Below are 56,120 nucleotides of genomic sequence, written 5' to 3' on the forward strand. Positions count from 1 at the left end.
TACCCTTGTGTTCCATCCTCGGGCCGTGTCAGGAGCGACAAATTCGTCTTGACGTCGACGATCTCCGGACTCTGACGCCCTGGCTTGCCTGGGATATCGATTCTGCAAGATAAGTCGCCTCGAAGCTGTCGAATATCTGAGGATGCGCAGAGCAAAATCCATGTTTTTTTGCATTCATTTCCACTGCGACGCCTGTAAGATTTTAGGCAACAGGTGCCGAGTCGTACGCACGTGTACCACCCTGTTAACGCACAAGTACGCAGAGTTTTGCGCAAGAAAAACGATGGCACGTGATTTGTAGTCTGCAAGAACGCGTTGGTCAATAGGGCGGTTTTTCCTTTAACCAGACGCCGCATTTGCAAACCTTTGGCACCTTTGGCAAACGCACGATAAGCACTCTACCCAATAAGAGAGCTTCATGTGCGCTCAGATCGGGACGACGGTACAACCAGGTAGCAAGAAAATGAGAAAACTGCGTTCCCTATGCTGCAGGCTTTTCTACGTAGCTGAAGTATTTCACATGGGTAATTCTCCTGCGCCAGTTCGTGGGCTACCTGTTTGAAAACTAGTTTTCTGGTCCTCAGTTATGGTGTCTTCGACTGGTCGCTCCCGCGATCAGGTAAGGATCTGGCAGAGTGGGAGCCGCTCTCGCTCCGAGTGCATACCGAGACTAGTCAAGCCGAATGGTCAGCGTGTTTTTTAGAGCGGAAGCGCAGGAGGCAGAAGGGGGACGTAACTTCCGGAACCACTACGCGGCACCGCTGTTGATGTCAACAGTAGCCGCACGTAAGCTCTCTTGATTACCTTTAGCCGCATACAGTTTGCATCGCGGTCGCCGCTTAGCCTGTATCGATCGCTACCCCGGCTTTCCGTCCCACGGGACGCTAATTTTTCGAACGTCGCCTTGTGGATAGCACAGTCGTCATCGTCTGAGCTGCTGCTGGAATCGCTGTTGTCATGCGACAGAAACACAGACCGCGTTCCTAGCATAGTTATCCGGCGTCTCTTGAATATTTTGTCTCACACAGCGCGGCACCCAAAAACACAACACAGCGAGGACACTACTACTGCGTCAAAAGCGTACACTTGCTTCTGCCTACGCGCAGGGGACGCCGAGGCCTCGCACCGCTTTCGCGAAATAGCGGAAGTGGCTCTGTCACGTGGACTCATCTCGGAGCCGCTCCGACTTTTTTCTCGGAGCGCCTCAGAGCGCTCTGAGCTGGAGGCGAGCGGCCGGTTTCGACCAGCCGAATGTGCGGTCGCCTCTCAGAGCGCTCTAGAGCGATCTAAAGCGACCAGTCGAAGACACCATTAGACACGTACCAGTCTAGCTGCACAGGAAAATGGGCTTCAGTTTCTTTATGTCACTTTCAAGTGTGGCGTAGGTTGCCGGCTTACGGAAGGCAGCTCTTTCGCTATAAACGTAAAAGCTCCTCTCTATTCTACGCCACCAAAAGTAGCGGCACGACTGTTTTCGCTGCTTGTTACGAAGGTCAAACACTGCAACAGTACACCGATCCTTTTGTGATTTTTTTTACATGGGGCTCGTGAGATGGGATAGCAACAAGTCTCTTGAAACATGTGCTACTGATGCAGCTCTGCTGCTGTACAGCTCAGGCTGACCTTCCATATAATCGGCACTTCCATGAAATAAAAGTGATGCACGTGACAAGAGATTAATGACAAAAAGGAAACTGAGCGCTGTTAGCATTTGGCGGTCAGTTCCAGAAACGTCCACGCTTAAAACAGAAGAGCGATGCTTTTTCTGTTGTAACGAGACCATAAAAAAGTATTGAAAGAGTCGACTGGACTCAAGCTTTTTGAGATGTCATTAATAAGAATTGAAATCTTTCGTTTCGTCTTATTGGATGCGCTTATAGCACAATTCTGTACGAGTGGTGCTACGTCGAAGACAAACATTTGTGGAATTTTTTGAAACGTATTTTGCTCACATGAGTAGTACTAAATATTCAGAACAGGGTACTTCTTTCTTATACACCTAACTGACGGCGGTGGACTCGACAGTATTTCTCATTTATTAAATAGGCGACCTACTAGGTAGTATTGCGTAACTAAACTGGTTATTACCTTTAAATGAACCTTAAGGCAAAGGTTAATTTTGATAAACGCCCTTAAAGCAAGCCATTGAACAAGTGTTCCACTCAAATATATGAAGTACACACGAACCCATTTATAACGAACCTGACCGTCGCGCGGATGGCGTTTGTTGTATCCGATGCTCGCAGTAAGTGTACTTTTCATTTTACAGCCATAAATACGAAGTAAAATGAAATTGGCATTGATTTCTTACAACAGTTCTTTATGCGTGTCGGAACATGGCGCTCTTCAAGCCTTCAAGAGGAGTCATACTTATATCCCTCGCTGAGGCCATAAGTGCCAACAATTAGGCTGCTTAAAGAACAGGATCCCAAAAGAACAGGAAGAACAGGCAGTTTTATCTGCGATTCGCACATTACTTAGGGGTATAGTGAAGAATACCTAAGTAATCTGCCATTTACTTACAACATTGCCTTGCTAAATCATTAAGGAGATGAACTCCAAAACATGATAAATGAATTAGACAGGCTTAAAGGGACAGTGAAGAGAACTCTATGTTTGTTTGTTTTTTTGGTTAGCAAAACCTGATAGTTGGGCGTGTCATGACTTTATTGCCGCTTGTCCGGGAGCGAAAGTTGCATTTATTTCAAAGAAATCTTATGACGTCATAGGACGGAGTGAAGTGAAATGACGTCAACGCAGACTCCGTGATTTCTGGTGGCTAGCGTTGCGGTCTAGCAGCTGCCGAAATGAAAGCTACCGCCGCTGCACGTTGAAGGCATCTATCGGGGGTCGCTACCGTCGCTTCGTTTACGTTTGCACCGGCGTCTTGCCAGCGTTAGGATGGATTCCGAACCCGACAACGAAGTTCTCGCTAAAACTCCTGCCTGCATTTCAGCGCCCTCAGCCCCAAAGAGCGTGCGATGCTTTTGAGGGCTGAAGCGGCTGGTGCAGCCGGACATCGGGGTCCAAGCGTCGAGGAGCCGGCATTGTCGGCAGCAAGTGCGCGAGCAGTCATCGCCAAGCCACCGTCGCGACTGACGAGTTCAGACCAGTACGTGCGGACATATATGAATTCTGTAATAATAGTCCTTGCAAATCGTAGTGCTACCCAGCGTCTTGGTACGTTTACTAACGCGCCGAGCGGCGCGTTTGCTAATATTAAGGGTCGTTCAACATTACCTAGCCATACGCGTTTTCCTCTTCCTTCTCCGAAGCATATAACTGCAAAGTGCACGAAAGCAACGTTTGAAAGCTGGCACCAGCTTTGTCGCCTACCGTCACGTGGAGATTCTCTCCCTTAGCGAAAAAACCCTGCGCTTAAAATGCACTTCGAACACATTGTATTAATTTCGTATTAATTTTGCATTTTTTGTCCCTATGCCTAAATTGCAATAAGAATGCGTTCTAAGTATGCTAAGAGTAACATTTCGAAAATTCTTACAAATGCGCCAAAATACATTTTTTGTCTGCTTAGTATATTTATTACACAATAAAAATATACTTAAATATATATTAAACATATTACATTAAAAATGCACTAAAAATACAATTATTACCAGTCGGATTCACCGGGCGGTACTGATCAATGTTGTCAAGAGAAGTAATGACACCGTAACTAAACTGGCTATTAGCATCAGGTGACAGACATTCCCAGATAAACCACGTTGCCACCAAGAAGTCCATGCCCATGCAAGGTCACGTGACGGAAGCTAAACGGAAAAATGTGGCCACGCAGGAAATCCCGACGGGAAGTGACGTCAGCAAACAGGAACTGCTCGGACAAGTGTCATACTTGGCTTGGCTTATATATACTACCCAGAGGAGACACATTATCTTGCCCGGTTAGGCGCTTTTTGCGCAAAGTCTGCGGGCCTCCCAATTGTCGCACAAGCGTAGGAGTGGTCGCGTTCGAATCCGCGGTCTATCTCGAACCGAACTGTTAGTCGTAACATTCGTCAGGTATCGGTCATGAGTGGAACTGTCAACCAACAAAAACATGGGCGCCTATGGAAGCCGGTCGGTCTTGCCAGTCGGGGTCCTTTTCGCTGGCGTGTTCAGGCCCAGAGGCGCGCATGGCGTCATTGCCTGTATAATGCTATCACGCTGTCCGGACGTAATTTAAATAAGTGGTGATTGCCTTTCAGCTAGCAGTTAACATAAACGAATGAACGACAGAAAATGGAAAGTTCTCTGTGCCCGGAAACGTGATTTAGAGCACTAGGTTGTTCCACAGCAGCTTGAAGTGTGCTGCAAATGTATTGACGCGGACTACCCATTTGTTAGAATTCAAGTGTACTATGCACGAATTAATTTCGTATTTATGAAAGTACACTTTGAATGCATTGCCAACATGTCACTTCCCGAAACACGATTTCGAGAACTGTTCAACGGCAGCTTGAAGTGTGCTGAAAATGCGTTTCCACTGATAGCTCATCCGTTTGAATTGAAGTATACTTTGGACGAATTAAGGTCGCATTTGCGAAAATACATACATTTTCAATACACTGCGAACATGCAAAGGCCATTTCCAGAAAAGCGACTTCTAGCACTAGAGTGTTCTACGGCAGCTAAATGTGTGCTTCAGATATGTTTAAAAGGACTGCCCGTTTGTTAAAATTGAAGTATACTTGAGACAAATTAATTTCATATTTACAAAAGTACACGTTTAATACATCGACAAGATGCTAAAACCGCATACTCATTTTTTTTTACGTATTCGAAAAGGGCTCGAAACGTGCTTTTAGTAACGTATACTTGAGACGAATTAATTTAATATTTACGAAAGTACACTTTTAATATATTGACAACATGCTGAAACCGCATTCATATTTTTCACGTGTTTGAAACGTGCTGGAGGCATGCTTTAAGTGACGTATTTTAGGCAGATTTTAAGAACATATTTCGAATACCAAGCATTAAAATTTGAGTAACCTATTTTCGGCATATTTTTAGTGCATTCGTGAATACAAAAAATGTTGAAAATACATTAAAAATATCCTGAAGTATATTCAAAATGTATTAGTTTTTGCTAAGGAATTAATTTGCATTGCTGCTGCGAATAAGCGTTCTACAGCGACGAGGAGATCCTCTTATTCATTTACCGGCTCAGCACTACAGGCTTACGAGTGAAATTTGCATTGCTGCTGCAGGTAAGCGTACCCAGTCAGCTGTTGTCCTTCTTGCACCGTAACTTTGCGGTTATTTCAGGTGCAGTTGTGTACTGTGCCAAGATCTGTCGAAGTTTCAGGTACTCGAGTGTGTGTACTGCCGTGAGACAGACCGGAATTCAGCACCCGGAATTCAGCCTTCTATGCCTCAACATCGCCGTGCTCCGCGTTGCTTACTACGAGCTACGCACAGAGCGGGAAACTATGAGCGACGATATCCACAAGTGAATTTCCCTTCTCGCTTGATGCCGCGTTAGGCTGCGCATACGGTACAACTTGGAATCCATGGAGTTCATCTCCTAATGTTCGTATTTCACGCTAGATCACAGTGCAGCTCTTTTTTATGCGTAACCGTTTCATGTTACACGCACTGTAAAAAAGTAAATTTCCGGTGCACTGTATTGAATATGAAAAAAGTCCACTTAGCATTCCAAGCCATTCATCCCTGAATGTTCTTATTTTACCCTACATCATAGTGGAGTTATATTGTTATGCGTAAGCGTTTCATGCTACATGCCCTGCAAATAAGTTAATTTCCGGTGCACTGCGTTGAGTATGAATAAGTATTGTAGCATATTATGACTTTATGGCACTATGTGACTTTATTCATCCATGGGTGTCATCTAACATGCATGCACGTGTGTACTGTTATAGTAGTCAGTGCATGATTCCTTCAGTGGTTTGTTGTTTATTCCCAGAAGGTGCCGGTACACAGCGTACCGGCAGCTTGTTTGGTGGATTCTCCATTATTTATTGTCACAAATTGTTCCCAATTCAGGCCTCGGAACACATCCTTTAAACAGGCGCTGAATAGCCCTGTGTCTTCCTGCCTGACAGCTTTCGTTATTGGAATTTTATTGCTGACTATATGAAGTACTATGATAGCTGTGCAGTCGTTACAGGTACCTTTCAGTATTTTCACATAAGACGCTTTTACACCCTGATTGTGTCGCTCGCTGCGAGGCATATACGGAGTGCGTGACGACCTATCCTGCCAGTCATGTAATTTCGGCAGGCTGTTTGAGAGTCCGTGAGTATTGTTCCGTGAGAAAACAGGAAGTGGACCTGGAAGAGCCCCAATGGTGAGATTAAAAATGAAATCGACTTCATACTATGCACTAAACCTGGCATCATTAAGGATGTGGCCGTCCTCGGAAGGGTGCGTTGCAGCGACCATAGAATGGTAAGGTCTAGAATTAGCTTAGACTTGAAGAGGGAACGGAAGAAGCTAGCGAAGAAGAAGACCATTAACGAGTTAGCCGTAAGAGGGAAAGCACAGGAGTTTAGGATAGCGCTGCAAAACAGATACTCGGCTTTAACTGAGGAAGATGATCTTGATGTTCATTCAATGCACGATAACCTGACATCAATAATTACGGAGTGCGCAGTAGAAGTAGGCGGTAGGACAGTTCGAAAAGATACCGGGAAGCTATCTCAGGTGACGAAAGATCTGATTGAGAAACGTCAGAGCATGAGGGCGTCTAGCCCCACAGACAGAATAGAACTAACGGAGCTATCAAAGTTAATAAATAAGCGCAAGGTAGCCGACATAAGGAAGTTTAATATGGAGAGAATCGAGCATGCTATAAAGAACGGAGGTAGCCTAAAAACAGTGAAGAGGAAACTAGGCATAGGTAAAAAACAGATGTATGCATTAAGAGACAAGCAGGGCAATGTCATTAGCAATATGGATAAGATAGTTAACGTAGCCGAAGAGTTCTACACAGACCTGTACAGTAGCCAATGTAATCAGAGCGCTAATGAGAAAGACAGCAGTGCACAGCAATACGTCATCCCGCCAGTTACGAAAGATGAAGTAAAGAAAGCCTTAGAAGCAATGAAAAGGGGAAAAGCAGCTGGGGAGGATCAGGTAACAGCAGATCTGTTGAAGGATGGAGGGGACATCGTGCTAGAGAAACTAGCCACCCTGTATACGCAATGCCTTATGACCTCGACTGTACCAGAAGCTTGGAAGAATGCAAACATTATCTTAATTCATAAGAAGGGGGACGCCAAGCACTTGAAAAATTACAGGCCGATCAGCTTACTATCCGTTGCCTACAAAGTATTTACTAAGGTGATCGCTAATAGAGTCAGGGCAACGTTAGACTTTAATCAACCAAATGATCAGGCAGGCTTTCGTAAAGGATATTCTACAATAGATCATATTCACACCATCAATCAGGTGATAGAGAAATGCGCAGAATGTAACCAACCTCTATATATAGCTTTCATTGATTACGAGAAAGCATTCGACTCAGTGGAAACGTCAGCAGTCATACAGGCATTGCGTAATCAGGGGGTAGAAGAGCCTTATGTCAAAATACTGGAAGATATATATAGCAACTGCACAGCTACTATAGTCCTCCATAAAGTCAGCAATAAAATTCCAATAAGGAAGGGCGTCAGGCAAGGAGACACGATCTCGCCAATGCTGTTCACCGCATGTTTGCAGGAGGTATTTCGAGGCCTGAATTGGGAAGAGTTGGGAATAAGAATAAATAGAGAATACCTAAATAATCTGAGATTTGCTGATGACATTGCCTTGCTGAGTCACTCAGGAGGTGAACTGCAAATCATGATCAACGAGTTAGACAGGCAGAGCAGATCGATGGGTCTAAAAATTAACATGCAGAAAACCAAGGTAATGTTCAACAGCCTAGCAAGGGAACAACAGTTCACAATTGGCAGCGAGAGCCTAGAAATGGTGCCGGAATACGTCTACTTAGGGCAGGTAGTGACAGCTGATCCGGATCATGAGAGGGAGATAACTAGAAGGATAAGAATGGGTTGGAGCGCATATGGCAAATTCTCGCAGATCATGAGTGGCAGTTTACCAATTTCCCTCAAGAGGAAAGTGTACAACAGAATAATCTTGCCGGTACTCACCTACGGGGCAGAAACGTGGAGGCTAACGAAAAGAGTTCAGCTTAAGTTAAGGACAACGCAGCGAGCCATGGAAAGAAAAATGATAGGTGTAACGTTAAGAGATCGGAAGCGGGCAGAGTGGGTGAGGGAACAAACACGGGTTAATGACATCCTAGTCGAAATCAAGAGAAAGAAATGGGCTTGGGCAGGGCATGTAATGCGAAGGCAAGATAACCGCTGGTCCTTAAGGGTAACGGAGTGGGTTCCAAGAGAAAGTAAGCGTAGCAGGGGGCGGCAGAAGGTTAGATGGGCGGATGAGATTAAGAAGTTTGCAGGCAAAGGGTGGATGCAGCTGGCAAAGGATAGGGTTAATTGGAGAGACATGGGAGAGGCCTTTGCCCTGCAGTGGGTGTAGTAGGGCTGATGATGATGATGATGATGATGATGATGATGATGATGATGAGTATTGTTAGCGACCGCCCGATTCTGCAGCCCTCTTCCACCGCTAGAGCAGCGGCTTCTTCCGCGGCCTCTGCTACTGTGCAGTCTCGCATAGACGCGCTGGTTATTTCGCGCAGAGACGAATCGACCACCATGCCCACTGCAATTTTGGTGTCTCCTCCTCTCCAAGACGCGCCTGCAAACACGGTCGTGTAGTTGGGAGTGTATATTTTCTGGATGAATTCTGAGAGACGTGCGCTACTTGTGTTTGCTTCGACAACGTTTCTCAAAAAGCGGCGCAATAGGCCACCGGCGTTTACCGCGTTCACTGGCGTTGGCGTTGAGAACGTTGTAGACTCCAGGAATGCTGACGAAAGGAATGGCGCATCGCATTCTCACAGGGTCCGTGGACACCTCAATCGCGCATTCAGGTACGCGGCGGTGATGTCTACATGCAAAAACCTGCTTTCGCACAATATTTCGTGCTTGGCAATGCTAAACCGCCAACAATTTTTTACCTTTACTGCTCCTTGTAATATAGTTGCTGTCTTTTCTGAATTATATTTAAATTTGGCACAAAAGCAGAAAAAAATGCTAGGGATTCTCCAGGGCTGCATGCTACGCCAATAATTTCAATATTGAATCCTTGACGCTTTACTACGTGTGCAGTAATTTTCGAGATTTAAGCGTTGCTCGCCACCGCCCGCCTCTGCACGCGCAGTAGGCTAGTCATACGCACGAAGAAGAAGCTCGCAATTAGAGTCTGAGGTTCAGTGGATGACGGCTCTGGAGCCACCGCAACTTCAGCTATGTCCGAGCGCCAAAAAATGACCGCGACGCCAACGTGTCAAGAAGGCGGAGGAGGGCGCCATCCTTGGCAACCACCAGGCGATGAGCCTCCTCGCGAGCAACATACGGAACCACTCTCCTCTCGACAGGATTCTGTCAGCGACGGCACACGCCAAGACCTGCACTCAGTAGAAGCCGCTACTCGCCGTAAGTAAAATCTTGATTTCATATCGTGTTCCCCTCAAAACCTGCACTAAATCAGTTTCCGCAGCGGAGCCATCGCAGTTCTGCTTGTCTTCGTGATGACACAAGATAACGCGTTCTTGATTAGCAGTCATTTTTCTTCGCATAGCAGCGTTCTGTTGTCAAGTTTTTATAAATGTCTTATTCCTACATGTGCTCCCGGAATCTATGCGTGAATCACACTTATTTTACCACGTAAGCGGGTGTGAGACTGCTTCTGCAGAGGTAGCGCGCAGCATGAATCAGTTTGGCACCATATATTACTGCCGAAACTGTTGCTCAAGCCAGCATAACGGATATAATGTTCTGTTCATTTCTTATACAGCAAAATATTCAGCTAAGTTTCTGGGTATTCATTGTATAGTCTTGTGTGGGTCTGCGTATTATATGACACTAAGTCTCTGCACTGAGCTTTATATTTTATTAAATAAAGCTAACTTGCCGTGGAATACATTACTTCGATATAATTCTCCGTGCTAAGCTCAGAGTTTGCGAGTGCCTGTTGCCGCGTACGTTTTTGTTGCGCGTGGTTATTCTCGTGACGATGGGCAACGGCCGCTTAGTGCAGGCACATAGTAAACGTATTCGAGTAAACTCTGAGCACGTTTACATGGATGTGACGTAATGCAAGGGTAGCCAATCCAGTTTTCTAGCGCATCTTCACAAAAAGTGTCGTGTCATGTGATGCTATGCTCCCCTTGTTGTGTTTATGCAAGCTCGAATTACTTTAACGCTTTTCTTTGTCCAGAGCCTTATTTCCTATGATCTGTTTTTGAACAGTAATTCCGCTGGTACGAAGGTACTTTGACGGAGAATTTCCGAAGTAAATCTATGAGCAAATTGGCGTAACCATAGATGCTACAACAAACCTGATAACACCGCGGCTAGAGCGTACATGTAAACCACGTTTCCTTTGAAAGGTATATTGATTCACTGAAAGTGTTTTACAATGAACGAAACGCGAGAAGAAAGTTTTCCTTATGTCGGGAACCGGGCTATCACTGCGACAGCCTTTACGCTGTCTTTCAAAAGCCCCCAGGTTTCTCTTCAACAAAATTATCCGATTGATCGAGGGTCGTGACGCCATCAGCACCGCCAAATCTGAAAATCTGATGACTATAATGGTCGAGTATTTTTCATCGAATTATCATATATGATCATACTAGCTCCACCTACTCTTTCACTTCAATCCACCCGCTAATCCCTACTATTACTCTTTGGTATCTCTCTAATCAACCTCGATCCACGCACTAATCTCTACGAATCTAGTCCGATCCCCTCAGCAATTTCCACTAATGCACCTTCATTCATTTTTCTGTGTGTGTGTGGTGGGAATACTTCTAAAATTTCGGGGTCTCCTGAAAGATTTGGGTTGGGCGAACATTCGCATTTTCTTTTTTAAGAATGTGATTAATTATGCGCCATCATTTCTTTTTTTTGGTTTCGCAACTTTCATGCACAGCAAAATTAGCGGCTGATATTTGAAACGGCAAATCCACAAAACCATGTTAACTAATAAAAGCGCTGTGGGTGCCGCGTTCTGATCAAGTTAAATCACAGGTTGCATCCGCAAAGTTATTCTATCAGTAATAAAAAGCCCCAGATAAGCAGAGCCCCATAGCCGGCAAGCTATCTCAGGAGACAAAAGATCTGATTAAGAAACGTCAAAGCATGAGGGCGTCTAACCCTACAGACAGACAGAATAGAACTAGCAGATCTATCTAAGTTAATACATAAGAGCAAGGTAGCCGACATAAAGCAGTTCAATACGGAGAGAATCGAGCATGCTCTAAAGAACGGTGGTAGCCTAAAAGCGGTGGAGAGAAAACTAGGCATAGGTAAAAACCAGATGTATGCGTTAACAGACAAGGACGGTAGTGTCATTAGCAGTATAGATGAGATAGATAAGTATAGATAAGTAGCAGAAGAGTTCTACACAAATCTGCACAATAGTCAATGTAATCAGAACGTTAATGATAGAGAGAGTAGCGCATATCAATGCGTCATCCCGCCAGTAACGAAAGAGGAAATAAAGAAAGCCTTAGGAGCAAATGCAAAGGGGAAACGCAGCAGCTGGTGAGGATCAGGTAACAACAGATCTGTTGAAAGACGGAGGGGAGGTTCTGCTCGAAAAACCAGCCACCCTGTATACGCAATATTTTATGACCTAGACCGTACCAGAAGCTTGGAAGAACGCAAATATAATCTTAATTCATAAAAAAAGGAGACGCCAAGGACTTGAAAAATTACAGACCTATCAGCTTACCGTCCGTTGCCTACAAAATATTTACTAAGCTAATCGATAATAGGGCCAAGGCAACCTTACACTTTAATCAACCAAAAGATCAGGCAGGCTTTCGTAAAGGATATTCCACAATAGATCATATTCACAGTATCATTAAGATGACAGAGAAATGCGCAGAATATAGCCAACCCTTTTATATATACCCTTGATTGATTATGAGAAAGCATTTGACTCAGTGGAAGCCTCAGCAATCATGCAAGCATTGCGGAATCTGGGTGTAGATGAGCCTTATGTCAAAATACTGGAAGACATGTAAACTGTGCAGCTACCATAGTCATCCATAAAGTGAGCAATAAAATGTCAATAAGTAAGGGCGCCAGGCAAGGAGACACGATCTCGCCAATGCTATTCACCGCCTGTTTACAGGAGGTATTCCGTGGCATGAATTGGGAACAGTTGGGGATATGAGTAAATGGAGAATACCAAAATAAACTGCGATTCGCTGATGACATTGCCTTGCTGTGTCACTGAGGAGATGAACTTCAAATCTTGATCACTGAGTTAGACAAGCAGAGCACAAAGGTGGGTCTAAAAATTAATATGCAGAAAACCAAAGTAATGTTCAACAGTCTTGCAAGGGAACAGCAGTTCACAACTGGCAACGAGGTGCTGAAAATGGTAAAGAAAAACGTCTATTTATTGCAGGTAGTGACAGCTGATCCGGATCATGGGAGGGAAATAACTAGGATAAAAATGGGGCGGAGTGCATATGGCAGGTTCTCTCAGATCATGAATAGCAGGTTACCAATATCCTCCAAGAGAAAAGTGTACAACAGCTGTATCTTAGTGGTGCTGACCTACGGGGCAGAAACGTGAAGGCTAACGAAAAAAGTTCATCTTAAGTTAAGGACAACACAGCGAGCCATGGAAAGCAAAATGATAGGTGTAACGTTAAAAGACCGGAAGCGGGAAGTGTGGAAGAGGAAACAAACGAGTGTTAATGGTATCCTAGCCGAAATCAAGAGGAAGAAGTGGGCTTGGGCCGGGCATTCACTGCGAAGGCACGATAACTGCTTGTCCTTAATGGTAAAGGAGTGGATTCCAAGAGAAAGCAAGCGCAGCAGGGTGTGGCAGAAGGTAAGGTGGGCGGATGAGATTATGAAGTTTGCAGGCAAAGGGTGGATGCAACTGTCAAAGGGCAGGGTTAATTGGAGAGACATGGGAGAGGCCTTTGCCCTGCAGTGGGTGTAGACAGGCTGATGATGATGATGATGGTGGTGATGCTGTCGTCATTCGTGGCAAACAACCGAAGCGAAGTCTCCGTGGCCCGACAGTATAGCTGCTCGTTCGCAGGATGTTTCAAGATATAGTAGTCTGAAAACAACGCATTACTGCCTCGTCAATTAAGTAGCTTTACTAATTTTTCTCTTGAAGCTTTGCGAAAGAAGAAATTGCGTGTAGTTTATTAATATGTATTTCACAAGAATAGGCAATTCTTATGTATACTATTTCTTTCTGTCCAAAGTAGGAGTTTCAAGACATCACCAATCCGATATTTACGCAATGCTGCTGCTTCCGCCAGAGGTACGAAATTGCGGCAGCCAACAAGGGGTTCCCATATCAGAGTGTCTAAAGGTAGTCGACTAAGAGCTATTATCATTTCTAAATATTATAGTCAATACAGACATAAAATATAGCATAGATTGAGGCAAGAAAATGAATAAGAAAAACAAGCGTCTCCCGCACCACAAAAGTATCGCATGTGTAATACTAATAGTAATACAAAAGATGTGGCGCTTGGGAAATTAGGATTTTGCCACCCGAAGGAGGAAACAAGTCAATGTGGGAATAGCTACCATAGAGACCCACAGACGGAGGAGCGGGAACCCGGGAAACTCCCCTGATCTCCACTAGGAAGTAGCAAGTTGGGAATGGGATATCGGAAATATAGGTGGTGTTATAGGAATTAGGAGGGATTGGGGACAGCGGCATTTTTCCGTATTTCTGGTTCTTTTGAGCTCCTTCCAGGCTTCCGTAGAAGGCGAGCGCTCAAATTTCAACCGATAGTGCGGCTCTCGGCCTCCAAGCGTACTTCCAAGCCCCATGGAACGTTTGATGGGGTCTCCGACCGTCCAAGACAGGGTAACCTAAGAGGGGCTCGACCGAGATACCCTCCTCCAAGCCAGGTTCCGCCACCCCGACCGTCCAACAGTAATAAGATGGCAGAGTTTTCGCGCCACCCGTTCGGAGCTTCGGCTCTTACTACAACATACTTACACACGGCCGGAACCCTTTCACGGTTTTTGGCGGCATCTCGCCCCCGGCGATCGCCCCTGATGTTGAATGTGAGATATCCACTTCCAGTCTCCAACGACCTGGAGTCTCATTTGAAGTTCGCACCTCGTGCTACCACGAGGTATATCTGCACATTCCTCATCATCCGATGCCAAGCAGGCTTTTCTGGGCCTCTTGAAGTATTTAGGTGATCCAGACAGATTATCTTAAATTCGCGAAAGCGGCCAGCCATGTCTTTAACAAAATTATTTTCCTTTTTTGCGCAGGTGGCCGCGCATTACAATTTCGAATGAAATCCTCCTCCCACCATTTCTCTGTTTTATAAAATCTTTCTGGCACTCGACGGTCTGTCAGTCATTTCGTGGAGCTGCTTGTATGCAATACAGAGGCAGGGCAACGTTGTACGTAGATGGTTTATGAGCGGCTGGCGCAGCTCAAGCAAGCTGAGCTATACGTTAAATGTGGCCCAGGCAAACAAGACCTGCTAAAACAACAATTAAAAATAAAGGTGACGCTGAAAAAAGAGAAATATTGGGGACTGAAACAGTACCTACCACCTGATAGGGGCCAATGTTAACTGTGAATATCTCGCGAAATTGAAAAAACCGCGCAGAATATGACGGGAAGCGCGGAATCATTAAGGTAAAATTATTAAACTTTTTCCTACTGTTTCCAAAGACTTTAAAATTTGATGAAAATGTAGCTCCTCCTAGCAATATAGAACTAGGAGAATGAGAAATACGAAGGGGGCTGCTTGTTGTCACTGAAAGTATATAGAAAACTTAACCAAAGGCAGCGCAGTATCACGACTTTTTCTCTTGTGTAGTATTTAACGCCTTTCATTTGCAACCTGAGTGACACGACACTCGATTCATAGGCCAGAGGTAGCGATGTGACACTGCGTAGCCTGACAGCGTGTCTTGGCAGATTGATTACTGGGAATTTCCATTAGAATATTCAGGGGTTTTTACCAACTATGATTTAGTACTGCGAGCGTACGTTTGGAAGAACCTTCTAGAAACCGCTGCTAGAATGGCAATCACGACTCTTGCGTGACAGGAGCACCTTTTTAATTCAATTCAATTTTATTCAACATCCTGGAGATGTTGAATGCGCCAACATAAAGCCAGAAGAAAGGCTTGACAGAGGTCGACGCACGCAACAATGAGTTTGCAGAAGAGCACGAGCTCATAATCAACAAGGATGGGAACGGGCGGCCTTCGCTGCGTACGTTTTTGCCATTACTTTCATGCTAAAGTACAATTGCTTACAAGGCGTATATGCAATGCTCCTAATAATAAAATTTGTTGCCCGCAGTGCACCTCCCCCTGCTGCTCCAAGTAGGCAGCAAGGAACTTCACCCAGGGGTGGATAAGGAGAGGACTCCTGCTCACATACAAGCGAGGACAGAGAAGGAGCTTCGATCCACTCCTGGTGAGGAAATGATGCCGACTCTACGCGGTTCCAATGTGGCAGAGACATTTGTCTCTGCAGAACCCGGCGCCGACATCCACCGCGTCAGGGACGAAACGAGCGATGGAGCCACCGAATACAAGACGCACAACACGGGCGTGCTAGCATCGTCGGAGCGGCATGCCGTGACTCCTGCTGCACCATCGACAGTGAGGTCACCAGAATGCACCCCTTACCAACAGGATGATCACAAGGAACGCAGCAAGGCTGTAGTAGCAGCGTCACCACCGGATCTGCCTTTGCCCTTCTCATCCACAACGCTGGACGGGCTTCCACACACGTCGCCATCTTCGCTGTTGCCGGCGACGCCGACCACGTTCCCCGTCTCTCCGTTTCTCACACCCGGCTCTGGCATCGGTCCCAGCCCCTTGGCGTTCGCCCACACCGAGTCGCCTTCGATGAACCCGACTCCAACTCTAGCGCCCTTCTCCAGAGGCTGCTACCTTGCCACTGGTGCGGCGGCGACTGCGGTGAATGGGGCTGTCGCGGAAATGGCATCACCTGCTGTCCCAAGCAGAGTGGATACGTCCGCAACAAATGTTAGTAATGTAGGCGCTATCGGATTCGTAGCCGTTTTGTGCAAATAAATCCATGGCGACGTTCCGCCACATCTACCGTTAGAGCTTGCTCTCAGATCTATCTGATGGATCTCCAGTACTCATCTATGATCTATAAACACGTCCTTCGAACGACATGGTTCTCGAGGTAACGCAATTTAAAAAAAATATTTCCAATATTGCTGTGAAGAAAGCACACGCTAGTGGGAGTACATCAGTGTTAGAATAAAATAAGGCCGAAATACTCGCAATTCACTATGTCGAGAGGTCCATTTATTCAACTCGACATTTTTTCGAAGGTTTACTGGCACAGCTGCTCGACCCGGCGCGCCGGCCATTTGCTACAGCGTTTCAAGCTTTAAGCAGTGCTGTGCGCGCTCTTTCTGACTGCACTGTACATAAGATATTGACGTTAAGATTGTCGATACTCAGTCGGCGGTCTTGAACGCCCTACATATTCTAACATTTTTTCAAGCCAGAAAGAAATACTGAAATTGAAATTTTATTCCGAAAAAAGAGAAGCTTGTTAAGAGGCCAGGTAAACTCTAGAACAGCTTGAGCAGCCCCGACCCACCAGAACACGCCGGAGCCTAACTACGTGCGGCTATGGGAGCGTACACAGGTGTCGTAGTTCCCTGAACCGGTTCTCGTCGAACCCAGTTTTTTCCTTTCTCGCAGAGTCGGCTAGATTCGTTTTAAGCACAAATGGATCATCTCGGTGGAAACCTTGCGGTGACACAAGAATGTACTCTGGCCATTCTCTTCAACTATCGGTCCTTTTCGTGATCAAGATCGCTAGCCTCACATATCGTGCAGCGGTGGGCGTTTTTTCAGCGTTTGTGTTTATGGTGGCTACAGCTGGTGTTGATTGACAAGTACTGTTTTTATTCACATATTGCAGAGGCTTGCAATATGGACGTGGAGCTGCTAAATCACTTGATCAGCTAAGGTTTATAATCATAGTAATTTGTATTAGAAGGTCGCATGACCAAATGACACAAAAATTAGGCCTTTCCGCATATTGTGTTGTCAGAAAATTCATTCGTCAAATAAAATGTGTGCTTCTCATGCCTCCCCCCCCCCCCTAAACTGCGCAGCTAAAACGTTGGGTCTTTCAGGTTAGAGCGTTCACTGGTTGCTTCGTGTACTCGATAATGTTGGGGCATGTGTTCAAGAATTTCGTTGCATGCATAAGAGCGCATGCATATTGGAGGACTCTAGAGGTAAATGAAACCTAGGGGGTTAGGATTTACTACTTTCATACCGCACTTTTCCATGGAGACTGTTAGAAGTGCTTACTACGTTGGGGCGCTTTGGTTGTATAGTCGTAGTGTGTTTTCGATTTGGTTAAAGGAATGTAGAAACCTACAAATTCTTAGGTTATTCAGTTCGCGTGTGGTTATTTTAATGTAAATTATTTAATATTCAGATATATATCACAATCTGGCAGTCCACATAATATTTACTTATGTCATATGTACGTTTCTATATGCGCATGCATATGACTCTTAACTTCGTCTACTGGCGTTACTGAGGGTCCTTACTGGTCTAAATAGACAGGACCCTGTTTATGATGACTCATTGCACAAACATGTTTTAGGTAATTTTTAGAGCAAATGATGTTACAGCTTTTATTTAGCCATATTGCCCTGCTTTCTACAGTGAAATCTGGATCACCAGCCCTAATGCCTTTAATTGGTGAATTCACCTAATTGTGCATAACCAATTAAAATAGTGGCCGCCGCCTGCCATGATAGATAGGCGGCTATATTGAAGGACGGAATGCCCATCTGCACGTTTAGAAGAGAGGACGAAGACGGAAGTGAGAGCAGAGAGAGAGAGAGGGTGACAGGCGACGAATAGTTAAGTGGCTTAGGATGTTATGGCGAAAAGCGGAGGAGTTTTCGCAGCCAAATTATACGCAAGCTATGCAAGGCAATCTTTCAATTACGTGTGCTTCGAAACTGTTCGTACCAGAGAAGAACCATGCAAAGCCTTACTGTGCTTGCGTTTAAAAGTGGTCTCAGTTAGGTACTCGCCTGATGCATGACTTTCTTGTGAAAAAGAGAGCAGTTACCTTTACGTTGTCGTCAAAATTTGTATCTTCGTTGTGGCTACACGCGGTTAAAACATCAACAAATCGTTTTCCATGATATTTAGAAGCAATAAGGTTTGTGAAAACACGTGTAGAGTTGTGCTCACAGGTCATGAGATGATCTGTTCTGGTCGAGTGAAGTTCCAGTTTGTATGTAGGAATCAATATATTATCTTCATCCCATCGGGCAATGACGGAATTTAGCGTAGCCTGATCCTCGGCCGCTTCCGCGATAATTTCCGCGCGCCGCCAGTTGGCACGCGTTGATTGGCCCCGCCGATGCGGACATGCACGCACCTGGGAAGATCTGCGCATGCGCAGTCGCTCCCTGTATATGGCGGTAACGGCCGCTGATCACGCAATTTTAAAGTTGTGTAGTGACTTCCTGCGCACTCGCAGCACTTAGCGGTGTACGGAGATTTTCTGCTTAAGGCAATAATGGCGCAGCAACAAGTGACTATAGGACAGCAGAAGAGAACACACACATAAAAGCGCCACCTTACAACTTTATTGTTTGGCTGCCACTATGCCGAATTTATACAGAGCAACACGCCCCAAACTGTAAACAATAATAAAACAGTGACTGCACATGGACGCGGTGTGCAAAGCAGCAAATCATATCGCACTAGGCAAACAACATTACGAGTACACTAAGCTGTGCCGCAGCACGTGGACCATGCCTGTCGCTGATAACTAAGCAGAAAAAATGTGAGGTAAAAGAAGGGAAGAAAACAAACTAAACTCTGAACGAATCGCGAACATATCACCAACAGCGCCTGCGAAAATAACCTTTGTTGTCCTTTTTGGCGACGGTTTACGTGACGCAGTGGCCCGACGGGAAGCAGAGCCACCCTGGGAAATTCTTTTCCGCCTCCGACACTGCGTGGTCCAAGCGCAAGATGACAGTGCGATGTGAGTCACCGTGCACCACGTGGTGAGATAAAATTTTCAGGCCAAATATTCCAGCGCATTTATAGTGGTGCTGGTGCCCTGGAAGCGTTCATGTTTGGTTTTAAACTACAGGCGTCATTCGGACTTTTCAAGATTTTCGGGTTGCTGGTTCCTAAATCTTAGCTGGTCTTCGGCAACAACTAAGCTTACGGAAGCTTTCTTTCTAAGTGTTTCTTACTAAGAAGAAGCAAATAAGCGAATGAAAATCTCCTGCAGGTCTTGTCGCAAAAAATTAATGGTGTTTGCACCATTTCTGTGTTAATAAAAGAGAACAGGCAGACAACTGTCCTCAATCATACCCACTTATCAAAATTCTAGCGCCTAGCCGAAATCGTCCATGTGTTTTAGCTCTTTTTTCATTCCATGACGTACCCTGATAGCGCCCTCCTCCTCTTTTTTTCGTGCCGTCGATGTGGACAAAAGAGGCTCCCAGAGCGGCCTCGGAAACTCCCAGCTATGGGAGCAACCGGATTGAAATATATGCAGCTTTCGATCAGTGCACTGTATGCGCACTTAGTTTCTGTCCCCGGAGAGGCTAATTTTAAAGTTTTAGTTTCTGCGTACAGGTGTAGGCATAAATTTAATAAACTGCTTTGTTCGGACTGAGAGAGTAAACAGAAAGTTCTACGTTCTATTAACGCGACAGCGTTAAAGGCCTCGCTATCGACAAAATCTGGCGCCAGCGTTGTGAGCGAAAGATCGCGAGTACGATTCTGGCAGTTGGTGCTCAGAGTGCAACCTAGGGGGCATGTGGGCTACCTAGGTCACGTGATCTTGCGGCTTCGCCACCACCTGCCCACCTGATAGTGAGCAAACTGCCCGCCGTGGCAGGTAGCAGATAAACTAATCATTGGTCCCTCGTGAAGGTTAACCTGGGTCGCACAACGCCCAACGCTGTGAGCACCTGCCATCGCAAAGCATTGGCGCATCGCTTAATCGCTGCACCACTCTGCCAGGAGCGGTACGAAAACTCCCAAGGACCTATTGATGTAAAGTAGACAGTGAATTGCCTGCTGCGTATATGGGAATTAACCCACTACGCTTAAGGAGGAGCTTAGGTGTTCCATACAATTATTTTCTCAGCATTCAGCTCGCCACCTTTTGCTCAAAAAGGTACCTTCGCTGTGCTAAGTCAGTGCGCAATAAAGAGTTCCAGGTGTTTGGAATTAATCCGTAGCTCTAAGTAGCCTGTCTATAGTAGTCTGTCTATTGCTTCAGAACCTTAAACACGACGGGGCAAAACGAACCTCACGCACAGGAGAACTCAAACGATCGAGCTCCTTTCTGTTGGTGTGCCGCCTGCGCTATCATCGGCGTCATGTGGTGTGAGATCGGAGGAACTACAGATTGCACTGTGAGATCGGAGGGAGCAAAGGCCTCTCCCCGCACCAAAAGCTTATTGTGGCTGCCATCAGAGGGTACGGCTGCGTAAAGCCTGTCTGCGAAGCCTGTGGCCGCACAGTGCAATATTTTCTTTATGCCCAGCCCAACATATGGTTTTCAGTGACCTAGTCCAGGTTTTGGCGGGTTTCCCAGCTGCTGACAAGAATTTTTTTTTTCATACTTGGTTGCGGTCGCAAGGATATGTGACTTCTGCAAAAATGGGAGCAACCCCGTTTTAAGTAGCATTTCAGCAAGTAATTGCGTTGCGAGCTCTGTGCAAATCCCGTCTGCTAAAGTGCTAGCCAGCGAGCTCAAAAATGTTCCTGCGTCACGAGAGCGTCGCTGACTCGGTTCTCTTACTTGACCCAAGCAAACGCAGTGGCCAGTGTAAAATCGCAGACAACTGTGCTCACCGCCGGCAGATGACAGGCTAAATGTTGTCTTGATATTTAAATCGTTCAACCAGCACACAAGAGGTCAGGAATAGTGTAATGTTTAAATCCGTTGATACTCGTCCATTTTCAGGAACCGGAAACAAGAAATGATTTCAAGACTGCAGGTGAAAAGCAAGAAAGCAGATTAGGTAGGAGCTAAGAAAATTCGTGCACAGAGTTCGAAGACATTCAGGTCGAGAGTATGACGAGTCCGTCCGGCCTGGGCGATAGTGGAAAAACATTGACGCCCGCCAGCTATGTTATGATGCCGTTTAGGCTCAGAGCGCTGATGCTTTGTGCACAGCCTGGTGAATTTCGGGCTCCCGGCACGGTGTACTTGTTCACAATCTGATAACATTTCGGCCCATAGCATGGGGACCATTTTAGTCGCCTTCAGTGTTTTCCCAATCCGAGAATGAATAGCCTCGAGACATTCCTCACCGCCCCGTTGCACAAAATATGTCCCGGTATGATTGCCTTTCATGTCAATCTCTCTGTCTATTTATCTGGCTCCTCGTCTCTACGTATGTATGTCTGGCTGTCTATTGATCTGTCTGTGTCGGTCTCCCACTTCCCTTCCCAGTTTCATTTATGGCTTGCGAGCGTTGTACGTCGCTTAGGGGTTTTTTTATAACGTTATTTGTTGCCTGAGGGCATAAGGGGAGTTGGGAAGGTAGAAAGAAAAAGAAAAGAGTTGGTGGGTGTCAAATGAAGGGCAAAAAGTGGGCCGATCTATCGAAGGCGAGGATGGAGTGGTGATGTGGCCCTGCATCCAATCAATATATGAGGATGGGTTGCCCGGCTTGGAGACCCGCTGCAGCCAGGTGGCGAATTCTCGTTGGCTTCAGCGTCCGGCAAACCCACAACAAGTGGTGAATATCAGCCTCAGTGTCTTGTGAGTTGCATACAGGACACCCTGGGCGGGGGCATAAGTGGAGAAATTGAGACCACGTCCGAGAGACGGCAGGTGTGAGGCCAACACCGACCCTTACCCTTGGAGGCGCAACCTCCTCTGCACGGGTAAGGCCACTGGAGAGGGTCACCGCACACGGGGGGACGAGAGCACGTGTGCGGCACCAGATATGTTCCTTTCTTGTGAGGAGGAGGGTAGCAAAGAGGATGCTACCTTCTATGTCATCCATGTCTCACGTCTCGGTGGACACCCGAACCGCGCCGTAAGAGAAGGAATAAAGGATGGAGTGAAAGAAGCAAGTAAGAAAGAGGTGCCTTAATGAATGGCTCCGGAATAATTTCGACCACCTGGGGATCTTTAACGTGCACTGACATCGCACAGCACACGGGTGCCTTTTGCGTTTCACCTCCATCGAAACGCGGCCGCCGAGGCCGGGCCCGAACCCAGCAACTCCGGAGCAGTAGCCGAGCGCCCTAACCACTGAGCCACCGAGGCGGGTACTTTCCGTAGCTTTTTTTCCAGGGTCGCATAGTTGGGAACCTACGTTTCGAAAGCCTATTGGTGGGAGGTCTTAAGTAGGAAAAGGACAACCTAGCATTTTCTTTGTTGTTTTTCAGGACGTAGACTTCTGTCAACGCTTATTTGCTGCTTTTTAAAGGGGCACATACACAGCGCTTCTGCGTATGGGCCAAAAACAAAACAAGATATCATCTCCTGTGATTATACTGTCAGACTTGCAAATTTTTCCTCTCTTAGTGCAATAAACATCGATGAAGGCGGTTCTCAAAGGAAATATGAGATGTACACTTTCTTCTAGAGAGTCACACAAAGAGCGTTAAAACAAGATAGCGTAAATATTTAAACCTGTGACCGCGTGTCTGAACACTTGGATAATTTGTAACTGTACCGGACTTCCTTGCGCTAATTAATCAAAAAGAACAAATTACACTTGAAATTACTGCAATGTTGTTTATCTCTATTCTATTCGTTTAGTTACCAGGTCGTCCTTCCACAAGGAATAAATAAAAATTCTGTTTACATGTGTAATAATTTTAGTCCTTAAGACGAATTTACCTTTGTTCATGGCGCCATATGACTCAAGACTATTGAATGCTGTCGGTGTCTGAGAGCGCTTTGAAACAAGCAGCTGCAGCCCTTTCACAGCAGCATTGCTCAAACAGGATATATTTTTTACAATATTAATTATATCGCGCCTTTAGCTAATTACTTATTTTTACTTATTGTCCAGCGCAGCGTCCAGCAATTTTCTCTTTCTGGGCATGCATAAAATGTATCTGAACTCAGTGTAGCGACGAGTACAAATTCGATTACTTAAAAGTTGGTTTTCGCGCGTGCAGTTGGGACCACCACGATTCGCGAGTTTACGCAGGGGAGCCTCTCGTTCATCGATGCCCATCCTCTTCTGTGCAGCCTAGTGTGTGGGCTGGTGCTGTTCTCAACCACGCTAGTAGCCATGTTTGTCCTGCTCGCGAGACGGAGCACACTCACGAAAGTGGAGGACTGCCGCAGCGCCGAGTGCGCAAGAGCCGCCGCCTCGCTGCATTCCCTGATGGACGATGCAGTGGAACCGTGCCGCGATTTCCACGCGCACGTGTGTCGCCGGTGGGAGGCGATCGTCGGCCTCAGCTACGTAAACGGGAGTGTGCAGCAGCTGGCAAGGCGTGTCAGTCGAAGCCTTCTCAACGCGAACACTGTCAGCTTGTTCCCCCGAAACACGCGTCTTGTAGCAGCGTTCCACCGGCTGTGCTACTCGTTTGTGCTCGAACCTGGCGGGGAAGCACTACGGGCGGAGATGATGCGGACTCTCGTCGGTTTCTTCAGGGACCTGTTGACGCTTGACCGTTACTCGAATGTCCTTCTGCGCTTGATCAACTTGTCTTTAGCTCAGGATGTGCACACGGTATTTGGCGTCAGGTTGCTGCGCCGCGACGAACTCATATACGTCAGCTTATTTCCAGGAAAGGCCTTGGAGCAGAAAGTTCGCCCGTATTCGGCAGCGCCGTTCGATCAGTACCTGCCTTTACTGGCTGCTGCAACGAAGAGAATTGGCGTGAGCGTCGACGTGACCATGGTGCTCCAGATAGAGGAGCAGGTCAGGCGAATCCTCTTAGCCAGCGAAGGCGACGGCACTAGGCAGCAAGAAATGAAGGCAGCAGATTTATTGTCCCTGAACGGGGCACTCGACGCTAGCGGCTGGCTAGCAGCACTGAACGTTCACCTACCGACCGGTCGGAAACTGAACGAATATTCAAGCATATCAGTCGACAGGTTCGCATCCGTCAAGAGCATCCTTAAGCTCTTCTCGAGCCTGCCTAATCACGGAGTAGACTATTTATACCTTAATGCGCTGCTTGACGCGTTCCGGTTTGACTACTTACGAACAGTGCCTACCAAGAAAGACGAGGATGTTCAACGAGGCTGCCTTCAAGCAAGTGCTGAAGCTATGTGGCACACGAGGAGTGTTGTAGCCGATGTAGTATTTGGTAATCGCAGCAGCGAAGCTGGTGGTGGTGTCACAGAAGATGTCCTTCATTGGGTGCGCGTATCCATTTCACACGGCCATGGATCTCTTCGCTGGATGGGAGGCGTCATGCGGCGCCACGCCAATCGTACGCTGTCCACGCTTTCGCTGCACCTTCATGACAAAAGCGTTTTGAACGCAACGTACCTGGACACCAGTAGCGCTGCAGCGGATCTGTTGGCTGCGAAAAGACCAGTTGAGTTCCCTGCCATGTACATACGGCTGCGCGCAGAGCAACAGCAATCGTTCCGTAACAACCCCGCCCCTAAAAGTGAAACCGACAAGCTTCACTTCTTTGACGAAGCTCCAACATACGACGACATGTTAAATACGCTGACTGTTCCCGGGTCTTTGCGCGTGGAGCCATTACTTTACTCTCAAGATGTGCCGCTCGAGTTCGCTGCAGGAACTTTAGGTGTTCTGATAGCCAAGGAGCTGCATCGTGCAATTTTGGTCAGTAACATCTCCGGCTTCTGGGGCGCACGAGAAGAAAGGGCTTTAGCAAGCTTTCAGGACTGCGTCCGAAAACTTGCCGTAAAAATCTTCAATGTGTCATTGGCTACAGCTGGAGATGACCAACGTGGGCCATCGAACGAGAAAGACGTGGACCTTACCTGGATGATGGCCGCCAGAACAGCGCACGAAGGGCTCAGCTTGGCTTTGCAGGGTTTTCGCAATGCATCCAACTGGGCCCGCTACTGGAAGCTAGCGCAGAGAACATTTTTCAGGCGTTTCTGCCTTCTTACGTGTGGTGGCGTGGCCGAAAGCCGGACGGTGCCGCCGAATCTTCTGTGTTTGTTGTCCGTGGCGAACATGCCAGAGTTTGCCGAGGCCTTCGACTGCCAAGCGGCAGTTAATTTGGATACAGCTTGCGCCCTTGAGTGACATTATCAATAGTAAATGCCTGTCTAGCATACACGATTTCGTCTGTTTAAGGATGGTGCGAGAGGGGTTGTCTCTTAGGATTAAAGTGCATGATGTTGACTTGTGGGATAGTGCCGTGTACGATCCAGTCGTGATTTTTATTCGCGAAACTTTGCCTGTACTCCGAAAGAGTGCCAGGCGAGTAATTTTTGCAGGTACTTTTCTGCAGTGAAGTGTTACAAGCCTTTGCTTTTACGGCGAATTCTCTAATGCTTTTGACCCGGAATGTAAGGGTTTGGAGTGTTGGAAGGAAAACCGTATTAATTTCTTGATGCGCCATATTCCCTGCTGAGCTTTTCCACGGACGCTTTGTTGTGCACAGAGTTATGCTTTTTTACGAAAGTATGTGCCATTATTTATTATGGCTGACGGATTTCCTTGCTCAAAATAACCTCTCCGTAGCGTGTAGTTTCTACTTGCACATGTACACATGTCTACTGGAGCATAACTGACCGTGCACGTTTCCTGTTCTCTATCTGTATTTAATTTTTATGGGGCCTTACTTACAGATTTAAGCCTTATCAGGTGACACTTAATCCTCGCTTCACTGCCGAAAGATTTTGATGAGGGTGTGTGTTCTGCGAAAGTCTTTGCTGTAAGCAGCGTCCAATGTGGCCTCTGAGCCGGTAGTTGTCACCTGGTCCCTTTGCTGTACGGCGTGTCCTTGTATCGTCTTAGAAGATTGACTCTCCACAGCTTGAACGTAAAAAGAGGGATGATTCCGCGCTTACAAACGGGGAATGAATGGGCAAATTGGGTTTTGTTCTGAAAAAAACATTAGTTTTGTTGTCTCGAATGAGTGAACACTATTTGCGATATGCCCCCTCCCCCCCCCCCCCCCCCCCTCCAAGAAAATCGAGGGACAGTACTTGCGAAAGAACTCGGCAGTCGCCGAAGCAAAGAAAAGCGCTAGCGAATATTTTTTTTTTTTTGGCGGGGCATAGCCATCAGAAGTGGTAGATTATGTGCGCAGTCCTTTTCGGTAAGCAGCAAATTTAAATTTAGAAGAAAATCGACCACTAGCCCGCAGGTCCGATATGTCACGGCGATAGCCACATGCCGCACGTGCTGTGCTTTACCTAGTTAGCGACGTCTTCCAATTTGAAATATATTTCTTTTGCCTGTTGCTTAACTTTGACAGCGGTCACCAGTACAACGTCCCACCTTTAATGGTAGACGTACGTAGAACATTCTCGATCGGGGAGAGTAGCAGCTGTGAGCCCTCTCACGCTACTTGAGACGTCAAGAGTGTAAGAATTAAGGCCCTTCGCATGCTGTGGAGCAGGAAATAAAAGATAAGGGGTGTCCTGGTTAGATATGAAAGGAGAAGGCAGTAACTGAGCGCGTTTCGATGCATAAATCTGAATGCGTCGCATAAATGTTGATTGCTTTTTCTTCGCGATAGGCCAAAGTTTCACGTCGCATCGTCCAGCCAGAAAAACACCAGGTTGTTTCACTGCGCCGTATCTTCAGCTTTGTCTGCGAGCAGTTAAATACTCGATGTGACACGCGATCGCATATGCGAGACCACGAGCACCCCACTACCAGAAGTTTAATTTCTACCGTTTCACCATTGCAACCTGCGAACAGTTGCACAGTTGTTTGCCCCCCCCCCCCCCCCTCCCCCGGGCGAAATCAAACAACCAATTATCAGAAGCGCCTTTCGGAACCATGCAGAGGTCACGTTAATAACAGATTTTAAGAGGCTCTGTAATTTTTGTAGTTATTCAAAGAGACTAGGACCCCTCGATTTCCTTAATGAGTGCATCTAATTAGTTCGATTTTATCTATTTTTGTACGCTTAGCGTTCACTCTTTACAACACCACTTTATGACAGCAACGCTTCCTTGGGGGCTAGTTGGTTCATGTTTCTTCCAAGGAAAATTCTTTTTTTAGCGTGACACATAAACGGGACAAGAAAGGCGCTAACTCAAAACTCTTTATTCGGAAAGAACGCGCGTACATAAATACACACTCAAACTCATACATCATATAAGAATCTTCACAATCTTACACACGTGTTGCCAAGAGATGTTGTTCTTTTTGTTTCAAGCACACTGAAGTGCCGCTAATGCACATGTCAGCCTTTTTCTGATAAAAAAAAAAACACTTCGAGTAGCTCACGTGCCACAGTATCACGACTTCTGCCTATAATCTTTATGTTGGTAAATTATGGTTTGTATTTAAAAGTACTGCAGTGCTGTGGCAGATGTAGGTTTGCATTGTTTAGCACTGACAGCTCATGCTGACGTGCCCTAAATTAGGACATTTGCTTGCTTGTCCGATGCATACCATACCGCATGACAGAAGCAGTTCGAACATGACGCCGCTAACACAATTCACATACGGGCTGGCCATGGCGCTTCCCGCCTCGAACATTTTTCTCTTTTCTATCCATTACGCGGTGGCACAACATCGCAAGTTTCAGGGGGGCTGAGAAAACAACCGGGTCTTTGTACTTGTTCACCATTCTTTCTAGATCGTGGGACATTGAATGAATATATGCCACTCCTGTCGGTGTCATTTCTTTTTTCTTTCCCGGCGTTGTCTTCCCCCTTCCAGTTACTGCGGCACTGTCTCAGCAATTGACAAACATGCTGAGAATACTCTGCTTTGCTTAGCCTGTTAATCCGTTTGGAAAAACTATGTTCAATCATATGTGTCGTGCTAAAAAAAAAAGGGACTTTCCCTTGGAGGCACCTCTTTATGAATCCACCTCAAGGACCGGATTTTCAAGGGCGAAAGATTTCCTGCATTCTGAAAAACCCTTTCAGATGCTATAATCGAATGAATAACGAGAGAATGGAGATGTGTATAATATACTTTGCGGTCTATTTCAGACCTTTAATGCGCTCGTTCAGCATCTCTATTCCATGCTGATTAATTTCGTCAAAATATGGAACTTCCGACTTGACTCTGTCGTAATAGACTTGCAGGTCAGGAAACTTGTTGCTACGAAGAACGGGCAGCTGTAAAGTGGAGAAGAAAAAAACATGCAATTGCATCTTCGAGAATAAATTAACATTCACCTATTTGCACAATCCAAGCAACGCGAAATAAGCCTGCTCTGTCAGCAAGCTTACTGTATCAGTGTAGTGTAATTTAGTGCGGTGTGTTGTTTTGAAGCGATAATTGAGCCGGGGGCCTTGTCAGAAGATGGCGGCGTCGGTACTGCCGTTGGCTCACTAGTATGCGGAGATTAATGATGACGGTTAGATTTGCATAAAGTGTATACTTCAAGCCTCGCGTGCTTGCACGGCCAAGTTTTCTGATTAAGATGTTGATCAAATGTTGACTGGATGAATGAGGTGCAGGGGTTCACAGTTGTGAGCCCTGTATGATTACGTAACCAATGCAAACTTTGAAATCCTTGTTTTCGTTAGTGGAGCTAAAAAGAGACGAGATTACGCTACCTTTTTGACCTCACGGAAGAGAGCTCAAATTTGTGAACGACGTCATCTTTTCCTTGCTACCGCTTGCAGCTACACATCTTTAGCAGATATATATGCTTAGTGGCTGATTGACTATTCGCCTATAGCGGTAAAATCTGCACAGAAAACATGCTGAGGGAATTGTGCCATCAGCGCAGTAACACGTTTCGAGCTATAGCTGCCGCAGTCAACTGTTTAACAATGAATGTTTATTCACGTGATCATGAAAGTTTACAATGGGTTACTGTAAAATGAAACCATTCAGAGCTCGTTGCGTCGATTCCTGCGCATATGGCCTGCTGGTAAACAGGATTATAGAAGAGAAAAAACATAGACGACGGCCACGATGGAAAGAACCTGACGATGTGCAAGTTGATCTTTTGCCTCCTTTTTTTAGCATGACAAAGAGCAGAAACAAAAAATAAACAATAGCAAGCGATCGTTTCTTTGTCGCTTGTCTGTTTTCATCTGTGGTTCGTGTTTGCCGCTGTGCTCTCGTCACGCCGTCACAGTTCCGGTACTGAGGACAGGTACAATGATGGGACTATTCCATGTGCGTCCTTGGAGAACAGCTGCCATGAGGTTGCACGTGAGGCATAGCACATCTATTGCTGTGACTTCTTCGTAACGCGTATGAGAGGAAAGTATACACGGACAAGCGCAACGACTCAAGCATGCTAATCACATACTCAGAAATCCTATAGGCTTATTCGATAGGAAACACTATAGGCTATGCAGAAGGGAATACGCGCCAATAGATGAAGAGCTATGCAGGGAAAAAGAAATTACATTAAAAAGAATGCAAACAAGCAAGTCCCCAGGCCCAAAACGACTTCACTTAATCTACCGACAAGAATATGAGCCACAATGCGCACATTGTTGTATACAGGGGGACCTATACCGCATGGTATGGGCCTGCCAAGACAACACAGAAATAGAAAGAATAGAAGGACCCATGGTCGAGCAGTGGGATGAAATACTATCCAGCTGAAAGACTGGATAGCTGGTGCACATGTGGTGTCCCTTTCCAGTTAGTGCCCTTGTTGAGCCGCCGTTAGTTTCATCATGCACCAACTCGCCCCTTAGGCCGTTATTCTATACTATCCAGCTTACGTCCGAAAGTGCAGCAGGAGCTGACTGAAAGGGCAAAGAGCCTGCACGATTCAACGGAATCCTGGAAAGGCGGGCTGACCACCAATTTTAGGCAAAATTAAAAAAATGTTTTCATCGTCACGGGAAATATTCTTCGCCAGCTATTTGCCCCAAAGAGACATTAGCTGCTGGAAAGTTGTTTCTTTGCACAGGGTTGCCTATATACGTTCTACTTTGTTTTGTTTTAATTTTCATTTGACTATACCTGTGCGATATTTAAAAAGGAAGATAACGCTAACCTTTATCAAGTGTTCTTCCCTGTGTCGACGTATAAAATGCCTGGCCTATAGTGTTAAGCTTCCAAATTTACGCGCCATGCTCATAAACCGTGATTCTCTTCGTGGATCAACTGTTGTACGGTGCTCTTCATTTGCCTCTTTCCTTCTTGCCAACTTCAAGAGAGAAAATTGAGCAGGGGTTAAGAGCTTGAGGCGTACATAAATTGTGTCGTGCTCTACATTAATTAGGTAGCCATTATTGAATAGGCAAGATTAATGTATGTAACCAATAGTGTCTTGGCAACAGCTTGAATGCACGTTTTGCGATGCTGATGCGACGACTGCATTGGTTACATACGTTAACTTCACCTAATCAAGAACGGCTCGGCTACCTAACACATGTATTACCATTATTACCATCATCAGAAACAGCAGTCTGACCACACCCACTGCAAGACAAAGGACTCCGCATTGTTTTGAGTCCCGGTAGCCGCGGCTGGTGAGCCGGCGGAGCGGGCTGTCGACGTTGCTGGCCAGGCCGGTTGCCGAGAGCATTCTCTTCTACACGAGGCAGGTCACGTTCGCAGCTTCATCTTCTTCATCAGCGCCGGTGGCGATGCAGCCGAGTGGGGATGTACGGGAGATAGGCGATGTGCGATGGCCCAGTCGGTTCGGACCAAAGTATGGCGTGGGGAAACCGCAGCTGTAAAAATGAAGGCGATGCCTCCGCCGCTGGCAACGTTGAAACGACGGCGGGCGGCACTGTGTTTGAGGTCCGTTGCGTGGGGCACTGGCTGCCTCGTCATGAAGTAGTCAAAACTTGTGATGGGGTGGACCGGCTGTCTGCAACTACAATCCCACTGTGGCGTTGGGGCCGCATGCTGGTAACAGAGGGCACAACTCCCTGACGTAAGGGTCGAATAGGAAGAAAGCGGTAGTGCGGAGGCCATTGGCGGTATTGGATGGGGCACGCCATAAGGCGTCGCAAGCGTGCCACAACCTGCTGAGGCTGTCTCGTCTGTTGTGGAGGCACAGGCACCGGTAAAGGCGCCAGGTCAGCAGGGATGCGTGGTAGGCGTTTCGGGTGGCGCGTTAGGCGCGACATGGCCCTGGGGTGACGTGCATGCGTGCCTCGCGACAGGAATGACAGTTATGCGCACTGTGGCTGGGCTTGAGGTGGTAGAAGAACATGGGACTAGAAGCGAGTCCGGGCTCACGTCGAGAGAGGGTGAAGCCGGTGATGGCCCAAGGGCAGGCGCCACAGCTGGGAAGCTGGAGGCGCTGTGGGACGGAAATCACAGGTTGATGGCCGTCCATAGGGGCCGGTGAAGCAAACTTTAGAGAGATCGGGGTGTAGTTTGAGGCAGCAGGTGGATAAGGTTGGCAAGAGACTTGCGCGTCCTCGCGTGGAACTTGCCGAATCGTGAGTGGGGGCACATACGGTGGCGACGATAGTGGAGAGACCGGTGAGGGGTGGGGCGCCGACGTAGGAGCGGGCGGAGGAAAAGCCGAAACAGCTCGGGTAGGGAAGCGGCCAGGGGTGGTGGTTCGAGTGGCGCCGCAGTTTCTGAGTCCGGAACAGGAGCGCAGAGAGCTCCAAGCCAAAATACGCCGTCAGGCCCTTCTTGAAGTCGGCGTATATGTCGGCGCCGGGAGGCGGCAACCGCAGCTTTGCCAGGAGACCGGGTGGGAGTTCGCGGCTGGCGTGCTGATAGCGCAGCAGCTGGCTGTACACGTTGTAGACATGAAAGTGCGAGTCGAGCAGCGCCAGCCACAAAACGGGGTCCCTGGCATAAAACGGGGGCAGGCCGGGCAGCCGAGGAAGGAAGGGGCACTGATACGGCTGAAGGAGCTCACCGGATGTGATGGGAGGTGCGTACATAGCGATGAAAAGCTGCCAAGTGGAGGGACAGGACGGGCAAGAGCGCAGAGCGGGTGGAGGCGGCGTTGCGTGCTTCGAAGCTGGCGTCCGGTGTCACCAGAATGTGGTAGGATGAACCACATGTATTGAAGGTCCCGGTAGCCGCGGCTGGTGAGCCGGCGGAGCGGGAGCGCTGTTGACGTTGCTGGCCAGGCCAGTTGCCGAGAGCGTTGTTGTTACCCTCATACAATGGCACATGCCCACATAGGGAGATTGGCCAAGATTTGGGGGCACAGAGAGTTAGAAGAGTAGAAAACTGAGCTAGTTGGTTCATTCTTCTTGGTGGGAACAGCCGAAAAAAACCAAAACGCAGACACAGAAAGGAACACACAGAACGTAGACGAGGCTGACTGTCAACTAAAATTTTTATTGGAACATCCGCGCTTTTTGTTTCCTTGTCAAAAAGATCTTGCTTTTATCTCCCGTGGGGTTCATTTAAGAAGGAAATTTCTTTTCTTGATAGAGAGATGGATGGTGTGCTGACGCACCGCTGTCCTGTTTCCCGTATCGCCAATGCCTCAAGGATCTCACGTGTCAATTTGTCTGCATACCTTTTCATGACTTGAACTTCATGCAACTTGGGCTCACACTTGCGCACTTGTGTGCCTTTTTGTTTTCTTTACAATCTCTGCAATGCAGGGCTAGATTGCTGCTTGGGGCACCTGATTGCGATGATGCATGTTCTCTTATCCTATCATTAAGGCACCTTCCCGTCTGTCCTATATATTGTTTTCCACAGGCCAGAGGGATATTATAAACCACACCTTTAACACACTCGCTGAATCTTGTTCGGTGTGCGATCTGGCATTGCTGCTTCTTTTGCCTGTTGACTCGAGCGCACATGCTCATTGCCTTGTTCGGTGCAGAGCAAACAACCCGGACCCCGTGCCTCTTGCCAATCTTCATGAGGTTGTGGGTCAATCCATGAACATACGGAACCACAGCTAATTTCTCCCTTTCAATGCCTTCTTCATGTCCACCTTTCCTTTCTTGCACTCCTTTCACTTTCCGCAGCAAGCTTTCAGCTACGCTGCAAAGCATCAGAACGGGATAGTCCGCATTTTTTAGCCTTGCGATCTGCCGCCGAAAACTTGTCTCCATCTGATGCTCACACGATTTCTTCAGAGCTGAAAAGAGCGCGGCACTCGATATTGCCCTTTTCACGGTCTTTGAATGGCTTGATGAAAAAGGAAGAAACTGTTTCTTCGCCCTAGGCTCGTACCTCCAACATAAGTGTCCGGGTTGGAATTCAAGGCGGAAGTCCAGGAATTGCAGCGAATCCTTGGCTGGAAGCTCGTGGGTGAATTTCAACTCTGGGCAGGTTTTGCGAAAGGTCTCCAGTACGCTATCCTTGAGTCGCTCAAAGTCTGTTGAATCCTCTGTTCTGCACAGAACCAAGAAATCATCAACATAACGAAAAATCCGTGTGACGCTATTTTCTTTCACAGATTCTTGTATTCTCTTGTCGCATGCGGCCAGGTACAAGTAACTGAGTAGTGGTGCTACCTTAGAGCCGATGCTGACGCCTCTTTTTAGACGAACAAGGAATCCCCATGAGCGACGATCGTAGAGCCAAGATAAGCGCGCAGCAGCTCTAGGAACCCTTCCACCGACACTCCGGCCGAGTTTTGAAATGAAATAACTCCCTGCTCTTCAATGGTTTCTCTAAGTATGGTCATCAGCTTCCAACCCGGACACTTATGTTGGAGGTACGAGCCTAGGGCGAAGAAACAGTTTCTCCCTTTTTCATCAAGCCATTCAAAGACCGTGAAAAGGGCAATATCGAGTGCCGCGCTCTTTTCAGCTCTGAAGAAATCGTGTGAGCATCAGATGGAGACAAGTTTTCGGCGGCAGATCGCAAGGCTAAAAAATGCGGACTATCCCGTTCTGATGCTTTGCAGCGTAGCTGAAAGCTTGCTGCGGAAAGTGAAAGGAGTGCAAGAAAGGAAAGGTGGACATGAAGAAGGCATTGAAAGGGAGAAATTAGCTGTGGTTCCGTATGTTCATGGATTGACCCACAACCTCATGAAGATTGGCAAGAGGCACGGGGTCCGGGTTGTTTGCTCTGCACCGAACAAGGCAATGAGCATGTGCGCTCGAGTCAACAGGCAAAAGAAGCAGCAATGCCAGATCGCACACCGAACAAGATTCAGCGAGTGTGTTAAAGGTGTGGTTTATAATATCCCTCTGGCCTGTGGAAAACAATATATAGGACAGACGGGAAGGTGCCTTAATGATAGGATAAGAGAACATGCATCATCGCAATCAGGTGCCCCAAGCAGCAATCTAGCCCTGCATTGCAGAGATTGTAAAGAAAACAAAAAAGGCAAACAAGTGCGCAAGTGTGAGCCCAACTTGCATGAAGTTCAAGTCATGAAAAGGTATGCAGACAAATTGACACGTGAGATCCTTGAGGCATTGGCGATACGGGAAACAGGACAGCGGTGCGTCGGCACACCATCCATCTCTCTATCAAGAAAAGAAATTTCCTTCTTGAACGAACCCCACGGGAGATAAAAGCAAGATCTTTTTGACAAGGAAGCAAAAAGTGCGGATTTTCCAATAAAAATTTTAGTTGACAGTCAGCCTCGTTTACGTTCTGTGTGTTCCTTTCTGTGTCTGCGTTTTGGTTTTTTTCGGCTGTTCCCACCAAGAAGACACAGAGAGTTTTTCAGATACATATTTCCTGGACGAAAATTCGGTTGTTGTAATTTCTTCTTCTCCTTAGCCAGGTAGCATTCCCAGCTTCATCTTCTTCATCAGTGCCGCTGGCGATGCCAGCGCTGCTACAGACTCTCCCATATCTCTCCAATTAAACCGGTTTCTGTCCCAGCCAAGGTCTCCTTATCCCCACAGTAATTTTAATCTCATCCGCCTACTTAACTTCTGCCGCCCACTCATTAATGTATAGTGCAGTTTTTACGTCTGTCTCAAGTTGTCAACTTGTGTCTAGTTCTCTATCGGGGTCGCGAGTTGAGCAGCAGTGTACAAGACATGGTTCACCAAGATAAAGATTCTTCACAGTGCAGTTTGACCTTCTTGGGCTGAATAATTCAGTCTCTCATAGTCGTATGATATATCTACATGAAAGACCGAGGCGAGCTCAGCCTCCGGCATCTATGGTTCTTGATTAGAGTGCGTAAGGACAGAACGCGTACGTGGCGATATAGTTAAAGCTCGAGAACACTTACATCTAGGCGCACACATTTGCTTCACAAAATTTTTATACACACAAATAGCTCTTTAAGGCTACCTGGGTTCTTGCAGGCAAAAATGGTATTATCCGCGCCAAAGTGAGACCTACCTGGGAGGCGCAATTCGTAGTTTCTCCGAACACTACATCGCACTCGCGAGTGAAATACATTGTTCTTACTACATCGTTGGAATTCGACGTACAAGCAGGGTTAGAATACAAATAAGTAAAATCACAAAAAACAACATTACTAAAAGACAGATAGCAGTATTCTATAAAACGCACCTCAAGAAGGACATCACGTTCTTTTGAGCGCCCGACTAAGCTGCCGCCTTCAGAACACTTATGAGTGCCCTCACCGCTCCACCTGTCTTGGCTCATTTCGACCCTTCAGCTCCCACAAAACTTCGGAACGATGCAAGTGGCCATGGTAGTGGTGCTATACTTGTTCAGCGGCAGAGCGACCAGATTCACGTGGTAGCGTACGCTATCCGTCTCTTCTCCCAGCCAAACCGCAACTATTCTATCACCGAGCGGGAATGCCTCGCCCTCGTCTCAGAAATTACCAAATTCCGCGTTTGTTTGGCCACCCCTTCTCTAGTATAACGGATCATCACGCATTGTGCTGCCTATCTTTGCTGAAAGATCATACTGTCTGGCTTGGGCGCTGGGCTCTTCGCCTTCAAGAATACACATATTCTGTCGTCCATAAGTCCGGCTTCTGTCGTCCATAAGTCCGGATGCTTGTCCCGTTACCCATTAGATCCGCCTTCGTCCAGCGGATATGAGGCGGGCACCTGCGTTATGTTCACGTTGGACTTCAGCAACATTGCCGAAGAACACTGCTTAGATTCTTCGCTACGCTCCCTCATCGACTGCCTCACCGCCATCCGCTCTGTTGCTTTCCTCGCCACATTCCTGCTCCACGAGAACATCCTCTACCGGCGCAACATGCTGCCTGCCAGCGCTGGGCTCTTGCTCGCGGTTCCTCAACACCTTCGTTCCGGCGTCCTTGAACAGCTCCATGGTGCTCCTACTTCAGCTAACATCCGACAGCGTGCGCCGCCGTTTCCATGTATCTACCGCTTTGTCCGGCGCGATGTAGCCGCTTGCGACCTCTGCCAGCGCCGGAAGAGGACCTCGGTCCTCCCTCCCGACAGCCTTCAGCCGATTGCAACCCCGATAGAACCTTTTCCTCGTGTGTGCCTCGAACTGTCCGGCCCTTTTACGGTGTCTTCTATGGGAAACAAGTGGATCGCCTAAGCAACGGACTACTAGACGCGCTACGCTACACATGAGCGATCCCAACAAGCTGCGCCATTGATGTCACTGACTTCCTCCTGCACGACGTCATCCTCCACCATGATGCTACTCGTCACCTGCTCACCGATCGTGGCCGCAGCTTTCTGCCCCAAGTGGCCGCCGAACTTCGTAGCTCCTTCTCCGTCCGTCATAGATTCGCCACGACCTACCTCCCACAGACGACCGGCTTCGCCGAACGTTTGAACCGTATGCACACCGACATGATTTCCATGTACGTCTCTGAGAATCACCGCCACTGGGACATCAGCCTCCCATTTGTGACATTCTATCTTCTGTTTGGCCGCAATCTTTTGATGCGCTTCGACGGTGTACTGCCCACCGCCGCTTCCACCAGTACTAATACTCGGGATGGCATCACCCGAGCCGATGCCGCCCGTCTTGTAGCGGGCCAAACGTTGTCCGCTTCCCAAGACACTCAGAAACGCGTTCATGAGTGCCGCTATCGAGACCTCACCTGCCCTCCGGGCTCCCTTGTTTCACTCTGGGTCCCCTCCCGCCGTGTGGGCCTCTGTGAAAAACTTTCCTGCTATACGGGCCCTTATCATGTTGTACGTCCTGTCAACGCGGTGACGTACGTGATCACCCCCCTGCATCCACGGCCCCCATCCGCTGCACCCCGCACCGAGATCGCCCATGTCCCATGCCTCAAACCTCACTACTGGAACTCTCCCTTGCCTGCATAGTACTCACCGGGACTGTGCTTTTGCCGCGGGGGTGGGGAGGGGGGGGGCGGTGCTACACATGCTTAGAAGACGTCAAAGTGCTTAGGAGGGAGAGAGGAGCACCCCCCTTCCTCCGTAAATTTTCGAAGGAACAACCTAGGTTGGCCACCTAGGTCACGTGACTTGATTGCGTCATCACAACCTGCCCTCCAGATTGCAAGCGAACTCACCACCGTGGCAATTGCCAGTTAAGTTAATGACTGGCCGCGACAGGCTGCTTGGGAAGAACAACCCGGGTCGCAGAATCCCTACCGGTGGCAGCACTTCCCATCGCAGGGCTGTGGCGCATCGCTTAACTGCTGCACCACTGCCCCAAGAACGGTATGAGTACTCCCAGGGATCTATGAATGCAATGTCTAGAATTGCCTATTCCGCATATATGGACATTAACCCATTAACGCGATCGCGTCATATCTCTGAGGCGAAGCTTAAGTATCACCTACTATTTTTTTTTTCTTCCAGTCTCGGTAAAATCAATCAAACATCGTCCAGAAATTGCGGTTATGTTGACACCGAAGCGGAATTTTTGGTCTCACTGATATGTACACAAAAAACTTTCCCGACTCGTGTGAGGCGTAAACAAGGAAATAGCACAAAACATACGGAAGGAACACCCGGAGTAAAGGTAGCAGCTGCATTACTCACATGCAGAAAAATTTATAGAGGCAAGGCGAACCAAAAAATATGCTCCAAAAAAGCGAGCGTTGTTTCCGCCTCTAAATTGTGCCCAATAACTTTCCTTTCTTTGTGAAATTTACGCAAGAAGCCATGTTGTATGCCTGCCCATAACGGTAGATCACAAACACCTTGATTATATCGCTCCTAATTTTGTTTACACTCTTTTTACCACTGACATCTCTTCTAATTTTATTCCCCACTGGTAGCCTCCGTGACGTAGGATACCATGGCCAAGTGGCTTCCTTTGAGCACAGCACAGTTTATAGCTTTTGTCCACAAATATCTGCAGGGCAGTACGGCTACAATGGAGACGTTGTCTCACCTCCAAGCAGAGTGAGAGGTGGGCCAAAAGGGAGAGGTCAGCTAGGGTAAGACAATCTCCCACCGCGTAGCTTCTATGTTTGCCGATGTGGCGATCCAGGTTACCCAAGACGTTTTCTTCGAACGCCGCGATCTCCTCTGGCGTCGGCTTCTTGAGGTCAAAAAAACGTGGTTTCTGCGTGAGGGAAGGCCAGAAAGGGTGGAAGTGCCTTTAAAAGAGGGCACTTTTCCCCGCCATGATCTTCTCTGCGGTTTGGAAGATTTCCTGTCTGGCGGTTTGAAAGTCCATCTGTTTTAACCACCTAAATAAAAAAGCATGTCATAAGGCCAGAAAGTGTAGGAGTGGCTATTGAATTGAGACACTTTTTCCCCGCCAAGGTTTTCTCAGTTTTAGAAGATTCCCCTAGCTATAGTGATTTTTTTTATTGCAACACCGTGCCTGCTAGTTCAAAACGTGTGATGTAGAACGTAGGATGGCCCGCTCTTTACGGTCGCCAGAAAAGGTGCGGCTATTTTATTATCGCAACTCCTAGCAAACAACTAAACCTCATCGCTCGCGTTAACGCCGACACACTGTGCCATTTCTTTCTTCGAAGACGTTGAGTAAATAGAAAGTGGTTTTCACCTTTACATAGCACTACAAATGATGGGGGTGTCCGGAAGCGGAGGAGACCTGGTAATTAGTACGTTAGGTGACCGAAATATCCCCACCAGCTTTTTCAGTACAATATATGGGCATAGTCGCAACAAGATATTTGTAAGTAACGGCCAGCACTTTATGTCAACTGATAAGCGTTCTTTGTAGGGCATGCCTTAAAAACGATCTCGAAGTTGACTCCTGCGCGGGTGTGTTGCTTAAAATGGGCCTAAAAGGACGCCATTTTTCGCCACTAATTACGAAGGCAATATTCGAGCCCTAAAATATGAACAGCTCGGTCATAGCACAGAGCATAGAAATCACCGAGCCGTACAGGCACTTTCGGGGGATGTTTCCAGCAGCTATATAAATTTCAAGCGACTCCACAATATCATCCAATTCCATACTATTCAGTTTTCTCTGCTATGGCGAGGAGCTCCTGCTCACACGGTGAATGAAAATTAAATCAAACGTTGGAAGATCTCTCGCACGAGCACTCGCGTTTCTTCTTTATTGTCTATTTTTGCGTATTATACAGTGACAAAACTGCAACGCAAACAATTAAATTATATCTAAAAGCCCTAGCTCAGGCCATCAAGCATGACACATTGAGGCTAATGTTTTTTTAGTGCCATCAGTGGCTCTAACATTTGAAGCTTCATTGACGCTGGGTTGCGCATGCAACCATACGCGCAGGTCTCACGGGGCCCACTTCTACGGCGCCCGCACAGGTCAGCTGATACGTAGTCCAGCATACGCTTCCGTCCCTCCACGGGACCGGGAAACTACTTTGCAGCACGCGATGGACAGATCATAACTGGTAGGGGTAAGAGTGCTTGCTTTGGTGTGTAGCCCTAGGTGAGAAACCGCTAAAGAGAGAACAGAAGATACCGAGTAGACACAGACACACACTATGTGTGTCCCAATTTGCGTGTTTTCGTTGAGCATTTTTCATAACTGCAATGGATTATGCCAGTTTGCGGAGTCCATATCACACTCCGTATTCAGTGATATAGTTCTCATGATCATGCCCCTCTTATCCAGACGTGTCATATGCTAGAGGAACTGCACGGTAGAGGTAGCGAAAAAAGGCTCTGCGCAGAGTACTTACAAAGAACGCAAAGTAGTGGGGCTGTATGGTGCTGGTCACAGTTGCCAGCACCTGGTCGACCTGCGCTCGCAACTTGGGGCAGCTTGGGTAGAGAGCAGATGACGGTGCGTACTTGTTGATCAGGTAGTAGGCGATCGCTGAGCTGCAGTTTCAAAAAGCGTGATGAAAACTACCGGTGATATTTTCAGCTTTAATGCTCCTGTAGAGCCGCGGTTTTTGACAAACGATAAACAATATTAAGTAAATAGCCCCTTTCAACTCGTTGCGACCGATGCGTTGACCATTGGATGTAAAATTAAGGTCATGTTCCATTGTTAAGCTTCTCATATTGCGGCCTTCATGTCGGAATTAAAAACGTCCGTGTGGGACGTCAGAAACCAAATCCTCTACGTTAAAAAAGTCTCTGCTCAAGTACTGGAGCGAGCTGGGTGTCATTATCAGCGGCGACAGACGCGGTCTTGATGACTAGAAAAATGCCCTTAGTAGGGGGGGGACCGCGACAAAAGATTAAATACTACTTCATTTTATAGAAACGCCAATGATAGGCATTGTGCCTTCAATATCTTCGTTCTATAGCGTGTTTAAAAACTATTACTTCTTGATTATCTGGTCTCTCAGGCAACTTCGATAGTCCAATGTGTCCGAAGAAGTCGATATCTAAGCATATAAGAGCTTTAATAAGCACTCGCTGCAAACATCAAACTGACTTCAGATGAAAATTTAGGGCACCGCTCCTAAACGCACTTCAAAACTGGTAATCAAGATATTTCTTTCATGGGGAAACACACCGTCTTGTCTCCGGGCGCTAAGTCAAGCAGTAAATATTAAAAGTAATACGTTTACCATCACCTTTCATAAATGATGAAGCCATCGTCGTCGATGGTCGGCGCCTTGTGATAAGGGTTGACCTGCGAGGAAATTATCATAGCCTTCAATGACCCTTAGCTAAGACCAGAGATTGCTTGTTACTAGCTGTACATGACCTTCTTTGAGTAATGGTGAGATTATTTGCCGGTAGATGCGTTATATTTATTTTAAATAATCCCACCTACACAACGACTGGCGCCAGAATTGTATACGAGTTAACCTAGAACGAATTTCGCTGGTACTGCAGTCCGTTCAATTCTTACGCGTACTATTACCGAAGAGGTGATTGAAGGGCTGTTAATTCAATTCTAACAGAACAAAAAAAGCGTCGCATAATTATGTTTGTTGCTATTTCATTATTTTATTTATCAACTACGACGTCATGGCAGAATTTTAGCAGCTAAAATATCTGCAGGGAAACCTTGCCACCGCATAAATCTTAGCCTGAGCGTCTTCAGTTTTCAAGAAGCTGCATGCCATGCATGGCCCGGCCTGTGCAACGTTTTAAATTTCAAACACAGTCATGATTCTGCGTTTGAGTGCTCTTGAGAACGAAGCATGAAAAATGGCACCAACATCTCATTTGTTTGGGCGCAAACTATTAGGGCTACCTTATGGGTAAAAAACAAATGAGCCAATCTTTTCCATACCCTGCATCAAGGCTGCGCGATGTTTTAGCGCGGCAAAATTAATGACAGTTTATCTCCCAAAGCCCCTTCTGAGGCACAAACCGAAGGATGGATTGTGTGGTCATTTCCGCACTAGGTACTCCGCACTACTAGAACTGATCAAATGAAGCCCGCCGTGGTGGCCAAGAGATTGAGCATCCGTCCCGCATGCAGGAAGTGCGGGGTTCGATCCTCAGTGATGCCGGGTACCCACCGGTGATACAATGAGTACAAGCTTTCCGCTGGGCTGGTGCTTGGCTTATTTAGGGTGAAATGCTTGAGAAATGGGTATTTGATCCCACCTTGAGAAGTCGAAAATACCTTGTGCCACGGCGCTCTTTGGCCACAGATGCCCTTGCGCCATAAAAATCAACAAGCATCATCATCAGTCCTCAAATGAATAAATCTTACATTACCTGCGCACCACTGCCAACTAGTCAGGACTTGTGTGCGAACATTGCTGGTATTAAACTGGCCGGCCCGGCATGACTCCTTCAGAATATCTCCTAAGGCGGCACTATCAGCTTCCTTCAATTGCTATCGCGCACGTGACTGGCTCCTATCTGTATTTAATGGACTATCGCTTGGACATCTCCTTCCTAGAAATAAAAATATAACCACGCAGCGGATTTTTGCCGTCTAGAAGTTTGCAAGTAAGCAAAGAAATATTGGAAAGCGGTTCCCCTGCTTTTGCAGCGATAGCTACATTACGATAGCATTTAGTCTTCGGCGCGGCGGCGCCGCCACCCTGTGGCTGCACCGCCACACTGTCACGTGGTTGGTCACGTGGCGTGAAGCAGCTGCTGGCAGAGCGGCGCCGTGGCTGATCACGTGTTTCGTCACCTGCTTGGTCACGTGATCAGCCACGTGGTGCGGAGCAGCTGTTGCTGCCGGCGGCGCGGCGCGCCGGTGAAACCGAGCTGTCACAGCTGTGCGCATTCGCAGTGTCATGTGGACCGAAGATGAAGGAATGCCCAGCGAAATGGAGCGGCGAAAGACTAACTGCACTTCAATTGAGCAAGTTCCACTCGGCCAGCTGTAGCTATCGCGCCACTCGAGGTTTAAACTTTTGGATTGGATTGGAAAACATTTAATTCGTCAGAAAAGGCAGAATGCAGACGATCCGTGCTAGGTGGCTATCAGTCCACGGCTCACAGCGACCTGGGTAGCCCATTCAATGACCCGGGTTTGAACTCCCAAGTCTGAGCTGACCAACACGGCCTCCCACTGCTCGAGAGTAGGAACCTGTATTAGAGATTTCGGGGGCGGCTCCTCTTTACAATTCCACAATAGGTGATCATAAGTGGCTAAATCACCACATAATGTACATGCAGGGTCGTATTCACGGGGGTAGAATTTTGACAACAGGTAAGGCGTCATGAAGGATCGCGTCTGGAGTCGCCTCCAAGTGGTCTCCTGCTCCTTATTAAAGGCTTTGTCTGGAGGAGGGAATATCCTCCTTTCAAGTTTAAAATGATTAGTAATATCGTGAAAAGATGATAGGCCGTCCTTCGAAAAACTCTCAGCAACGACAGCGTCCCCTGCTCGGCTGACGAATCCTCGAGCTGTTATGTGTGCCGCTTCGTTACCAGGGTTCCCCGAGTGAGCCGGGACCCATGTCAATTCAATAATTCTGTCTAAGTCTTTGGTTTGACCCAATATGCACCTAGGTAAACCACCGCCAATTTTTTCTTGTTGTTGTTGTTGTTGTTAGCCTATCAAAAGATGGCACATACCCACACTGGGGGATCGGCCAAGAATCGGGTGGCTATTCACCTGAACGCAGTTTTGTCGATGGCGTTGCGATGGCTGTACTTCTTTTTCTTTCCAGTGAAACCGACAGCCGCTATCTTGATGAAACAGAAGCGACTGCCGCAAGGCTTTAGTCTTAACTTTCTTGAGGTAATGACTTCCCTGGCTGCAGGACAAAAACTTGTATTTTGTGTCGACAGTATAATTATCCATAACGGGACCCTTAAAATGGCGACGTGTAGTTCCAACTTTTCGAGTTCTGAAGCCAAGTAAATGCAAAATGTTTTGTCTAAATTGTCAAAGGCAACCGTGGTGCCATGGATTTGTCAAGAGAGAGCAACCCTCGCCTCAGGGATCAATTTTATCGTCGCCGCTGCCAGCAATGCCAACGCATATTCTTGCTACGCACATAAAGGTTAAAGCTGAAAAGGACCACAAATCTGGAAGGCCCAAATTTAACTCTTTTTTAACACTCATTAACCATATCCATTCAAATTGGGACAAAGAAATGAATTCAGTTCGTGATATGTTTACAGGACTCTAGAAAACTAAATTTAGTTACGTGTTTGCTTCTATCAAATGATGCGCTTCACATTAGAATATACGAATCACTGCATTGTAACCACCTACGACTGCCAAATAATTTATAATTGAATTTGTTCTCTCATGCTGTTCCGGTTTCATCAACATAACGGTGGCTGCGACGTCTGTAGTTAACATTAGGTCACGTCCGGTACGAAAACACCCGCAATATAAACGCTGATACGTAATGTCTGAAGAGACGGAGCTTGGCTTTCTGTGTGCGTCATGCGGCCGCTTGATGACGTTATCCTATTTCTCTTGCATTTTTCTTGCCGTCGCTGGTATTTTCTGTACCATCTGCGAGTACACACACTCACGCCATCGGCTTTTCTCGTAACGGGACGAGTAATGCTTTCTCATTAAAACTTTCTCCACGAAAACTCTCTATTTTATATTGATGCACGAGCTACATTTTGTGTCGTTCGCTTCTCATATATGCCCCCAGATATAAATCTTCTGTTGGCAACCTGAGAGTATTTTGAATTAATAAATAAATAAACGTGGCCTACTAGATGGCCTCCTCTTCTTATTAAACCGGCGCAATCTAACAGCGTGCAATAAGGTACACAAAAAGTTCCGCCATTGACTGAGGTGCCAGCAACTAGGAAAAGAAATTGCAGCAAAACTTCTCGATGCCACTGCATTTTTATGGAGGCAAAACGCTAAGGCGCCCGTGTACTGTGCGATGTCAGTGCACGTTAATGATCCGCAGGTGGTCGAAATTATTCCGGAGCCCTCCACTACGGCACCTCTTTCTTCCTTTCTTTTTTCGCTGCCTTCTTTATCCCTTCCCTCACGGCGCGGTTCAGGTGTCCAACGATATATGAGACAGATACTGCGCCATTTTCTTTCCCCAAAAACTAATTATTATTATTATTATTATTATTCGCTAGATGACCTCGACTTTCATTACCACTGTGTAGGAATGCATAGCCGACCTGACACCGCCAAAACACAACGACAAATGGCGCGTGCGACCAGCTGATCGGAATCGAGACAATGATTGGATTCTATTCTTTGACTGCATGTAGCAGGCCTGTATTGTTTCGGCGCGGTGCGTCATAAGGGCGCGCAGCGGAGAGGGGGAGGGGCCTTGAACGAGTGGGAGCGCTTGCAGAATTTTACGGTAGTACAAAACTTCTCGTTACAAAACATAAAGGCGAATGTCTCATGAATTACCTGCTTCTACAACAAAGCGAGAGAAAAAAAGATTTGGTTCGGTTCGGTTTATGAGGGTTTAACGTCACAAAGCGACTCAGGCTATGAGGTACGCCGTAGGGAAGGGCTCCGGAAATTTCGACCACCTGGGGTTCTTTAACGTGCACTGACATCGCACAGTACACGGGCCTCTAGAATTTTTCCTCCATCGACCGCCGCGGCCGGGATCGAACCCGCGTCTTTCGGGTCAGCAGCCGAGCGCCGTAACCACTCAGCCACCGCGGCGGCTGAGGAACAAAAGGGGACAAGCACTTCTTCGTACCACGAGAAGCAGCATTTCAGACGGTGTGCTTTTCCACTAAGGCGAATAATTTTTTTAGTTAACAATGCATTTGTATACTGAGGTCAATAGTGCAAAGCAGTGACAAAGTACTGAGTTCATCAGCCCAGGCTGTGTTAAGCAACCGAGGTAAGAGAGACCTGAGTATCATAAACCATAGTTAGTCCTGAGCTAGAACGGCTGATTGGGGCAAGCTGATATGGGTTCATTGCTACGGAGCAGCGTGCAACGACGACAGACAAGAAAGGAGAGGACACACTAGAAAGCGCTAGACTATCAACTTAGATTTATTCTGACAAAAAAAAAACACCACTGTCCTAGCCGCCAAGGTGGATCAGTGGTTTTAGCGCTCCGCTGCTGAACCGAAAGATGCGGGTTCGATCCCTACCGCGGTGGTCGAATTTCGATGGATGCGACATTCTAGAGGCCCGTGTACTGTGCTATGTCAGTGCACGGTAAAGAACCACAGGTCGTCGAAATTTCCGTAGCCCTTCACTACAGCGTCCCTCAAAGCCTAAGTCACTTTGGGATGTTAAACCATCACAAATCAAACATCGCTGTTCTGCAAGTCAAGTGGCTACACGTCTAATGCCGTAGTGTTTCACTTTTGCAAAAAGGATAATGTGGTTAATATTATCAAATGCTTTGGTACAATCGACCAAAATGCCGAGCTCCAACAACTTTTTTTCAAACCAGTTGAGAATGCAGTCCTTCTGCGCAAGTAGACCGTGCTCTGTTGATCTATAGTGTGTGAATCCATATTGGTATCCGGTTACTACCGAATTCCTGTCAAAAACTTTTCGAAGGATTATAAGGATTGTTCGTTCTAAACCTTTTGAAAAATATGTGTGAACCGACATAGGCCTGTAATTAGCCAGGATGTTCTTATCGCCTTTCTTATAAATGACCACCCCTTTTCCTAATTACATACCGGAAGGAAAGACTCCTGTCTCAAGAACGGTGTTATAAAACTGTGTCAAACACTGCACTATTTTGGAAAGACGTACTTAGTAGGCATAATTAGTATGTTATTAGCGTCGACGCTGTATGTGTTTATGTATTAAAAACGGATTATACCTCGGGTTCCAAGGCTGGGTCGAGAAGCAGTTACTCTCATTGATGAAATAGCGCAAGGGGCAATGACTTAGAAGAGTACAGATAAAGCGCGGTTCCCTTGCGCTGTTTCATCAAACATGATCAACTAAGCGCCCGCACCTCAACTCTTCTAAGCGACTGCGAGTTTTTTTCACCCAAGAAACGATATATACTTGCCGGAACTTTAAAACTGTCGATAACATCTGATTCAGCAAAATATTCAATAAAAGCAATAACCAAACTTGTCCCTGAGATAACACACCCGCCAACTTCGAGACTTGTTGAGGCTTGGTTACGTGATGCTTTATTTAAAGTTTATTTAAATCACCTATTTTCTTCCTTCAATCGAGTGTTACCTTGAGGTACTCCGCAGTCAGGTGGTCACCGTTGAACATGTCCAAGTTCCGCAGCTCCAGGCTGACGCCTACGTGTCTGGCAACCATGCGCACGAATCCGCACGGCGGGCTGCCGTACTGGTTGTGCAGAGTTACGGGCATGACGACGCCGCCCAAGCCACCACTTCGATCCGATCCGCTGCCGCACAGCAGTGAATGCTCAGCAGAGCTTTTTCTCGTTTTCTTTTACAATCTGTCGAACTCTTGCTACCAGCGCCCTTTTGGTTCCTTTGGGAGATAAGCCTAGCTCCCGCGTCAGATTCTCGTTCCTTGCACTGCGATGTCAGACGCTCGAAGAGCTGCTTGGAAAGCTGCTCTCCGCCGCGGCAGGCTCGATTTCGCAACTGTGGAGAGCGCGACTGGAATTCCGGGGAAGGAGTAGATTGCAGGACGCCGGACGTCCTCGGCTGCGCGCTCTCCCTTTACTGCCGGCCGGCTGGATTGCGGAACGCTCAGCTAAGCCGCACCTTGCGTGTGCAACCTGACCGTGACCGGCACTGCCACCGACAGTGCGAAAACGGAGGCTGCCGAGTTGCAACACAGGTGTCGTTGCCGCCTGGCGGCCCGACGATTGTCGCTGACCTTGTTATTTTTCCCGTCGCGAAAAAAATAAAGGTCTGCGCTCTCGGCTTTCGGTGTAGTTACTCCTAGTATTTAGTTGAAAAGCCTTTTGAAAAGGCACTGCGAGTAAAGTGAAATCATTGCAATTCTATTCTTAATCCCATTGTATTCCTTTCTATTTCAATTCTGTTCCAATTCTATTCTGTCATTTTGTAGTTAGTGCAGTTAAAAGTACAAGTACCGACCCATCATCACCTCACACAGACTATGTCAACTTCAGTGCAAAGGCCTCTCCCATATCTCTCCAATTAACCCTGTCTTGTGCCAGCTGCGACCACCTTACACCCGCAAAATTTTCATCCTCCGATCTAACTTTATGCCGCCCTCTGCTACACTTGCATTCGCTTAGAATCTAGTCTGTTACACCTAAGGGCCATTGGTTACATTACCTTCGGATTACATGTTCAGGAGTAAAACCAGTCAAAATACGGGACACAGCGAAGAGACGAGGCACACACACGACGACTGGACTAGCAACTGTGCTTGTTATAAGAAAACACACTCCGAGGAAAAGTGGCAAAGTTTGCGCAGCTCAGTTAACAGCAATCTACATCTAAAGATAAGCTGTAATCTAACACCGTTGCGAATGGAAGCTAAGTTCCTTCTCCATGAGGTAGAGAGAAGGACTGCTGATACAATCATCTCCTTGAATACTAATGAGGAACGCTTCGAGGATTTCGCGCTCAACTTTTCCCTTGCCTCTGCCGACAATACTAACATTGGAAAATAGCGGGTAGCAACCGCATTCCCGGCAATGTCGAGGCAAGTTAGCGCCGTCAGTAGGGGACAGAGAGTTGTGGTGTTCTCTTAGTCTGTCATTAATACATCGGCCTGTTTGCCCAATGTACACTTTTTCGCAGGTCAACAGAATTTTGTAAACCACCCCTGTGGCACAGTTGACGTAGCGGTTTTCATGTTGCGTCGAACAAACCGGCCGATAAGTCCTGCCACGTGCAACACGTGAGCACAGGCGTGAAAGATTACAGGGAGCTGAAAACACAACATTGACGCCCTGCTTTCCGGCGACCTTTTTGATGGTGTGGGCGACTTTATGCACATAAGGCATGACTTCAAAATTTCTCTTTTCCACTGTCTTTGGGTCAACCCTTTTGATGTCTCGAACCTTTATCTTTTTCAAGAGCGCTTCGGCCACTGCCCTCAGAAGTTCTTTGGGAAAACCGGCCGCCTCCAAACGTTCATACTGGTTATCGAAGCTAGTATTCATACTGTGGTGGCAACTCTTTTGCAGTGCATTACGGAAGCAGTTAGTAGCAATCCCCCTCTTGACAATCTTGGAATGAGCTGACGAGTACGGTAATAAGGACTTTTTAGTTCTAGGCATGATTACATGCCCTGCTCAAGCCCATTTCTTCCTCTTGATTTCGACTAGGATATCATTAAGCAGCATTTGTTTCCTCACTTAGTCTGTCCGCTTCCGGTCTCTGACATCTAATATTTTTTTCTTTCCATGGATCGCTGCGTTGTCATTAACTTGAGCTGAACCCTTTTCATTAGCCTCCACGTTTCTGCCCCGTAGGTGAGTACCGGTAAGATGCAGCTGTTGTACACTTTTCTCTTGAGGGATATTGCTAAACTGTCATCCACGGTCTGAGAGTGTCTGCCATATACCCTCCACGCCATTCTTATTCTCCTAGTTATTCACTCTCATGTCGGGATCAGCGGTCACGCCTGCCTTAAGTAGGCGCGTTCCTTTGGCACTTCCAGCGATCGCTGCCAATAGTGCACTGCTTTTCTCATTCGAGACTGTTGAACATTACTTGAGTTGTATGCATATTCATTTCTAGACCCAAAATTTTACTTTTCCTGTCTAAGTCACCGATCTAATTTTGCAGTTTATCCCCTGAGCGGCTTAGCAACGCAATATCATCACCAGATCGCCCATACCTAAGGCATTTTCCATTAACTTTTCTCCACAAGTGTTCCCAGTCAAAGCCTCTGAATACATCCTGTCAAAAGGCAGCGAATAGCATTGGATAGATAGTGTCTCGGTGCCTGACACTCTTCCTTATCTGAACCTTATTGCTGACTTTATGAAGGACTGTGGTGCCTGTGCAGCCGTCGAGATATCTTCCAATATTTACTGAAAGCAGCGGAGTGGGTGAGGGAACAAACGCGAGTTAATGACACCCTATAGTCGCAATCAGGAGGAAAAATTGTGCTTAAGCAGTGCATATAATTCGAAGGCAAGACAACCTCTGGTCCTTAAGGGTAACGGAGTGAATTCCAAGAGAGGACAAGCGTAGCAGGAGGCGGCAGAAAGTTAGGTTGAGGATGAGATTAAGAAGTTTGAAGGAATACGTCTACCGCAGCTGGCAAATAAAGGGTTAATTGGAGAGACAGTGGATAGGCTTCTGCCCTGTAGTAGGCGTAGTCAGGCTGGTTATGTCGATGGCTTTTACATAAGGCTCATGTGCACCCCGATTCGCTATGCCTGGATGACTGCTGAGGTTTTAACTAAGTCAAACGCTTTCCCGTAATCTATCAAGGCTATTATGTGGGGGGTGGGTTATATTCTGCGCATTTCTCTGTAATCTAATTGATGTCTTAAATGTGGTATTTTGTCGAGCACCCATTACGAAAGCCCGCGGAGTCATTTGGTTGATGATCCGCCAAATGATTTTAGACTTCAGTGGAGTCCGAGGTTGTCCTGACTCTATCAGTGATTAGCGCAGTAAATACCGTGTAGGCAACGGACAGTAAGCTGACTGGTCAGTAATTTTTCAAGTCCTTGACGTCCATTTTCAAATGAATTAGGGCGATGATAGCGTTCTTCCAAGCTTCTGGTACGCTCGGGGTCACAAGGCACTGCGTATAAAAGATGGCTTGTTTTTCTACACAATCTACGCACCGTCCTTCAACAGATCTGCTGTTACCTGATTCTCAACAGCTGCTTTCCTCCTTTCCATTGTTCCTAAGGCTTCCTTCACTTCCTCTTGCGTTACTGGCGGGATGTCCAATTGTTGTGCACTACTGACTGGCTGATTAGCGCCCTGGTTACATTGACTTCTCTACATATTTCTGTTGAACTGTGTTTTACTTGTTGCCGACTACTGTTTACTATTACTGGAAAACATTTCCTATTTTTCCGCCTTAGCTGACATTCCACCAATTGGACCAATCGGGAGTTCTGTAGCGCCGCCACATTTCGGGTGAGGCCAGGTTTTCGTGTCGATGATACGTGTCATGCTTTCGCACTATAATAAACGCAGACACGGAGAGCAAAGTGCAAGCAGACGCAGTATAGGGGTGGACGCAAATTTGATTATACCAGCGAGGAGAGTGGTGTCATTACCTTGCGATTAATGTATACATTACAGCTCCGATCAACGGCTTGCGTCACTCCGCAGTATTTATCGGCATTCGTTGTAAAACACAAATTATTTGCAATTTCGAACCACGGAAGAAGCAGCGACGGAAGCAGATATATAACTTTTGAAAATCCGATTCAGCCACTGATCTTAACTCCGAACCTTGGTGCTCTATCTTGAAAACTGCGCGTCGTGGCGTTTTCAAACAACATATTCATGTCTGGAATTCAAGATGAGCTACGTTTCCCTTAAATTGAAAGGGTGCACATCGCTTCTTCTTTGCGCTTACTGCGAGCAATTATTCCGCCTGGACGACAGTTTAAACAAGTGTCAGGTTGTGCCGATCCAATCGCCGCACAATTCCATGTCTCATAGGTGCCCTAACACGGCTTGTCTGAGCTCTCAGAAACAATTGAAGCTGTCGATTTCGCTGTTTTTTGTTCATCATCGTATGTCGAAGGTGCCTGAGATGCTGAGAATATTCCTGCCCTCCTGCCATCACAAGGCCAGTGGCGCACCACTCAACCCTTCATCACAGCGCCAGGAGTGTTATGAGCACTTCCTGTGAACTATGAATGTAAAGTAGATAAAGAAAAATTTTCCAGATACGGGAATCAACTCATTAGCTATCGCGTCACACCCTTAAGGCGGAGCGCAGCCCACGGTACGGCGGTGGCTTCCTTCACGCAGGTAAAATCACCAGCTGCGTGACATTGGGTTACATCAGGCCGCAGCTCGCGGCGACTGCTTTCACAAAGTGAGCGGGCGGGCTTGCGCCTTCTCGCACGTATGCAATCTTAAGTGTCTCTGCCGAGTTTCTTTCTTTCTTTCTCTCGTTCTTTCCTTCTTTCTTTCTTTCCTTCTGTCTTTCTTTCTTTATTTATTTATTATTTACTTATTTGTTTATAGGGTCCAACACAGTGTCCGAGGGCGTTGTAGTAGATTATATATAGCACAAAAACAGTGAAGCAGGCAAACAATGGTTAAGTGAGCAAAACGTCATCCCTGCAACAAAAGCATCTGCACGGAAATTTAAACAAGTGAAAACAAGAAAAAATGAAGCGTAGGAATGAGCAGGACACTCATTGTTATTGGAGAAAAAATCAAGAGAAGAAAAACAAAAACAGCGTAACGCAACGTATAGTGGCAAAGTTTGATCACGATCTACCACAAAGATGCCGTTTCTTGTAACTTGCTGACACGACAGCCTGAGGCAGGTCCTTGCATGCGTTATTGCTAAGATGGAAGGTACTCGAATGGAATATTTCTCCTCTGCACACAACTGTGCCTATTTTTGTTTTGGTTTGCGGTTTATGGGGTTTAACGTCCCAAATCGACTCAGGCTATGAGAGATGCCATAGTGAAGGGCTCTGGAAATTTCGATCACCTGGGGTTCTTTAACGCGCACTTATAACGCACAGTGCACGGGCCTCTATAATTTCGCTTCCACCGAAATTCGACCGCTGCGGCCGGTCGTCTTGCGGAACAGCAGCCGTGCGCCATAGCCACTAAGCCACCGCGAAGCGGCTCCCGATTTTCGTTTACGGTCACGTATTTCTGGTACGAAAGCAGGTGTCTTTAAGCCTAACGTTGTTGTTGAAAGCGATATTATTATGATTTTTTATTCAATAATGAACAACACGCTATGTACGGCGAACAGCAGACGAGTCCCAGACCGTAACGCTTTTTTATCTTACAAGGTTTTTATCATATTAGCTTGCGCAACAGACTCGAACTGATAGACCGCCGCTGTGTATTTCAAAATAAAGCTCATGTTACTAAAGCTGCCGTAACATGCGCCAAATATGATGCATTGTACACCATTATATAACGAACTTGTACTGTTGTCTCAGATCAAATAGGAGCAATTGTTATCAGATCTGCGACAAAACCAAAAGGGGTACCGACGATGATGACGCCGCTTGGGCAGCAAGAGAATAAACCCTCACTAATCCCGAAATGGCTTTCTCCGTGATGCGACTTTTTGTGAGCAGCGTGCGAGCTCAGAATGAAGACACTATCGTACAAACTATGAACTATAAGCCAAGAATCCTTTTTTTTGCATCAAAACACATTTGAAATTGGAATTTCGAACCTGTCGCCCAACGAAAGCTCTGAACCTCAGCCATGACAAACCTGTGGCCATGCGAGAAGCTGGCCCTCTGGAACACGGGCCGCTGCCGTTCATGTGACGTAGGCGAGCCTGTTATACCCTGTTCACACTGGCAGTTCACTGCCCATTTAGCAAATAAAGATCGAACTCAATGTGGATTGGCTGGCACTCGAGAGCTGTCTCACCGGCTCTAAACACTGAAGAAAATATATATAAAAGCTCAGAACAAATAAATGAAATCGTTTTAGGCATATTACAAAAAATTAACTGCATTACCCAGGTCATAAGCATATCTTTATTCGGTAGTCAAACAACAGCTACACAAACTGCCCAGTGTTGACATGTAAATCGACCGACATTGTTCTTGTGCGGCGTGCCAGGATACTTCCCCCATTTTCGTCTCTTGCCCGGCTTTCCGACAGCCGAGACTAACAAATTCCCAGCAAGTGCTGCAACAATAGCAGATACGAATGCAACAAAGATGGTCGCTCATCTGCGGCAGCTTTACCGCCGAAAAGCCAATGCTTCTCAAGCGATGTCCATATCGTTTCTCATATTCGGCCCGCCACAATTGTCCGGTGGCTGCCCGAAGTGTTAAATATTGTCATAGCTTTTTCTGGGCAGACTCTAAATAAAAAAGTTACGCATAATTCAATATTCGCCTGATTTTGCTACTGCTCCACTTTTTACTCAACGTTGCTATCTCTAGTGCCATCTTTCGGGTCGCATGCTCACGGCTCAATGATCGTTGAGATTGCCTGTGAGACAGATTATTAGCTGACGCATTCTTTGGGCCGGCGGGGTGTCGTGCAGCTGTCTTTTTCGTATTTTTGCCTCAAATGTAGGCGCAAGCTCTGGCGACTTTCTCATTACGCTGACCGTAGCCCTGGTTGAAGACGAAGACCGCCAATGCGTGCGGCGTTGCTGGTGCTGACTCCGATAGCACCAGCATTGCCTAAACAGCACTGAACTTAAATTCTGCCAACAAAAAATTGATGATGGCCTAGCTCTGTTAGGCCAAGATATACGTAGCGTAAACGCGGCGACATCTGGTTCGGAAGACTTAATATATGAAAGGCGCGCATGCACTACATGCGCCTTTGTTCACGGTTAAACCTTTGTGCCTCCCAGACTTTTGATGTTTTGTAAGGAGGGTTCATGCACGGGTAAGGTGGCCTGGTGTTTTGTGGCGTAGGCATGCTTAGACTTTTCTTTTCGGCACTATTTCTAAGCAATAAAGAAAAAGAGCCGTCGTGGCGGATTGGTAGCGTCTCCGCCTCAAACACCAAAGGCCCTGTTTCGATTCCCAGTCTCGACACAGGTTTTTTTTTTTTTTATTCAGTGAGTGTGCGGGATGGTTGACCACGTAGTTGGTTACGTGGTCGGTCGCGTGGTGTGGAGCAGCTGCCGGCGGCGCTGTGCCGTGGCTGGTGACGTGACCAGTCACGCGGTTGGTCACGTGACCAGTCACGTGGTTGGTCACGTGGTGCGGTTTCCAGAGAATGCGCATACCGGCGAGGCGCGCGCGGCAGCTGTGCGCCGTGTGACGTCCCTGCTCATGGCGCATGAGCATCACGGCTATCCGGGTGCAACGCGAAACTGCTCAACCTCGGTCAGTGTAGCTTACGTTACAAAATTTGTGAACACCACTGTTGGTCCCTTTTCGTGGTATGTGGACGATCATTTTAGTTGCGCTTATACAGCAAAATCGCCAGCTCCACACGAAGAAGTGAGGTTCAAGACTACTTAAGAATGTCGAAATGCACGCGACAAATGCTCTATCCAGCTGCCCATTATCGCCCGTGAAACCATGATAGGGGCCTCGAATGTTTCTCGCGTGTACGTGATATCGTAGATACGTGTATCGGTCAACAACCTGACGTATGTCTATCAGAACATTTCGCCTAGCCAGATCAGCAACGCTTCCGACTAACCAGTTTCTTTGTAACCAGTACAGACATACACGCGTGGTAGCAATCCCACTTTCCTTGTCGGTAAAATAAAAAGAGGCGGGGTACAGTACTCGACATCCATTCCTTGTAATATTAGGACACGTGATCGTACTCTATATTTCTTATGCTATTACAGTATTCCGCTGCCCATACCTACAAGGTAAATGGTAACATGCTTCGCAGTACGCAAAGCGCTCAGAGCTAAGTGCACTATATCAAAAGCATTAAGCCCACAGTTTGGCATTCTTGAAGCTGCGGCAGTTAGCGACAGTTTTCAGGAATGATCTCGGTGCCTGAAATGCAGGTTCTCGTGCGCGCGCATCATAATCGTCTTCCTGCCATCCTTCCCTTTCTCTCAAGTCATGGCAGTGGCGCTCTTCCGTTTCCGGTTTCTCGCGTCTACTGCTGCAGCATCTGAGCTTCGTGGCGTCCGTATCCACAGCGAGATCTTGCCCCTAGGTAAGCCCTAAAAAAACAGGGTGCCCGCAAACGTGGAGAGTTATCACTTTTTGGACAAAGCTTTTTCTGCCCGTTCTTCGCTTCTTGAATACGCGTGGCATTGTTGTAAACTCGGAAGAATTCACAACGCGACCGTCCAGATGTCGCTTTCATGAAACTTCTAGGTGAGCGTGAATGCCTTAGGCTTTCAATACTAATCCATACAAGGTGCACTTTGTTTTGCGCACTATTCTTCTTTGTGTTGTAACCTTGCAATCAACAATGGTTGTGAATTGACACGAAAATATTCTTGTTACACTCTGCTTTACACTCTGGTTACACTCTGCTTTTATGGGGGACTTTTTTTTTTTTTTTTGAAGGGCAAACTTGTGAACCGCTGTGCCGATTTCGACGAAAGATTACAGGGCGGTGTATCCTTATGAAAGTAGAAAGTCAGCTGAACTTTATGTTATATCTTCAGTGTCACAAAAGCTAGTCGCATCAGAATTAGTGACTGCGCAAGATTAGAAAACTGTCATTTTAAAGATTGTGCCATTTCTATGCAATTTTTCTATATGCATGTCTCGAGGGAAGAAACCCTCGTATTGAATAAGACCAGACAATTGTTCCATTATGACCACTTGAAACAAGGGAACCTAAAGGCAACTTCGGTTTTGGTTTGGTTTGGTATATGGTGGTTTAACGTCCCAAAGCAACTAAGG

The 56,120-nt window shown here is 46.9% G+C and overlaps 1 protein-coding gene and 1 long non-coding RNA gene across 3 annotated transcripts in view; both read right to left on the bottom strand.

The window, feature by feature from the left end:
* Window positions 1-1,546, bottom strand: part of LOC144123117 (uncharacterized) — a 5,616-nt gene extending 4,070 nt beyond the window's left edge. The window contains exons 1-2 of one of the 2 annotated variants that reach the window (XR_013313009.1): window positions 1,324-1,546; window positions 4-136 (exon numbers count right to left, since the gene is read on the bottom strand). This is a non-coding gene — a long non-coding RNA (uncharacterized LOC144123117). The remainder of the gene's footprint in view (window positions 1-3; window positions 137-1,323) is intronic. The other variant, XR_013313010.1, reaches the window with a different exon arrangement.
* Window positions 1,547-28,190: 26,644 nt separating this feature from the next.
* LOC144124706 (glutathione S-transferase 1-1-like) lies at window positions 28,191-47,446 on the bottom strand. Its single transcript, XM_077657549.1, has 5 exons — window positions 46,907-47,446; window positions 40,938-40,996; window positions 40,089-40,230; window positions 38,342-38,515; window positions 28,191-28,350 (listed from the first exon to the last, which is right to left on the bottom strand). Exons 1-5 carry the CDS (start codon window positions 47,045-47,047, stop codon window positions 28,213-28,215), a joined length of 654 nt encoding a protein of 217 aa, XP_077513675.1. The 5' UTR covers window positions 47,048-47,446; the 3' UTR covers window positions 28,191-28,212.
* Between the last annotated feature and the right edge of the window lie 8,674 nt (window positions 47,447-56,120).

Source organism: Amblyomma americanum, chromosome 3, assembly GCF_052857255.1.
Source record: "Amblyomma americanum isolate KBUSLIRL-KWMA chromosome 3, ASM5285725v1, whole genome shotgun sequence".
NCBI lineage: Eukaryota > Metazoa > Arthropoda > Arachnida > Ixodida > Ixodidae > Amblyomma > Amblyomma americanum.

Excerpts from the sequence above, each read along its gene's own strand:
- LOC144124706 (XM_077657549.1), bottom strand. The coding sequence starts at position 47,047 with ATGCCCGTAACTCTGCACAACCAGTACGGCAGCCCGCCGTGCGGATTC. Across the intron at positions 40,997-46,906 it reads TGACTGCGGAGTACCTCAAG|GTCAACCCTTATCACAAGGC; the intron begins GTAACACTCGAT and ends ATTTCCTCGCAG. Across the intron at positions 28,351-38,341 it reads ACCTCTCACTCTGCTTGGAG|CTGCCCGTTCTTCGTAGCAA; the intron begins GTGAGACAACGT and ends TCCACTTTACAG.